Here is a 70,196-nt window from a genome sequence, read left to right as displayed (position 1 = left end):
CTTTAATTACATTTTCTAATTTTGTATTTATAATTTTCTACATAGTTATCCAATATGTCCATGACTTTGGGTTAGGTAATCGTTTCTTAGATATGATACCAAAAACATGAATTACAAAAGAAAAAGTAGATAAATTAGACTTCATCAAAATTAAAAATGTGCTTCAAAGAACACGTTAAGAAAATTGAAGCACAACCACAGAATGAGAGAAAACCTAAAATCATGTATAAATAACTCTTACAACTCCTAATAAAAAGACAAACAATCCAATTAAAAAGTGGACCAAAGATTTGAATAGATATTTCTCCAAAGAAGTCATAGAAATTGCCAATAAGTACATGAAAAATAACTTTACCATTGTTAGTCATGAGGGAACTGTAAATCAGAGCCACACAGAGACCACCTTAGGCCCACTAAGATGGCTGGAAGAAAAGACATGCATATTATTAAGCGTTGGCGAAGATGCAGAGCAATGAGAAGCTTCATACATTGTTGGTGAGAAATGATGCAGCCACTTTGGAGAGCAGTCTGGCAGTTCTTCAAGAAGTTAAGCATAGAGTTGCCATATGACTCAGCAATTCCACTGCTAGGTAGATACCCAAGAGAATTTAAAACAATGTACACAGAAAATCTTGCACACAAATGTTTATAGCAACATTACTTAGAATAGCCAAAGAATGGAAAAAACTTAAATGTCCATCAATTGATAAACAAAATGTTGATAAACAATGGAATATAACTTAGCCATAAAAAGGGGTGAAGCCCTGACACATGCTGTAACACAGACGAATCCTGAGAACATTATACTAAGTGAATGAAGCCAGACACAGAGGACCACATGTTGTATGATTCCTTGTACATGAAATGTCCAAAATAGGAAGCAACACAGAGACAGGAAGTAGGTTAATAGTTGCCAGGATGGGGTGGGGGGGTGAGGGGGGTGGTAGGGAGAACCAGGAGTGACTGCTAATGGGTATAGGGTTCCTTTTTGGAGTGGTGAAAATATTCTGGACTTAGATTGCAGTGATGGTACACATCTCTGAATACACTAAAAATCGTTGACCTGTACAGTTTAAAATGGTGGACTTTATAGTATGTGAATTAGATCACAAAAAATTAGGTAGTCCTGGTTTAAAAAAAGAAAGGAAAAGAAAAAAAGAATTTGCATACGTCCCCCAAAGAAATGTGGAAGAGTCTACAAAACAGTATAAAAAATAAATTGAAAATCACCAGAAGCCCACCCAGCACCCCATCATACCCACTTGTATTTTTTTGTATATCCTTCCTTAATACTTCTATGCATGCATTTATCCATATATTGCTTTTAAAAATGGAGTCCTCTGCAGGTACCTGTTTGTAACTTGCTTTTTCCCATGAAACAACTTTAAATAATGTAAAACTCTTTATGCATAAAATAAACCCTTTCATTTCAATAAATATATCTTGCTGTTTAAAAAAATAGATTGAAATGAGCACTGTTGGAGGACACGCCCACAGCAGGGAGAAGGCAGCCCTCCTCTCTTTCTTTCCAAGCCCAACTGGCTTCAGTCTGCAAAGGGCAGGACAGACGTGGAGGGGAGGGCCAATCTGGGGGTGTGAGCTGGGGGGGATGTATGTGGGGGCTGGTGGGGGGGCCGGTTTGGTCTGGGGGAGGGTGTGGGCTAGGGGAGAATGGGAGCTGGGGGGAGGGTGTAGGCTGGGGGGGCTGTGTGGGCTGGGTGTGTGTGTGTGGGGTTTGGGGTGAGGGTATGGGCTGGGGGGGAGGGTGGCCCCGCCCAGAGGTGCTGGTGCTGTCTGGGGCTCTGCGATGGGGGAGGGGGTGGGGCGAGGACAGGGGAAGTAGCGGGATTTACATTCCTGATTCTCTAGCGTGAGGGCCCAGCACTTCATATCTTCATTTTTCATGAACTGGGAGGATTAAAATGTCAAAACAGAAAAAGAACCCAAGTAATATTAGTCACAGGATGAGGCCCAACTGTGCGGTGTCCTGGGAGAAGGGATTTGAAAGAATACCAATTCACCAGCAGGAGACTGAGAATCTAAATATTTAGGTTCCGGCGGCCTCAGTTGGCCTGCGCTTCGGCCAGCACCCCATGTTGATAGCTGTGTCCTCTCAGGGACCTGGGTCATCCCGGTGCACTCGTCCTGGGCTCAGCCGGGAGAGGGTGAGAGGGCAGCGAGTGCAAGGCAGGGCTGGGGGGCCTTGGCAGGTCGGTCACCTGTTGTAGTCGTGCCCACGGTGTGTGCATGTGTGCGTGGGGGCCTGCGAGACAGACACTGGACAGAGAGAACCACTGAGGCAGAGGGACGGACCGGAAGTGGATGATGCCCCTGCAGGCAAGACCTGCGTCCTCACTGGGCGTGCTGCAGTGTCCTGTGTGGCGTCATCTGGGTCTGCAGGAAACCGACCCCTGCGTGCTCACACAGTACAATGTATATACACGTTGGTGACCCGTGGGGGACCCTGCAGTCCTCGATGCCTGCAGATGCCACCAGCGACGTGCGTGGTGGAACACAGGGTTTGGATCGAAGGCGTAGGCTCCGGCTGACGTCCACGCCCGCAGCTCCGTGGCCTAACCCGGCCTGTCATCCAGGCCCCACGCCTGTCCCCTGGTGGAGCACGGCAGCGCGCCCGGAGGTCCCACCCTCAGCCAGGGCTGCTCCCTTGCTGTGTGCCTCGGTTTCCCTGTCTGTAAGGAGGGGATGATGACAGCATCCCTGCTTCTCCACCCCCCTTACCGCAGGTCGGGACCCAGAACCGGCCCTCGTAGCTCCACCCCATACCCACAGTGTAGCTATTATTCCCATGGCCACCAGGCCGGGTGTCAAGACCATGGTCATCGGGTTCTAGAAAGACCCTGCCAGCACTCGGCTCTGCTCTTCCCGGTCCCCGGCCCTGCCCAGCCTCCGGCCTCCAGTCCGTGTCCTGGCCTTGGGCCCTGGACCCTGGACCTGACTGCTGTGGTTCAGGGAGGCACGCGCTCGCGCATCCCGAGCACGGAGGCCCCAGCACACGAGCCGGCAGCTGGGCGCACCCCAGCTATGGGGCTGCTTCAGGAAGCAGGAGGTTCTCATTTGGGACATCTGCACGGGCAGGCGGGCTCCTGGGGGACACCCCGCTGACTGCACGGGGTGGAGGTGGGGTCCTTGGCATCCTGGACTCGTAGCAGCAGAGACATAGAGCAGCTGCGGGCGCGCAAGAGCCCCACCCGCTGCCCACGCCCCCTCAGAGGCCCCGCTTCGGATTCTGAAGAAATCTGTCCAGATGTGCTCTCTGCGTGTTTAGAGTCAAGGGACATGTTACAGGGAAGGGCGGTGACTCCCAGGCTTGACTCCCAGACCTCAGGGCAGGGGTGCGCCACGGCCCGCGTGGGGGAGGGTGGCGTCCAGGTCCAGCCAAGGGTCCCAGTGGACTGGCCGAGCTGGCCGTGAGGTCCTGCTTGTCCCCAAAGCGAGCAGTGGGGGAATGATGGGTGGAGGCCGGGACAAGGCCGGACCTCAGCGCCTCCGGGTCCCTTCCCTTCCCCCCACCCGGGATGCCTCGCTGGTCCCGGTGCCCGACCAGGGTCACTTCTCCACCCAGGGGCGGCAGGCGGCAGGCGCAGCAGCTCACCCGCCTGCCTGGTCATTGTGGGCGCTGTCACTGCTGTGTCCCCACATGAGCCCCAAACCCCCTCCAGTCACGGGCTCTTTCCTCCTGCCAGGGCCCCTGGATCACGTGAGGGCCCCTGAGCTTCCCTGCCAGCCTGATTCAGCCAGGCCCCCTGAAGTGTAGAGTGAGCAAGTAGGAAACCAAATGGAAACGGCTGTTTTCAGCCTCGGCCTCTTCTGGGACGCTGCTTCCCAGCCCCTCTGAGGGATACAGGCCCCAAACCCCCTGACAGAGGCCGGCCTGCCCCCATTAACCGGCAGTTGTAGAATAAGGAGCCACGACATGACTTTACTTGGGGTTTGTACACATTCCACTCTGCTTTCTGTTTCACGGGGTCTTCCTGTCCACCGGGCAGATGGTCCCCACAAAGCAAGACCCCCACAGTGGGAGCCCTTAGGGGGCGTGGGCACAGGCAGCTGCTGGTTCTCAACAGGAGGTGGTGTGGACCAGTGGGACCCCTGCTCCATCCTCATGTAGGGATGTGAGCCGTGGACCACAGCTACCCCCGATTTCCACAGGAAGAGCAGAGCCAGCCATGCCAAGTCTCAGAGGAGGGGCTGGATGACCCACCCCTGGGACTGGCCTCTCAAGTGCTCATCTGCTCAGGTGATGCAGCGTGGCCCGGGTCTTGGCTCCCACCCCACGCTCTCCCCCCAAAGCCGGGCCCCTGTGCTCGGGCTGCAGCTCAGAGCTGAGCGAGGCTGCACCCACACTTCCCTGTGAAAGGAAGTGGGGACGCTTTTCTCCTGGGACACATATTCTTGCTCTGGGAGGGCCTCCTGGGGCAGTCTGTGGCTGGCACAGCCCTCCACTTTGGAGGTGAGGGTTTCTGCTGTCCAGAGAGGACCACAGCTCTCACTCATTTGCTCTGGAGGCAGCGCTTCAGCCAGGTGGGAGGTCCTGGAGACTTTGGAGGGTGTGGACGGAGGGTTGAGGCAGAGGACACTGAAAGTACATGCCTGGGCTGTCACTATGGCCACCAGTCAGATGCCTGGAAATAATTCTGGGCAGCAGCTGGAGAGAACCCACTATTCCAGAAGCCCCATGTTAAAGGCAGTGGACCACGCAGCCCCTTCTAGACTGAAGAAGCTTTGAAACAAGGCTTGGCTCTTCTCCAGCCCCTCCTCCTGGTTCTCCTTTCTCTGGAGAACCTGGGGACCTCAGACAGAAGCTTTGGTCACTGAGGCCTTGGGCCACAGGTCACTTCCCTACTGGGACATGGATCTCCAGCTGCTGACTTTCCCCATAAAGCTGCCCCCCACCTGTGTGTCCTCTCTGAGGAGGCAGAATTTCTCCATTTAAATAGGTTCCCTTTCTTGGGGTCACCATCTTGCCTGTGTGCATCGTCAAATCTCATGTCTCCCATGTCCTCACTTGGGGATTTCTAAAAAATTGGTGCTGAGGTGATTTGCGTGACTCACCAGATGGACACACGGAGGGGAAGCAGACCAGGCCCCCCCACAGGAGGTACACAGTCTTTAGACCCGAGGGCTACGGCACAGCCACTGTTGCTTTCCTCAGTGTGACCTGTACGCCTCTGACCGGGGCATTCCTGTGGAATAAGGAGAGGGCAAAGAGAGCGGCCCATAAATGTCCCGAGTGCCGGTGGCAAAGAGGCAATATAAGGTCATTCTACACCCAGTATCTCCTGGCTTTTGTTGAAATTATCTGAGGTTTTGTATGTAAATGATGCTTTACTAGTAGTCATACCAAACCTAAAGATTAAATATATGATTTCTTTTAAAAATTTACTTTAGTCAAGTTTTATAACCAGGAAAACAGCAATTAACTAAATGCAACTCACCTCTCTCACTAGGTTTTTACTTTTCACCAGTTTCTTTATATTGTGTCTTCCCTGTTCTTTTTTCCCCTCAATACTATTTTATATTAATTTCAGGTGTACAGCATAGTGGTTAGACATTTATATAATTTAAGATGCGATTCCCCTGACTAGTCCCCACCTGGCACTGTACATAGATATTACCATATCTTTGACTATATTCCCTGTGCTTTACTTTACATCCCCATGACTATTTTGTAATTACCAATTTGTACTTTTTAATTCCTTCACCTTTTTCACCCGGCCCCCGCAACTCTCTTCCATCTATCACCCCAGCAAATCTAGTACCCAACTGACACCATACATAGTTATTACAATATTGACTATATCCCTTATGCTATATCCTATGTCCCAATGACTACTGTGTAACAATCAATTTGTACTTCTTAATTCCTTCCCTTTTAACACCCACCACCTCAATCCCCCTCCTGTCTGGCAACCATCAAAATGTTTTCTGTACCTATGAGTTTGTTTCTGTTTTGTTTTGTTAATTCTGTTCTTAGATTCCACATATAAGTGAAATCACATTACATCTGTCTTTCTCTGTCTGACACTCCACTCAGCACAATACCCTCCAGGCCCATCCATGTTACTGCTGATGGCAAGAACCCATTCCCTTCCATGGCTGAGCAATATTCCATTGTATATATGTACTACGTCCTCTTTATCCATTCTTCCATCAACGGACACTCAGGCTGCCTCCACATCTTGGCCATTGTAAACAATGCTGCAATGAACATATGGATGCACACGTCCCCTTGAAGTAGCATTTTGGGTTTCCTCAGATAAATACCCAGAAGTGGGAAAACTTGGTCCTTCTTTGTCTCTTTTTATAGGTTTTGTTTTAAAGTCTATTTTGTCTGGTATAAGTATTGCTACCACAACTTTTTTTGTGTTTTTTTGTTCCCATTTTCATGAAATAAAATTTTCCACCCCTTTACTTTCTGTCCGTGTGTCTTTCAATCTGAAGTGCAGCATATGTAAGGGTTTTGTTTTCTTATCCATTCAGCCACCCTATGTTTTTGATTGGAGCATTTAATCCATTTATATTGAAAGTAATTGTTGGTAGATATGTAGTTATTGCCATTTTATTATTCATGTCTTTTATCTTTTTTTTTTTTTTTTCTGTCTTAAAGAAGTCCCTGTAACATTTCTTTTAATACTGGTTTGGTGGTGATGAACTTCTTAGCTTTTCCTTGTCTGGGAAGCTCTTTATCTGTCCTTCGATTAAATGATAGATTTGCTGGGTAGAGTAATCTTGGTTGTAGATCCTTGTTTTTCATCACTTTAATATTTCCTGCCAATCTCTTCTGACATGCAAAGTTTCTGTTGACAAATCAGGTGACAGACTTATGGGAGCTCCCTTGTAGGTAACTAACTGCTTTTCTCTTGCTGCTTTTAGGATTCTCTTTTTGTCTTTAATTTTTGCCATTCTAGTTATAATGTGTCTTGTTGTGGGGCTGTTTGGGTTCATCTTATTTGAGACTCTGTGCTTCCTGGGCTTTTATAACTATTTCCTTCACCAGGTTAGAAAAATTTCAGTCATTATTTCTTGAAAATGTTCCCAATCCCTTGCTTTCTCTCTTCTCCTTCAGGTACCACTATGATGCAAATGTTGTTACACTTAATGTTGTCCCAGAGGTCTCTTAAACTACTCTTTTTTTTTTTTTTTGTATTCTTTTTTTCTTTTTGCTGTCCCATTTGGGTGTTTTCTGCTACCTTGTCTTCCAAACGGCTGATTTGATCCTTTGCTTCATCTAGTCTGCTGGTGATTCCTTCTAGTGCATTCTTCATTTCATTTACTGTATTCTTCACTTCTGACTGGTTCTTTTTTTATGGTTTCTATGTCCTTTTTATGCTTGCTATCTCTTTGTTGCAATTCTCACTAAGTTCCTTATAACCATCGTTTTGAACTCTGTCTCTGGTAGGTTGTTTGCCTCCATTTTGTTTAGTTATTTTTCTGGAGTTTTCTCCTGTTCTTTAATTTTGGACATATTTCTTTGTTTCCTCATTTTGTTTGCCTCCCTGTGTTTGTTTCTATGTATTAGATAGATCTGCTATGTCTCCCGGTCTTGGTTGGGTGGCCTTATGTAGTGGGTGTGCTGTGGGGCCCCAGCACAGTCTCCCTGATCACCTACAGTGAGTGCTACAGAAGTGTCCCTTGTGTGGGTTGTGTGTGCCCTTCTGGTATAATTGAGCCTTGACTGTTATTGAAACATCTGTGGGTAGGACTGACCCTCAGACTGATGGGCTGTAGGGTTTGCCCATGTCCACAGCCTACAGGCTGCTGTGTGTGGGGCTTACCCCACTGAGTGGGACTCATCCAAGGGGGCTCTGGTGCCTGTTGAGACTTCCCTTTGTTTATGCCACTTATGGGGCTAATTGGGTGGGTGCTGTGCTATGGTCTGAAGCCAACCTCCAAGTACATCGGTTCTTGGGCCTCTTGGGAGGGGCTCCAGTACAGGTCCAGGTCACCCACTGCCTGTGACTTGGAGGGGGCTATCTGGTAGGAGCTACAAAGCAATCCATGGTTCGTTGCTGCCTGTGCTGTACCTAGAGGCATGTGGGAGAGGCCACGCTGTGAACGAGGTTTGCTGCCACCAGTACTGGGTCTGGGGTAGCTCTGTAAAATGCCAGGACACTCCAAGGCCTGCTGCCACCTGCTGGCTTCTGTAAGGTTCAGCCACTGATAAAGCCTCCTGCAGTCTGCAAGTTGGGTGGGGCAGGGTCTCAGTGAATCAGCAGGGCAGAGTTGCAGAGCTCACCAGGCCAATCAGATTCAGATTTGGCCATAAGTGTAGGGGGCAGGCTCAACACAGGAAAGATGACATCCACCTGCCGGCTGCACTGGAGCAGGGTCCCACACAGGGAAAATGGGGACTGCCCTCCAGTCCTTGCCCCAAAGTTACATAACTCAGTCTCTCCGTATATGTCTCTGATATCCCCTGTGTCACTGTCCCTCCACCGGAGCCCAGGATGAGTACCTGCAAGTGAGTCTGTGTGTGGGCCCAGGACCTCTAGGTTCCCTGCAGCCTTCTTTCCCACCCAGACAGTTGGAATTCCCACTGTTTTTCCAGCCAGATGTTGTGGGTGCTCCTCTTCCCATTATCAGTACTCCAGGCTGGGGAGCCTGGTGGAGGCTGGGGTCCCTCGCTCCTCCATAGGGAACTTCTGTGGCCAAGATGTCTCTCCCAATTTTCAACCACCACAGGTGGGTGTGGGACCAGCCCGGTTCGCATCTCTGCTTATCCTACCAGTCTTGATGTGGCTTCTTCTTTATGTCCTTAGTTATAAAACTTCTGTTCAGCCAGACTTCAGATGGTTCTCCAGGTTGATTGTTGTATAATTTAGTTGTAATTTTGATGTGTTTATGGGAGGAAGCAAGTACAGCAGTTATCTACTCCACCATCTTAGTTTGTGTCCTGTGTCCTCCCCATTCTTGAGTTTCTGTTTTTTATTTATTACTCCACCAGTTAAAACCAATATCTAACTGTCCAACTGTGTGTGTGTGTGTGTGTATGTGTGTGTGTGTGCATGTTTATATGTGGTGTGAGATAAGGAAGGATCTTTTATATGAAATATTTTGTGTCTGTTCTCTAAACATCTTCATTTTTCTTTCCTATATTTTCACTTTATATTCTCTTCTGTATCCTAGGTAATTTTCTTGAGCTTTCTTTGAAATGATCTGGTTTTCTGTAAAATCCAACTGCTTTTCATTCTTTGCATTTAAAAAATGGTGGAGTATGTCAAAGAATGCAGAAACAATGTTATCACATTCATGGAGCCATCACTTAGGCTTAACATATGTTGGCATTTTATGTGCATGCTTTCTTTAAGAAACAAAACATTGTAGATACAATCAAGACTTTGTGTGTTCTTCACCGGTTCCAAAAGTCTTAGAGAAGCAATAATGATCCTGTTCAACACTAGGAGACATAGTAACTCAAGGTATCACAAGAGGAAATTAGAGAGAAAAACCCACACAATGATGATGATAATAGAAGCAAAAACAACATTTAATAAAATTCAATACTGACTCAAAACATAAAATAATAGCAATAGGAAACATAAACAATAGGAATAGGAAACAATAGGAATAGCAATAGGAAACATAAAATAATAGGAATAGAAGGAAATGTTCTTAAACTGAGGAAGGATACTTGTTAAAAATTTAGACTTAGTAGTGAAACTAGAAAATGTCATTGCAGTCAGGAGCAAGATGAAGTTGTCCACCCAGGCTGGGGTACTTCCCAGATGCCACAAGGTCTCCATCCCACTGTTTGCAAACAGTAACCCCCAAGTGAAGGGCTGTGATTATTTGAGAGTGAGAGAAGGTGGGATTGTTCTGTCCTTTCTCATCCCTGGTAATTTTTTTAAAATGCTATTTTGACTAATATTAATATAGACAATTTTTTTGTTTATTGTTTACTTGATCTGTATGTTTTTTCTTATTAGTTTTAGACTGTCAGTGTGGTTTATTTTAGATGTGTGTCATGTAAGCAGAACTAATATTATTTCATTTTATTTTTGTATCGTCTACTGATCTTTATCCTTTAAATGAGTTTAATCCATTTACAGTTATAGTAATTACAGACATATTTATACATTTTTTTCTACCAACTTATTTTGGGTTTTTTATTTAGTAGGGTTTTTTCCTATACATTTTTCCTGACTTCTGATGGATTTGTTTTTTAAAAAATTATTTTCCCTTTCTCTGCTACTTTGGAATTTCTGTTCTTTCAGAGGTTACCTTAAAATTTTATTATACATTACACACTAGACATTTTCTAAGAAAGTCTAAAGTTATTCAGTATTTTTAACCTTCTCCAGAACATGAAACCTTAGCATGATTTAACTGTCCATTGAACTGTGCCCTATCTTGTTATTATTATCTGTTAGTTTAACCTTTTTAATAAACTAAACTTTTCAAACAGTAATTTATTATGGATGCCACAATTTAACCATTTTTCTTATAACTCATGCCATCTTTTCAAATTTCTTTTCCTTTGGTTGAACTACTTTCTTTCATCTTTCCTTTCACAAGGACCTTTAGATGGTAAGTTTCCTCAGTTTTTGTTCTGGTTTTCTACTGCTTCTTAACAAACCATAATGAAATGAGATGATGTAAACAAATATTGTATTATGCTCCCAGATTCTGTAGGTCAGGAATTCAGACAGAGTACAGCAGGAATGGCTTGTTTCTGTTCCATGATGTCTGGGGTCTCTGCTGAAAAGACTGGGGGCTGAGGGCTGAGGGCTGGGTCACCTGGAAGCTTCTTTACTCATATCCCTGGTATCTGGGCTGGGGTGACTCAGAGGATGGTCTCAACTGGACATGTTGACTGGGGCACCTACATATGGTCTGTCCGTGTGGTTTGGGCTTCCTCACAAGATGGAAGCTTTGAGGTAGTGTTCTCACATGGTGACCAGAGCAAGCATTCTGCTCCAGGGCAGAAGCTGCATAGCCTTTTATAAAGGTCCAGTCTCAGAGGTCACATGGTATCTATCGTTCCCATTGTACCCTATCAGTGGAAGGAGTCACAAGCTCACTCAGACTCAGAAGAGAGGGTCATGAACTGCCACCTCTGATGGAAGATATGCCAAAGAATTTGCATCCATGTTTTAAAACTGCTACAGTGTTTCTCTAGACAAAAGTTATTTATATTTCTCCCTTAAGCAAAATATACTCATTTCCTCCCAAGACTTCCCCAGACAGTTTCATATTATTATGGTTTCAGGCACATGTTCAAAGTCAAGGATCTTCTTCTCTAATCAAGTCCAGGTGTGACTAAAACTCCTCAGGTTTGTTTCTTTGGGAAAAGTTCCTCTTGTTCCAAAAAAAAAAGAAAGAGATAAGTTGTCTTCCCCCTGCACACTCAATATGCAATGGTGACAGGGACAGGATTGTCTACTCTTGTCAAAGAGCAATAAAATGGGAGGCACTCAGAGGTGGCTGGTTCATAGCGAGTCTGAACTCAATGGGCTGGGCACATCAGGGCTCCACACTCTTTCTGTGAGAGACTCTACTCCCTTAGCTCTGTTCTCTGCTCTCTTGATACCGAGTCATCCTTCATCTTCTATAAGAAATGACCAATGTCTGCAGCTGAATGTTCTGGCCTGCATCCTTCCTGTAGAAGTTCAGGAGCCCAAGGCCTCTTCTAACTTTGTACTACTCTGTTCGCTTCAGGCCAAGATGAGATATTCCCCTAAAAACATTGTGGGGTTCAATCTGTATAAACTGCATCAGAAAAAAGCCATACCTAAGAACAGATCCTCCTGTCCCTTAGCCCTCTGTGAGGCTAGTAGGACAGTGACCTTAAAATTCTTAGGTCTCTACTGGTTAACATAGAAGGTCTGGAAGGCACACCTGTAAGACACTTAGCTGTTTGTTTATTTGAAATGGTCTTTGAGACACTGCTTTTAATATTTCTGAGGCCTTAACTAGGCATTTTACAGTCACACCCTTGGCTTCATCTTTACTCTGAGACCACATTTTCTGAACTGTGACCTGGATTTGATCTTTATTTTTAAGATCTATACTACTTTGAGAGTCATTTTCTAGCAAGGAAGACTGTCCTTCTCTAATTTTTCTGAATTTTATTTGAAAAATAAAAAGTTTATTTTCAGTTCATCTCTTTCCTGTTGCATTTTTTTTATAGGCAACTGGAAGAATCCAGGCAGAACCTTCAACAACCCTTTGCCTAGAAATCTCCTTAGCTAGATCATCATATTTATTAGGAACACATCCTATTTTCCAGGTTACTACAGGTGAGCATTGCCAAACTTTCCATGCTGTATAACAAGTTTCCTCCAGCTACTAAGGACATTTTTATTGCCTTCCTTGAAGCCCTAAGCAATAGTTTTCTTGAGGGTCATAAGGGTTCTGCTTGATACCTACTCTCCAAGTTAACAAACTTTTAATCTTGCTACAGCAATACCCAACTTCCATCTATGAAAATCTTAATGAGGCATTTTGCTGAAACACCCTCGGTTTCATCTTTACCCTTTCAGACTGTTCCCTGTAGTGCCCTGGGCTTTAGCTTTTCCCCCAAGGCCCTTTGTTGCTTTGAGAACTGTTTGCTGCCTGGAAAGATTGTCCTGAGCACTCTTTTCTCTAAATTCTACCTGAAAACTGAGCAGTTCTTTCTTTTAGTTTATGTCTCTACACCTAATTATTTTTGTTATACCCTCACTCTTGAATAAAATCTTAGCTAGGTATAAAATCCTAGACTGTTAGTTGGAGCTGTTTCTCCATTATTCTCTGTTAATCTTGGTGAGAAGTCTGATTTTAGTCTGTTCCTTTGTAGTTATCCTGTCTTCATCCCTGAAGTTCTGTAGTTATACTATGTTATGTCTGGGGGATAGACATTTTCTCTGCTTCAAATTTGGCCTCTGCTTTGTATCTGAGGCAAAGAGAAGGAGTGAGTGCCTTGAGACCACACAGAACGTTGGCACCTGAGCCAGAATGAGAACGCAGGCCTCTGGATTCCCCAGGAAGTGATTTTCCAGTCCAGCCTTCTTCCCATGTGAGTGTGGTCTGCTCTCTGCATCGATGGCTGTCTTAGGTAATGTGGAAGGGCAAGCAACAAGGGAGTTCACTTCCATGATGATGTTCTTTCTTCTCTAATTGGAAGTACCTTCACTGAGGGCAGGGATTCTCTCTTCCTTTTTTCTTATCCTTGTTGACAATGCAGTGTCATGGGGTATGTATGCTCATTTGAAAGAGAACAAACTTTGGAGTTGGACAGACCTTGGTTGGAATCCAAACTGCCACTGATAAATGTGTGGTCTTGGATAAATTTTTATTGTTTCAGAGGCTTAATCTTCTCATTTGTAAATTGAAGGTATCACTATCTTGCTTGTAGGGCATATGGAGATGTTTGGCAGTGCTCAGTACCAGCCTGTGATCAGGTGGTTGAGGCTGGTGTTGGGAGACTGTAAAAAAAAAAAAAATTTAGAGCCACCCAGACCCACATTGTCAGGAGGAAGGAGAAGGGACTACAGATAAGAGGAGAGAGATTTGCCCTTCCTTGTCCCCATGAGCATGTGCAGACTTGAGGGCACCTCTGGTTAGATGAGTAAGGCTTCTCTTTGCACCACCAGGTGGATGGTGTTGCTGTTTTTGACTACCACCATCTTTATTTTTCTGAGAGTGAAAAAGATTTATAGAAGGAAGAAAGCCAGATACCCAGTCCCTGGCTTACTCTGTGAGTTCATTCCAGAGCCTCCCAGTAATGTTCCCTAGAAGTCTCTGAGCAAGTGCTGAAGAAGGGGGCTGACATTTTAGTATTTGGTGTGTTTTTGTTGGAGGTTGGCTAGTTTCCTCCAGCACTGGGAGAATGGCAGTCTTCAAACAGATTTAGTTCCTGCTATGAATGATGCTTGTTGGCTTTGTAATTGCTTAAAATCAGGGTGCTGCTGAAGTGGATTAAAAAAAATTTTAGAATCTTTAAAAAAATTTTTCAGAACAAAGCATGTGCATTGAAGGGCTCTGAAAAGACAAATTAATTCACTAAAAATACAATGACAAACTTCTTGATGTAAGTATTTCAGGTACTCCGTTGGTCTAGTTAGTTCTCTGTAATACTGGTGCTGTGACCCTCCTTAGGTTAATGACAACAAAGCTGAAGAAAGCATGTGGCTCAGAGCAAAGGAAGAAACCAAATCTCTTCTTATGAAAATGCTGTCATGCCAGACAGTCTCCATCCAGCAGATTTCCCTGAAATGAAAGCTGTTTATAGAACATGCCAGATCCTGGATCATGCTTTGAGAATGTTCCCTGAGCTCTGTGATAACCTTCCTGGGGTCACATCTGGCTGGGAGACCACGTGCCAAACACTCCATATGTAGGACTGAATTTGCAAGTGCATAACTTAAGGGAAAAATACAACAATAGCACATACCCAAAATATCTTATCTAGAGGGAACCTAAGGACACAAAATTTTTCAATCACAAACCTTGTTTATTCATTGTATCATGGTTAGTCTACGCATGACTAACTCTTCATGTCATCACCAACATTAGGTGTTGTCAGCCTTTTGAATTTTAGCCTTATAGTTAGTATGACATGGTATTATATTGTGTTTTTAATTGGCATGTTTCTGATGACTAATGATTTTGATCACCTATTCGTGTGATTATTGGATATCTTTGTATTTGTATCTTCTTTTTTTCAGAAACAATTCTTCAAAGTTTTTGCCCACTTTTAATTAGGTTTTCTTTTTATTATTGAGTGGTAGGGGTTCTTTTTATATTATGTATACAAGTCATTTTTCAAATATATGTATTGTAAATATTTTATCCCATTCTGTAGCTTGTCTATTTTTTTTAATTATGGGTTTTGAAAAACAAAAGTTTTCAATCTTGATAAAGTTAAATTTATCAATTCTTTTCTTTCATGGTTAGTGCTTTCTATGTAGCGTGTCAGTCCAAAGGTTGCAAAGATATTCTCCATATTTTCTTTTAGAGGCTTTACAATTTTAGCTTTTATGATTAGGTTTTTGATATGTCATGAATTAATCTTTATGTTTAGTGTAAGATTGGCATCAAGATTCATATTTGTTCCTTGTGTTTAGCCAATTGTTCAAGCACAATTTGTTGAAAAGACTCTTTCTCCCATTGAGTTGCTTTGGTGGCTTGGTTGAAAATAAACTGAGTATATAAGTGCTGGTCTCTTTCTGGACTACATTATGTTCCATTGACCTATTTATCTGCCTTTACATCAATACCACACTCTCATAATTACTAGAGCCTTACTAAATCTTGAAATCTGGTAGGTAGTGTAAGTTCTCTGATTTTGTTGCTCTTTTCCAAAAATTTTTGGTCTTTTGGCATTTTCATGTAAACTTTAGAAAAAACTGTATTTTTTAAGACGGCTGGGATTTTTATTGAATCTATATATTAATTGGCATCTTAACAGTATTGACTCATGCAATCCATGAGCACCGTATATATTTTCATTTATTTAGGTTTTCTTGAATTTTTCTCAAGTGTTTTATATTTTTCTGTGAATAGGACTTGCATATCTTTCATTAAATTTAATACTAAGTATTTTTAAATTTTGGTGTTATTAATGGTATTTTTCATTAAATGGTTCATTTTCCTATTGTTTCTTGCTAGTGTATAAAAATTAATTTTGTTATTATATATTGACTTTGCATCCCATGACCTTGCTTAATTAGCTTATTAATTCTTGTAAATTTTTGTTGTTGATCTTAGGATTTTCTACACACACAATCATATCCTTTAACAACAAAACAGGTTTACATCTTCCTTTCCTGTGTTTATAATTCTATTTCTCTCTCTCTCTCTCTTTTTTTTTTTTTTTTTTTTTGCCTTAGTGCACTTAGCTAGGAACTCCAGTACAATGCTGAACAGAAGTGGTAAGAGTTAACGTCATTGTCTTATTCTCAAACTTAAGTTGAAAACATTCAGCATTTTACTATAAAGTATGATGTTATCTATAAGTTTATAAATTGAAAAAGTTCTTTTCTTGTCCCTGTGTCTTGATAGTTTTTATCATGAATGGGTTTTGAATTCTGTAACAAGGTTCTTAATGCATTTATTTAGATTATTTTATTAATTTTTGTCTTTAATCTGTTAATAAAGTGAATTATATTCATTGGTTTTTGAATTGCATTCCTGTAATAAATCTCACTTGGTCATGATGGATTATCATTTCTTTATGTGTTTCTGTTTGATTTGATAACATTTTGTTAAATATCCTCATGAAGAATACTTGATATCAGGATTATTCTGGCCTCCTAAAATGATTCGGGAAGCATTCCATGCTCCTTTTTCCTGAAAAAGTTTGTGAATGATAAACAATATTTAGCCCTTAATTGTTTGATATAATCTACCAATGAAGTCATATGAACCTGTAGTTTTCTTTGTTGGAATGTTTAAAAGTATGAATTATATTTCTATCTATTCTTGGATCAGTTTTGGTAAGGTTTGTCTTTCAAGGTTTCTATCCATTTCATCTAAGCTGTTGAATTTATTGATGTAAATTGTAATTCATAATATTCCACTATTTTTAGTAACAGTTTTCTTGAGATACAATTCATATATCATAAAACCCACTTTTTAAAGTATATAATTCAGTGGTTTTCAGTATATTCACAAAGTTATGCACTCATCACCATGATCTAATATCAGATTTTATCAATTCCAAAAGAAACCCCATACCCATCAGTTCTTCTGCTCCATCCCTATCCTCCTAGCCCCTGGCACTAGTTTACTTTCTTTTTCTGTCTCTGTGGATTTCCCTATTATGGACATTTCATATAGTTTGAATCATACAGTAGTCTTTTGTGACTGGATTTATTTACTTAGCATGATGCTTTCATGGTTCATCCGTGTTGTAGCATGTATCAATACTTTATTCCTTTTTTATGGCTGAATAATATTCCAGCATGTGGGTATACCACATTATTGACCCATTCAACATTTGATGGACATTTGGGTTGTTTCCATTTGAGAGCTATTATGAATAATATTGCTATGAATATTCACACACAAGCTGTTGGATGGTCATGTTTTTAATTCTCTTGGGTGTGAAATTGCTGGATCATATGGTAACTCTATGATTAACATTTTGAAAAATTGCCAAATTATTTTCAAAGTGGCTGCTCCATTTTACATTTCCAACACAGTGTATGAGTGTTCCAATTTCTCCACATTCTTGCTAACACTTGTTATTGTCTGTCTTTTTATTATAGCTATCCTATTTTGCCTTCCTTTTTGAAGGACAATTTTGCTGGTTATAGAATTCTAGGTTGAAGATTTTTTTCTCTCAGCCCTTTAAACATGTTGTCCCCATTGCTTTCTTCCTCCCAATGATTCCAGTGAAATCAGCTATCTTTAAAAAAAATAATTATTCTCTCTATGCAACGCATATTGTTTCTCTGTCTGGTTTTAAGATATTCTCTTTATACTTGGCTTTCAGTATTTTGTGTATGGCGAGGCGTGGATTTCTTTGTGTTTATCCTGTTTGAGATTCACTCACTTCTTGGATATATAAGTTGATCTTTTTAATCAGATTGGGATATTTTGGCCATTAATTCTTCAAACAGTTTTATTGCATTATTTATCTCTTTCCTCTTGGACTGCAAAATGCTTGTATCTCAGACTACTTGATATTTATCCTACATTTTACAGATATTCTGTCACGTTTTAAAAATCTTTTTTTCCCCTCTCTTCTCCAGTTTGTTAATTTCCATTTGCTTTTTTCAAGTTCACTGATTCATTCTTCTGCATTATCCAATCTAAGCCCATTTATTGATTGTTTTTTCTCTCACATACTCTATTTTTCCAGTTTTTAAAAGTGTTTCCATTCATTTCCTGAAATATACTATTTGTTCACTCATGTTTGAAATAATTGTTTTAGTTTATTCTTATTCCAGTAACTGCGCCATCAATGTTTTCTTTTAAAGAACATATTTTCTCTTAAGTACAGGTCATATTTTTTCTGTTTATTTGTTTGTTTTATAATTGTCTTTATTGTATTTTGTATTGTGCAGAAAAGGATAATAAAGACAGATATATTTTTGTTATGCTGTTTGTTCCTTAGAGATTGCAGTCCCTTTCCTTCAAATGTAGTAAAGGTGAGGAGATAAGAACTCAGCTTTATCCTAATGTTGAGTTGAGCCAGACAAGTTTCAGCTTTCCTCAAGCTGAGTTCATCTGTGATTAGCCCAACCTTAAATCCTGAGCTCTAGTCTTTTTTATCTTGTCTTTGTTTGGGCTGGGAACAGGTTGATTCAGTTTCAACTCAGGCAGTGGAATAGAATCTATTAACCAAAAGAAAATATGGACTTTGTGCCACTTTCATGGCAAAAGTTGGAGTGGGGGAGGAGGAAAATTGTTCTGGTCAAGTGCTCTAATCTTGCCTTTGTGGCTCTTCTAGACTCCAATTTGTCCCATCAGCCCATGCTACCATCCAAAATCCAGCTGACAGTCCTTTGTTCCCACAGTTTCTCATCCATGGCAGGTCAATCCTACCTAGACCTCAGTATGGTAGCAGGGAGCTGTCATGTCTCTGCTCACTCATGTTTGTTTGTTTGTTTCTTTTTCTTTTTCCCTGGAATTCAGTTCTCAAGGCTTCTTTCTGGCCTGTCCTTACTTTTATAGAAAAGTACAATTTTTATTTTGTCTAGGTTTTTCATGTTCTTCCCATGGGAATGAAGTTCTTTCTCATTTTAATCTGAATCAGAAATCTCCTGTACTTGGCATTTAGCTACATGCTTTCTCCAGTCAACAGAATATCATGGATATCTTTGTTTGTGAACACAAAAAATTTTACCTCATAATTGTAGAATTTAAACACTTTTTCCCCCAAAAGTAATGAACATGGTAAAGTATTATAAGCACACACACAAAATAAAAATAATCTCTAAGTTAACTACTGTTAACTTCTCTTGCCTTCCTTTTTGTTGAGGAATAGTTTGCATACAGCAAAGTGCCCAAATCTTAAGTGTACAACCCAATGAATTTTATATACATTTATCCTTTGTGACCACTACTCAGATCAGGATATAAGACATTTGCATCATGACTCTTCCCAGTAAATACTACTTTTCAGAGATAACCATCATTTTGATGTCTAGCATGATAGATTGGTTTTGCCTGTTCTTGAGTTTAATTTAATTGGAAGCATATACTATGTACTTTATTGTGTCTGGCTTCTTTTGTTCAAATAATGTCTATGAGAATCAGCATATTGTCATGTGTCTCTGTCATTTTTTATTGCAATATAATATTCCACTGATGAATTATACCACAATTTATTTATGCATTATTCAGTTGATGGACAACTAACTTGCTTCCAGTGTTTGGTTTACTATGAACAAAGCCAACATTGAATGTTCTTATATGAGGTGTGATCAAACAATATGGTGAATGTTTAAATAAAAAATTTATTACAGTAAAAGACACATTGCCATTAATCCTCCTCAAAATACTCCCCTCTCTTCGAACACACTTATCCCAGCATTCTTGCCACTTTCTGAAGCAGTTCTGGAAGTCTTCTTCAGTGAGTATCTTTAGTTGTGCTGTTGTGGCTGCCTCAATGTCCTGAATTGATTCAAAATGTTTACCTTTCATGGTCATTTTTATTCTGGGGAAGAGCCAGAAGTTGCATGGTGCCAGATCCAGTGAATAAGGTAGATGAGGACACACCATAATGTTTTTGTTTGACAGAAATTGCTGTACCAGAAGCGATGTGTGACCTGGAGCCTTTCCATTGTGATCACAAAATATGGTGAATGCTGCTGCTGAGTGCCACCCAAGGGAAAGGCAGGGATCTTCAATACTGGAAGTGACATGTTGAACCTTAGTAACAGTGTGTGACAAGTTTCAATTTGTTTGGAGCAGTCAGTTGGTTGTGACCTATGGTTGAGGGAAGGTGTGTTTTAAAGTGTGCTGTAAATCATCCTCCATCATGACAATGCTCCGTGTCACACATCACTTCTGGTATAAGGCAATTTCTGTCAAATAAAAACATTACAGTGTGTCCTCATCCACCTTATTCATTGGATCTGGCTCTTCCCCAAAGTCAAAATGACCATGAAAGGTAAATGTTTTGAATCAATTCAGGACATTGAGGCAGCCATGACAGCACAACTAAAGACACTCACAAAAAAAGACTTCCAGAACTGCTTCAGAAAGTGGCAAGAACTTTGCGATAATTGTCTTTGAAGCAAGGGGGAGTATTTTGAGGGGGATTAATGGCAGTATCTTTTACTGTGATAAATTTTTAAAATTTAAACATTCACCATATTGCTTGATCACATCTTATATGTGTTTTTTAGTAGACATGTAACTAATTTTTCTAATTTTACCTAGGGTGGAATAATTATATCAAAGGGATGTGAGTATGTAGCTTTAGTAAAAATGGCCAGTTTTCCCGGGTAATGAGATCACTTTACATTCCAGCAGTTGTTATATCCTCACTAACATTTGGTATTCTCAGTCTTTTTAGATTTCTGCCATTCTCTTGGGTGTATAGTAGAGCCTCATCAAAATTTAACTTGTACTTCCCTGATGATCTCCCATTCTTTGTAATGGCTGCTTGATATTCTCCAGAACAAATGGTCTAGAACTTATTTAGCCATTTCCTTATTGATGGATATTATCTTTGTTTCCAGTTTTAATTCTTTAAAACATTGTGGCATTATACTTCCTTGACTGACACCTTAGACCCACATGAAGTATTTCTGGGCACAGGCACTTGACTCTGTATCATAAAGCTCTTGAGAACAAGCCTGTCATGCAAAGCCCTCACAGCCTGTCCACAAGCCACCTGTCCAGCATTATGCTGCTTTGTCCCACCAGACATGGCGGGAAGGGAGCCCAGGCCAAATGGGGTCCTGGGGGATGCAGCAGCCTAACCAAAACATCATGGAAACATGAGGCCTTCCCCATGCCAAACTCAAAGCCAAACTTTCAAGCTGTGTTTTCATCTCCTATTTCTTGAAATGCTCTTTTCTGGGTTCCCCATCCCTCCTGACATCAGCAGGTATAGGATACATTTCCCTTCCTGGATGCTCTTTAAAGCAAGGCATCTTAAAAAAAAATAAAAATAAAAATAAATAACCCAAGCAGTTTTTCTGCCTGTCACTGCAACAAGGCAAACAAGCAGCAACAGAAACCCACTAGAGAAAGGTATCCAGCTTAGAAGTCTCCTGTGGATTTCAGGTCTTGCAATCTCCGTCCTTCATCCACACCACCTGATTCATGCTGCTAAGATGGAAATTAGAAGCCTCCCTCACCAGGGATTACTTTGCTCCAATCACATCAGGAAAGTCTCCTACATTTAAACCTGGAGCGACTCTTTCCTTTTTTAAATTCCTGATATTGAGAGAGCTTTGAGTCCATTCAAACACTGGAAGGTTAGGACGAACTTGAGATGACTGCGAATGAACGGCACACCTGGCCCAGGAACCATTCTGAAACCCACTCTGGACTGTGGTGATGTACTCAGAATTCAAGTCTTGCCTCCTCAGCTCTTTAACTGTGTTTGTCAGTTTGGGTAAGATTAACCTCTCCACGCCTCATTTTCCTCATCTGCTAAATACAGAAAGGGATAAGAGTCCCTTCGAAAGATGGATGTATGGGAGCACTTAGCACAGTGTCCAGCCATAGCCCACAGTTATGCAGATACAACAACATGATCGTGATTTTCATCCCTAACTGAATCTCCACTGAGGATGAAGGTGCTGGACTCGGGAGAGAGGCTAAGCATATGACTGACCTCAAGAAGTGACAGAATGCTCATGGTACTGTGATTTAAAGTGTGCTGTAAATCATCCTCCATCATGACAATGCTCCGTGTCACACATCACTTCTGGTATAAGGCAATTTCTGTCAAATAAAAACATTACAGTGTGTCCTCATCCACCTTATTCATTAGATCTGGCTCTTCCCCAAAGTCAAAATGACCATGAAAGGTAAATGTTTTGAATCAATTCAGGACATTGAGGCAGCCATGACAGCACAACTAAAGACACTCACAAAAAAAGACTTCCAGAACTGCTTCAGAAAGTGGCAAGAACTTTGCGATAATTGTCTTTGAAGCAAGGTGGAGTCATCAGTAGCACAGGTTTTGGAACTAGACATACAATGGACTGACTCTCCATGTGTCTATATGGTCATCTCTGCTCCCCCAGTTAGTCTGCCCCTCAGTTTTGCCATCAGTCCTGTGGGCATGCTACAGCCTGTTACCGTGGGCTGCTGTGGAGTCACACACCTGACATACCTGAACTGCTAAGAACGAGCACCACATTGTGGAACCTCCAATAAAGGCGATGACTGCTCCACCAACTACAGAAAGTGCAAGAGCTTCAAGCCCGCAAACTTGGAAGCAAGAGTGTCTGGGTCAGAGGCCGATGACTCCGACCAGCTCCCTCTTCCTTTCTGAGAGTCCCACATAGTCACCTTCTGCTGTGCCAGGTGCGGGTTCAGACTGAGTGGCCTCAGGCAGCGGTTCTCAACAAAACCCCCTGGGGTCTTCACACCTCGTCAGCGCTGGGCCCACCCTGAGACCCTAATTTAAAGGGTCACAAGGTGACTCCACTGCGGAGCCAGGGACGGACATTTCCCAGCTTGTGATTAGCTTAGAAATGCACATGTGGTACCTCTCTGGCCAATGAGATGTGAAGACGTTCCAGGGGCTTCTGGGAAGGGCTTTCCTCCTGACACAGAGAGAAGTGAGCTCCAGGGCTGCTTGGGCTGAATGTGGGTCCTCCTGTGGGGGTCTCACGAGGAGGTTTTGTGAGGGGGTCCCGTGAGGTAGTTCCGGTGAGGGGATCCCTGTGACAGGGGGTCCCATAAGGTAGTTCCGGTGAGGGGATCCCCGTGAGGGGGTCCCCGTGAGGTAGTTCCGGTGAGGGGGTCCCCGTGAGGGGGTCCCGTGAGGTAGTTCCGGTGAGGGGGTCCCCGTGAGGGGGTCCCGTGAGGTAGTTCCAGTGAGGGGATCCCCGTGAGGTAGTTCCGATGAGGGGGTCCCCGTGAGGTAGTTCCGGTGAGGGGGTCCCCGTGAGGTAGTTCCGGTAAGGGGGTCCCCGTGAGGGGGTCCCGTGAGGTAGTTTCGGTGAGGGGATCCCCGTGAGGTAATTCCGATGAGGGGGTCCCCGTGAGGTAGTTCCGGTGAGGGGGTCCCCGTGAGGTAGTTCCGGTAAGGGGGTCCCCGTGAGGTAGTTCCGGTGAGGGGGTCCCCGTGAGGTAGTTCCGGTAAGGGGGTCCCCGTGAGGGGGTCCCGTGAGGTAGTTTCGGTGAGGGGATCCCCGTGAGGTAGTTCCGATGAGGGGGTCCCCGTGAGGTAGTTCCGGTGAGGGGGTCCCCGTGAGGTAGTTCCGGTAAGGGGGTCCCCGTGAGGTAGTTCCGGTGAGGGGGTCCCCGTGAGGTAGTTCCGGTAAGGGGGTCCCCGTGAGGGGGTCCCGTGAGGTAGTTTCGGTGAGGGGATCCCCGTGAGGTAGTTCCGATGAGGGGGTCCCCGTGAGGTAGTTCCGGTGAGGGGGTCCCCGTGAGGTAGTTCCGGTAAGGGGGTCCCCGTGAGGGGCTCCTGTGAGGCGCCTCCGTCAGGCCGGGACCCAGGGACGGGGTGCAGCGGGAGCCCAGGCCCAGTGGCGTGGGCAATGCGGCAGCCCAGCCCCAGGCTCTGCGTAGGTAGAGCAGCATCCTCTGTCGCAGGAAGACCCTCCTCCTGGAGCCCTGTCCGCTTGGTTTCTGGGCTCCGGTGTACAGAGCCTCGTGCCCCGGGCGACAGCCGAGGACTTCCGTCTTCCGGGAAACTTGTCTGGGAGACGAGGCCACATCGCAGCGTTTCCACCCCCGCCCTCGCTGAAGGAAGGCTGGCGCGCAGTCGCGAGGCTCTCATCGTCCTCCAAGGGGCGTTTGGACCAAGTGTTTTGTTTGGTTTCCGTGGCTCCAGCAACATGTAAGGAATGCTGGGCCTCTTCTCCAAGTCAGTGGCTGCTCTTTACACTCATCTGGGCTCCAGTCCAGAGGGTGGGAGTCACTTGGGCTGGGCGGGGCCTGGCATAGAGAGAATTAGGGCCCCCTCCCAGCCCTGCCATTGTGCGCATGTGCAGTCAGGGGAGACCCTCTGCTCTGAAGGCTGCATGCGACGGGGACTGAGGGCCCCCTGGAAGTGACAGCGGCCCGTGGAATCCCTTTGCTGACTCCAGTTCCCTGCCCAACTTGTGCTTTGAGTCTGCGTGCTCCTCTCTGCTCCCCCAGTTAGTGGAGTGTGGCCTGACACCTGGAGAGTCCATTTTGCGTCTGGGACTTCTTGCTTAAATGGGTCCTCTGTCTCCTGGAGCAGTTCAGAACTTGCCATCCTCGGCCCAGTCATGTCACACGTGCTCTGCCTCAGAGGGAAGTCTGAACAACACTGTTGCAGCTGCACTGACAGCCTCTCCTGTCACATTTGGGGACCATCTGGGAGAAGTGGAGATCAAACGCAAGCCTGAAAGGAAACCAACTGGCAAAAGACGAACAAATATGCAGAACACAGGGACTGAACCCACAGCAAACCACATGAAGGCAAAAGTAGTGGGACTCTGACCTAGAAACCATGTCCTGCAATAGGCAAGACAGTGGATGGCACTGGCTCATTCGCACTGAGCACTTCTGGAGTGCAATTCACAGTTATAATTCCCTGGTCCCTTCATTGTACAGCCACGGGATAGGCATTTTAGTGGGTTGAATTTAAGCACTTCCCATTGTACTTACTATGCCCTGGGCACTGTCTAGGATCCCGAGGTGCTTTAACCCTCAGGACAGCAGTCTACTGTGGGTGCCACTATTGTTCCCACATTAGAGACGAGCATACGGAGACACCAACTGCTCAAATCTGAGTCTAAGTGGTCGGCCCCTGAGCCTGTGTTCGAGTCTAATTTAAAAGACTGATTGTACTAAATCAGTAAAGAGGATATGAAACAACTGGAACTGTTACACACTGCTGATGGGACTGTAAAATGGTACAGCCACTCGGAAACAGTTTGTTTCTTAGAAAGTTAACCATATCTACCATATAATCCACTCATTCCAGTCCGTGGTGTTTACCCAATATAGATGAAAGTATATAAGTCGACACAGGACTTATATACACATCTTCATAGCTGATGAATGTGTGGAGAAATAGTCATGGCTGTGCACTGTCAGTAGGACTCCATTTTGCACATTTTTTGGGAGGTGGTTTAGCAACATCTGTCATTTTTTTTCCCAAGAAAAACTTAGTCCCCAGCTTGAGTGAAGTTGGCTTTGTGGTTACATTTCGGTTGCTCTGAATATTCAGAAAACAATAGAAATGGAACTGCTATAGAAATACACACTAAAATAAGTTACATGTTTGTTAGGATTTTCTTTTCTATGCCCTGTTTTTCTTGCTTAATTAAGTGGCATTAGTAAATTTATTCCAAATGGACTCTTTGTTGAAAACACTTTAACTATGTGGTTATTAGTATATTTGAAAAAGTTGCTTATTAAAACTCCTCAACAAAAGCTAGTTTCATCACTGAATATAGTTGCTATAATTTTTATACCTAAATACTTCAGTGTGTATTTCCTAAGAACAAGACCATTCATTCTCTTACATAACCACAGTACTATGATCACAGTTAGGAAATTTAACATTGATACAATGCTATCATCTAATCCACAGTCCATATTCAAATTTTGATGATTGTTCCAATAATGTATGTCCTTTAGTTCTTTTCCCGGTACACAATCCAATCCTGGATCACCTGTTGTAGTTAGTTGTCATGTCTTTAGTCTCATTTCAACTGAAGCTGTCCTTTAAGGAACAACATGATAAAACTAGAGACAAAGCAAAACATTTAAATGTCCTTTTCCCTGTATATTTTAAAACTTTGTTTAAAAATGTGTGTCAAAGGATAATTACAAACCAGTTTCAGAATCGCTAGGACACGACGATAGTGAAAATATATCCGCATCCAGGGCAGAGAGCTCAGGCAGGGCCCAGGGACAAACTTACAGACTTGTATTTATATCAATAAAAACAAAAGAAGGAAAAATAAATGAATTGTCGATGAAAAAAATTTAAAGTAAGAACAACTGAGTAAGCTGAAATCCATTAATAAGACAAAGTCAGAAATTAACAACTCAGAAAACAAAAACAGCAGAATTAACAAAAACCTGGTTCTTGAAAACAACGAACAAAATAGATAAATCAGTAGCTAACCTAATCTGGAAAAAAAAGTAAAAACATACATACACATAACAAAAATTCTAAAAGGAGGAGGAGATGACCATTGAGACAGAGGAAACAAATCTTATGCGATTGCTTAAAACACTTGAAATCCTGGGTGAAAAGATAATTTTCTATGACTTACCAAACTGAGTAAGTAAATACAGGCTGAGTAAGCAAACACATTCGCACAGAAGAATTAGAACTGCCCCCTCCAACTCCCATCCCCAAATTACCAGGCTTCAAAGGGAGCTAAGAAGAAAGTATATGGTCATCTCCACATATGCAAAAGAAGATCTATCCCTCATTTTTTTATGGACAAGTAGGAAAAACTGTCCTTATGTGGTGCACTGAGGCTCCCACCAAAAGTCAGGCCCATGCCCAGTACCCACTGTCATCTCCTCTACTATTTAACGTCCTATTGGGAGCATCCTCAAATGTAGGACACACACACACATACACGCATGCATCAGAATTGGAATTGGAAAGGAAAAACTAAAATGATCGCTTGCAGATGGTAGTCTTGTAGTTCTGGTACAATCAAGGCCATCGACTGAGAAACTCTTAAAAGAATAAGATAATTCATTAATGTAGCAGGATGTAAAAGTAACACAGAGAAATCAGTAGTCCTCATAAAGACAATGACCAAACAGTAGTAAAAATTGATAAAATAAGAATTAATAAATATGCAAATCTTACATGAAGAAAGCTTTAATTTGAAAGACACCGAAGCAGACAAACAAATGAAAATACAAGGCAAGTTCTTGGACAAGAAGACTCAGTATCATGACGATGTCACATCTCCTTAAATTAATTTATAACTAAAAATACCAAAGGGTCTTCCTCTCCTCCAGGGCCTAGAAAAGTTGATTCTAAAACTCATATGAAAAGAAATAAGAAGAGTCAAGAAAATGATGGAGATTAGCACTGGCAGGAGAGATGGGGCTATTCCTAGCAGATGTTAAAAATACCAGAAAGTACCCATAATTAAAAGTGTGGTTCTGGTGCATAAATAGACTGATCAGTGGAACAGACTAGAAGATCCAAAAATAGACCCACATACATACTCGTATGTGGAGTTGAAGGTTGATAAAGGCAGCACCTGAACGTGGGGGAAAGATAGAGTTTTTAATAAAATAATATTGGGTGATTTGGATGGCCATTTGGAAAAATGAAATTGGATCCATATGTCACACTATACACTAGAGGGTAAACTCCAAATGGATCAGAGATCTAAATATATCACAAGAAACCATATACGTGCTAGAAGAAAACATATGAATTGCTTTATAATTGGGTGTGGGGAAATCTTTTCTAAATACAGTATCAATAGAGTAAATAATAAATTCAACTATATTAAAATATAAAACATCCCTGATCAAAAAAACAAAAACAAAACAAAAACAAAAGACCACTGATAAGTTGAGAACAAACACTTGCAAGTTGTCACTAAGGGCTAATCTACTTAATACAAAAAGAGTTCCCAGAAATGGAGAAGAAACAAACCAAGAACAGTGGAACAATGGGCAAGAGCTATGAATATGCCTTTTCTCAGGAAAAATGAAGTTAGTGGCCCTCAGCATATAAGTGCTCAGCATTATTTGCAGTGAGACAAATGCAAATCAGTGCCCTGAAATGCCAGTTCTCGGCCATAAGGCTGACAGAGCCGCAGAGGTTTGACCACTAATGCATCAGTGGGGCTGGCCAGGAGGTACAGTGGACGCGGTTGGCCACTGTGCAAAACATAGCCGATGGGGGTCACAGCTGGGTCACAGATGTGTCTCCCTTGATCTGTCCTGATGCACACATGTGCAAGAGCAGGAAATGATGTGTGCTTGGGGGTTCTCTCTGCAGCGTAGGACTGGAAGCCACCCAAGGACGGACTGTGAGGTGCTGCTTGAAGCCATGGCAGACCCACAAGATGGAAAATCCCACTGCTGCGAGGAACAAAGAATGATACAGAGGAACATCCAGCTTATGTTGTTCAGTGAAAACGGAAAGTGCAGACCTGTGAACATCGTGCATTCTCTTTCGTATAGAAATGGTGTCACTGAAAGAACTAACCAGAAACTAATGAAAATTAGTTTTCTGCAGGGAGGTGGCGGGAGCCAGGGTGGAGGGATGGGGGGAGGGGAGCACAGCATCTCTAGGGTACCCTTTAATTTTTTACTTTTGAACCGGGTCAATATTTTACACATTTGAACAATTACATTTTAAAAATTCCTGATATTGCAAACAAGCTGAGAAAAAGTAAACCTGACTGCATATTTTATTGATAACATAACCCCATGAAGGAGAAAATCCTTTCGAGTACTTTCAGAACACTATAGCTTCACCTCCCATCCTTAGTGTGATATAGGACAGAAAGGACTGAAAAGAAGCCTTAAACTTCAGTGTTTATGGGAAAAACAGCTTGTACAAGGCAATTTTGGAAAATTGTGGAAATTCAAATGCAGCCTGGGCATTAGATGGTGTTTAGGAGCTATTTTTAGCTTGGCGCATTGTATTTTGAACTTGATTCGTTAATGGTATTATGCTTATGTAGAAAGCAGGCCTATGAGTCTAGAGATGAATGCTGAAGTATGTGTGTGTCAAATGTCATAATGTCTGTAATTTAAAATATTTCAATCACAAAGTCATGAAAGCAAGTGTGGCAAATGGTGACAGTGGTCACCTAGGAAGTGGGTACAGGGATAGTCACTGCACTGCTCTCTTCTGAGTGTTTGAAATGGTCCCTGAATGAAAATCAAAATGATGATTTAAAATTATCGAGAAGGCTCTGATTTAAACAAGGGTCTCATGCGTGCGGTGGGTGTGTTTAAGCTGATCCTTGAGAATGAAGAAGTGAATGTGGAGAGAGCAAGGGCCTGAGCCGGGTCTTGGCAGGAGCAGGGGTTTGGGTCACAAGCAGCTGGCATAGTCTCCCAACCCCTTATTTTCAGCTTCTTTCTTTATCCCAAAAAAGCATTCCCTCAAAAAGCTAACAAATTATTGAGGCCTCTTCTCCTAAGGAGCCATCTTCTCGACAGCCCAAGTCTGCGCTCAGCCTTTTCCATGAATCAGACTCTCTCACCTTCAGCCCCAGCTTCTGGAAACCATGATGGATACTTTGGAGATGGTGCAGCTGATCCTCTCGGCTCCCAGGAGAAAAGGAAAATCTGGGTGCACCTCTCCTCTGACTCTCGGAAGCGGCCCCCCGTAGGGCAGAGGGACAGGTGTGAGGTCTCAGACGCAGACTGTAATAGCTCAGAAACCAGTCACTGGCGGGTCACAGTTCACCTCCTTCTCTTTCAGTGGAACATAAGCTAAGGGTACCCCACAACCAACGGGTCGTAGACCAATAAAGCACGTGTCGCTGGGTGGCTAGCTGTGGATGATGGAGAATTCCTAGGGAGCCATGTGGTCCCAGAGCTGGGGCCAGGCTGGGGGCACTGAGCCCCTCTCAGCCCACCCGCGGGACTGCGGCTACGCTGGGGCAGGTCCCTCAGGTGGTTTTCACTGAGTGTTTGCAGGAGAGAGTTTGGAGCCGAAGTGAGATAACCCACGTTCAGGATTTGAGGAGCAAAAGCAACTTATAAACACGTCAATCCATCATTTATTGACCAGGCATGATGCTGCGTCCGCTGGTAGATTTTCACAGGTTCAAGAGGAAAAGAGTTTAGAGAGTGTCCAGCTCCCTAAACATGGTTGAGGCAAGGTTGAAAGATACACTGCTGCACTGGACAGTAAGAAAGTGTGTGGTCTCTCGATGCGATAGCAGATCACCACAAACGTGGCCTAAACAACACAAATTTGCTTAAAATCATTAAATTTAGTTCTGGAGCTCCGCAGTCCAAAACGGATCGGTAGGGCTGGTTCCTACAGCGGCTCCAAAGAAGTCTCCGTCTCCTGCCTTTCCAGCTTCTAGAAGCTGTCTGCAACCCTTAGCTCACAGTGCCTTCCTGCACCTCCAAAGCCAGCAGCATTCCATCTTCCAAGGACCCTTGGGATGACCCTTCCTCTAACAAGGACCCTTGGGATGACCCTTCCTCTAACAAGGACCCTTGGGATGACACTGGGCCCACCCAGATATCCCTGGGTATTCCCCCAATCGGAGAGGATCCAAACTGTAAAGGGAGGCTGGAAACCCACAGGGGGGCACTGAAGCCCAAGATGAAGAGTTCCCTGCTGGGGGCACCCAGCAGTCAGGCTGCACCCAGAGGGTGGTGGTCTTGGGGCCGTGACAAGGGAACCTTCGGAAAGAGGACGACCCAGTGTGCAATCCCAAGGGCAAGAAGCTGGCCCACTCCTCCCAGGAGAAAGGAAGGGGCACAGCCAGCATGGGGTGACGGGCCTGATTCCAGGAGTGAGGGGTACGGAGAGTGGGGAAGTCTATTAAAATTTGACACAAGGTCACCAAGATCGGGGGTAAGAAGTACAGACAGGGTGTCCAGTTTTCTAACTGACATAATAAATTACCACCAATTTAGCAGCTTGAAACTACTCAAATGGACCAACTCCTGGTTCCCGTGGGTCAGAGGTCGGGGTGCAGCCCCGCTGGGTCCTGCTCAAGGTCTCACAGGCTGGAACCAAGATGTCAGCCCATCTCCTCCAGGACCTGGAGCCTCTTCCAGATTCACTGGTTGTTGGCGGGATTCGGTTCCTTGTGGTCATGGGCCTGGGCCCCTGTTTGGCTGTTGGCCACCGCCAGGTTCTTGTTGCCGGTTCCCGCCACGGGCACATCACAGGACAGCCAGCAAGGGAGATCTCCGACACTTTCTGCCCCACCCAGGAGAGTCAGTCATCTGATCAGCTCAAAGCCAGCTGATTCGGGACCTTAGTGACTGCTCAATCCCTGTGCCAATAACGTGATGTCATGCGAGTCACGATCGGGAGTTGTGGGGAGGGTGTGTCCAGGGGATAGGGTTGTGGGGACAGAGCCCCAAAAAGCAGTTTCCAGGCTCTCGGCCTCACATAGAAAGGTGCTGGCTCAGGTAGTAAATGGCCATCAACTGTGATCGGATGGCCATCAGCTGTGGCTAGTTGGCCGTCAGCTGTAACCAGTGAGCCATTGGGCACTAATATAACTGCCATGGCTACGCTAGCAAAAAAATGGAGGCTAGCAAGGAGATGGTGGCTGAGCCTGCAAGCGGCGCAGTGAGGGTTGAGAATTGTGTGGCTCCTGCTTCCTGTGTCTCCAACCCAGCCGCCAGCGAGAGTATAGTGGTATGACTCCCCTACCTATGGCTCCATGGGTGTTCCTTTTTGGCCTCACCATGTCCTGCGTTCTTATGTGGGGAGCGGGAGCAGAGACCCCGCAGGCCGTCCTGCATGACAGGGGTCCAGATCAATAAATTAATATCACGTGTACCCACGAAGAGGGTGGTGTGGCTGCATTAACAGAAGCCCAGAGTGAGGGGTTCTCACGGAGCTTTCTCACTCTGGCAGGTTGGACAAGTGGCCGCAGGGAGCAAGAAAGGAGGGTTGGAGAGCTTGTGGTGCTGGTATAGCCGGGAGAACCAGAATGCAGTTCTGCCCTTTTTTTTAGGGCAGAGTGTCTGCGCTGATCTTGCCCATACAGCCCTAAAAATTTTGACAAACACACCCCCACGAAACCCACACCATCAAGATGGACTACGTGTTCCTCCCAGCCAGTGCCCACTGCTGCCTGCTTCTCACCATCACCCATCAGTTAGTTGCACCTGCCCTCGGCTCCCTGCTGTCGCTGTTGTGGTCGTGTTCACAGCCCAGTTTGCTTGTCCATTCTCCTGTGGATGGGAGTCGGGTTGTTTCCCATTTTTGACTTCCGAAATTTCTCCTCTGAGTCTTTGTTTGGACGTAGGGTTCAATTGTTCTTCACTCCTGGCCAGTGCTCAGGAAGGTAGCAGAGATGGCGGGGGCACTGTGTGGCTTGGGGACTGCGGAGGGGCCGGAGGGGCTGTGTCGTTTGCCAGCACACCAGCAGCATGTAGGGCTCTGGGGGCTCGCAGCCTGGTTGCAGCCATTCTGCTGGTCTCATGTGCTCACCATGCATTTCCCGTAGGAGGCGTCCGGTCTTAACTAGACACGTGGGCCTCAGTCTCTACGAGATTCTTAGTGTCACCACCTCTGCAGCTAAGACAGAGGAGCCCCTGAGTTTCACGTCTTGCTCTGGGGAGGGCGCCACTTTCTAGCAGCCAGTTATACCCCTGCTGTCGTCACCAGCATCTCTCTTTTTTTTTTTTTAACTTTTTTAATTAGTTTCAGGTGCACAAAACAATGTAATAATTAGACATTTATCATTTATATCCCTCACACAGTGATAACCCCCCTGCCCCCATCTACTACCCCTCTGACGTCACATACAGCCATTACATTTCCACTGTCTCTGTTCCTAATGCTGTACTCCGCTTCTTATAACTATATATATATATATATATACACATATATACACATATATATATATAAATATATATAAAATTGTAGTTGACATTCATTATTGTTCAGCTTCAGCTTCAGGTGTACAGTGCAGTGATCAGGCATCTACATCATCCGTGAAATGGTCTCCCTAATGAGACAAGTGTCCATCGGATACCCTACAAAACCTTTACAACATTATTGATTACATTCCCCAAATTCACTTCCGTATCCTCGTGGCCATCTTGTGGTTACCGACTGTTTTCTAATCCCCTCACCTTCCCCCTTATCCCTACCCCGCCTCCCATCTAGCAACCCTCAGTTTTTCCTCTATGTCTCTGAGACTGTTTCTGATTAGTTCATTCATTTATTCTTTTCTTTAGATTCCACATATAAGTGAGATGATATGGTATTTGTCTTTCTCTGTCTGACTTATTTCACTTAACATAATGTTCTCTAGGTCCATCCATGTTGTTGCAAATGGTAAGATTTCTTTCTTCTTTATGGCTGCATAATACTCCATTGTATAAATGTACCACAGTTTCTTAATCCAGTCGTCTACCGATGGGCATTTCGGTTGTTTCCATGTCTTGGCTATTGTGTATAGAGCTGCAATAAACATTGGGGTGCATAAAGTTTTTTGAATTAGAGTTTTGGATTTCTCCGGATAGATACCTAGGAGTGGAATTGCTGGATCATAAGGTAGTTCCATTTTCAGATTTGAGATACCTTCATACTGTTTTCCATAGTGGGTGCACCGATCTGCAATCCCACCAACAGTACACGAGGGTTCCCTTTTCTCCACATCCGCGCCAGCACTGGTTGTTTGTTGATTTATTGATGATAGCCATTTTGACTGGGGTGAGGTGGTATCTCATTGTGGTTTCTATTTGCATTTCTCTGATGGTTAGTGAGGTTGAGCATTTCTTCATATGTCTGTTTGCCATCTGTATGTCCTTTTTAGAAAAATGTCTCTTCATGTCCTCTGCCCAATTTTTAATTGGGTTGTTTGTTTTTTTGGAGTTGAGTTGAGTGAGTTTTTTATACATTTTGGATATTAACCCCTTATTGGATATATCATTGGCAAATGTCTTCTCCCATTCAGTGGATCCCTTTTTGCTTTATTGATGGCTTCCTTTGCTGTGGAAAAACTTTTTAGTTTGATATAATCCCACATGTTTATTTTTTCTCTTATTTCCCTTGCCTGAGGGGATATATCAGTAAAAATCTTACTCCGGGTAATGTCTGTAAACTTTCTTCCTATATTTTCTTCTAGGAATTTTACGGTTTCAGATCTTATATTTAAGTCTTTAATCCATTTTGAATTTATTCTTGTATATGGTGTAAGGAGGTGGTCCAGCTTCATTTTTTTGCATGTGTCTGTCCAGGTTTCCCAGCACCATTTATTGAACAGACTGTCTTTACCCCACTGTAAGTTCTTGACCAGCATCTCTTTGAAAGTGGCTGCCAGACCTGCAGGTGGGGACTCTGGGCTGGAGACCCCTCGGGCAGGGCTGGCTCCCGAGGGTCTCGGCCAGCGAGCTGCATGGTCAACAGCCCCCACACATGCACCTCCCATGTGCTTTCAAAATTACAGGTGGGAAAAAATGTTCCTTCCTGCATATCCGTAGCATAAAAATTGTATAGAAAGACCCAATATCAGTTGTAGTAATAAATGGGAATGTTTGATTTTTTTTTATCAGAAAAAGCAAGGGCTATCAGAATGGGTGAAAAATGCTGCCACAGGCTGTCTACAAAACATGCACCTGAGACGATGCATCTTGAGAGATTAAATGTGAAAGGACGACAGACAAATGTTCACAAAAAGCAAAGAAAGCAGGGTGCAGCTGGTCAGTGGTCCTCCAGAACCCACGGCAAAGCCTGGGTGACAGCTGACCCAGGGTAGAGGTCACGACCTGCCTGGCCCAGCACACAGGCCTGTACTTGCAAACGAAGGTACAGGAGAAGCTGTCATTAACCAAACAGTCCCAGGGATTTTGACAGCCCCTAACACATGGATGGATTACGGGGTGGACTGAATATACCATGCACATCCCCAGGACAGGCCCATGGATCCTGAGGACCTTCCAGGATCAGCGGCAGGCTGACCTGATAGGGGAGCAGGGGGTGGGGGGCCCTTCCTGAGCTCTCCCTGGGACCCCACAGGTCCCCCTTCCCTTGGAGGACCCCCCTTTGGGGAGGAGGAAGGAACTGCAGCTCAAGGCGTCTAAGAGGGGGTGTGGTAGGGCCTGGGCAGTGCCCCCTGCAATTCTAGGTTGGGCCGAAGGGGGCGCCGTGATCTAAAATACTGCTTTTATAAACTTGGAGGGGACGCAGGTGTGGCGGACCGCAGGTTTCCTTCATAGCATATTTTTAAAAATCGAGTTCCGCAGAATGAAGGGGACCCTTATCTTTTCCTGGTGGGTGTGGGGAGGCGAGGCACTGACAAGGGCAGCATGGAGGAAAGTGGGGCTGATTTTGTTCGGATTTGCCTTCTCAGCCAGCTGGTTCCAGTTAGAGAAATGATTCCAGTTAGAGATGAGTCACAGATGGATTAAAGGCGTAGTCCCTTCTTAAAGGGAACTTGTTCTTTTTCTGATTCTCACTTTCCTTCAGGAAGCAGTCCCTAGGGTGGCCACCGCAAGGCGGGCCCAGAGAAATCCCAGACCCACCTGAACTGGAAGCAGAGGAGGGAGCCTGAGGGCAGTGGCGGGGTCCAGGCCGCCCCCAGGACGCCCTTTGCCTGCCAGCCCTCTGGCTTCCCACTGTGGACGCATCCCGGAGGCCCAAAACAGACAGGGCTGTGATGTCTGCTCCGGTGAGGAGACTGGGCCCACCACAACTCTCTCAGGCGGACACTGTGCTGCTATGCTCCCATTTTGGAGTTGAGGAAACTGAGGTGAAGGGGCAGGTGACTGGCTGAAGGTCACATAACTGTTGGGAAAGCTGCTCCCCGCTGTGGGGTCCCCTTCAGGCTGGGGGCTCACAGGGGTGGCTGGGCACATGAGCAGGCCCCATGGATGATGGCCCAGCCAAGGAAAACTGACCCCACTGTCAGTTCTGTCTGGTTCCTAGCATATCTGCTTGACATGAATTCAGGGGCTGAGATGAGGTGTCCCCTTGCACCCCTCCAGAGACGGTGCCTGACGTGCACTAACTATACGTGGGGGTGCTGCTGTCCGCAGGAATCACGGAGGATCAAGCACCTTGTCCCCTGGCCCACGACGAGCTTTCTTGCAGCTCGGCTCTCACGGCCACATTTTGTGTAGCATTTGAGTGAGGGGCGTCCCTTCCCTCAGCCCCCAGGCAGCAGTGGCCCCACCCGAGGGACATGCCAGGTTCCCTCCTGGCCAGGACCACACGGAGGCCTCGCTGCCCACTTCTCCTGGCCGATGCCATGGATGTCGTGTCTTGCACTTGTGCCCTCCTTTACCCACTGACCGAGACAGCTGGACCCCATCTCCTCCGATGTCCCCCCAGCACTGGGATTCCAATGGCTGTGCATTTCCTCACTGGGAATCTGAGCAGGCTCCGAGGCCCCTCCCCCTCCACCCTTCCCGAGGCAGGGGCCCCCGCCCCTTGATAGGGCAGACACGAGGCTAAATATGCAGGGTGTCTTCCCACGGGGCCTCCTCGGTCCCCACCGCCCTCCAGAACTCCCGGGGTTTTGGTGCCAGATGTGGCTCTCAGGGCCTTATCTTGTTGGATGTGGCCACCTCTCCTAGGCCTGAGACCAAACCCGTTCCTGACTCCGTGGCCCAGGGTGTCAGGGCCTCTCCAGCTGCTCCCCGTCTACAGATGGCATTCATGTCACCGTCTTCCCCAGATGCAGAGAGCAGTGTCGAAGGGTGGAGTCAGGCCAAGACAGGAGCCTGTCCTGGCGGGCACCCCAGTGCCCCCCTAACCTCCTCAATCCTCCTGTTGGCCTGACGTGCACACACGCCAGGGACTCTAACTCCTGGGAAAGACGACCATGGAGAGAAGAGTGAAAACCTTTATTTGGAAAATTTGCTGACTTAGACACGGTTGAGTAAAAAACACAGGAAGGAGTAAAACTAACAAAGGGTCTTCAATGAAATGCAGACCCATCCTCTCCCTTGAGGAAGAAGAGCTTTGGCTTGTTTTTAAGAAAACACATCACTTTGTGCCACCGGATGGCCCGGGTGCCCAGGCCACTTTGTAGATGGGTGGGGGTCGACAGGATAGCACCTTTGTTCTGGGGGTTTGCGAGGACACGAGGGGGGTGGGTAGGAGGCAGACACCATTTTGTGCCGCTCCCTAGAGATGCTGTTCACGCGGTCGCCGCACGGTACTCGCGGCCGAGGCTGCGGGAACCATGGTCCAGGCAGTGAGTGAGGACACCCTCCCAAGATGTCGACTCATGCGGCTGCGTTTAAGAAACCCTCTTGGCTTTCCAGAAGCAAAACGAAGTCTACGACCTCACATGAATTTAGCTAGTAGACTTTGTATGTGTACATGAAGTAAGCAAAGGATTTTGTAGGATTAGTGAAGGGATGGGGCGGGAGGGGGGACGGTGCACAACTGATACCCGGAAAAGAGAGAGGAACGAGGCTTCAGGCTTCGGGGGTTGGGGCCTGCGGGAGGTTCGGGTGTTAATCGCTGTGTGAGACGTGGGTTCAGCTATGGGGTAGGGGGGACAGAATCCCAGGACTGGGCGCAGACACCCCACTTGCTGGGCGCAGACACCCCACTTGCAGGAGAAACACATGGAGGCTTTTCAAGCTTTTCCTTCAAAACCACTAGCTAACCGGGTCAGTCAGGAAGATCGGGTCCCACGTTCCCTCACTGCAGGGAGGGCAGCGGGCTAGCCCTGCGCCACCTTCCTGGACACCGTCTGGTAGAAGACGCCCCGCAGCAGGGCCTGGTAGCTGGGCACGCGGAACAGGTGGCGCTCGCCGTAGGCCACGTCGTACTCGGCCGCCTTGCCCGTGACCAGGACGCGGATGTGGGGCTCGTTCACGTGGCGGCCCACGGCCAGCACGAAGACCTCGATGCCCGCGCGCTGCGCCTCCTGCGCTGCCTTCTCCACGGAGGCCGCCGTGGCGCCCTGCGAGTTGCCGTCGGAGAAGAGCAGCAGCCTCTTCTTGGCGGCGCCGGACGAGGCCTCGCGGTAGAAGCGCGTCACGTAGCCGAGGGCGTCGTGGACGTCGGTGGCGTCGTTGAGGAAGTCCATGGCGTCCACGGCGCCGGCCAGCACCGTGTAGTTCTGCAGGAAGCGCAGGGCGGCGCGCTCCGGGCGCTGCTGCCCGCGGCCGCTGTACTGCGCCACGGCCACGCGCACGGCCTGCGCCGGGTCCGCCCGGCCGGCCGTCAGGAAGCGCTCCGCCAGCCGCTTGGCGAAGCGCTTGGTGCTCTCGAAGTTGTGGCTGCCCACGCTGGCCGAGCCGTCCAGCAGGATGGTGATGTCGGCGGGGGAGGAGAACGTGACTGCGGGGGCGGGGGGGCGCTCAGTGGGGCCGCCCCACGCGCCGCGGACTCTCCACTTCGCCCACCCTCCCCGTGGGCGCCCCCCCTCCCACCAGCGCCCAGACCACACCCGGTACTCACTTGGGCACGTGTAATCTGGACATTTCTTGTCTGCAAAACAGAAAGACCCCCATTCGGCATGAAGCCAGTGATCGGAGAGACCGCTGCTCCATGGGAAACCCCCAACGAGGTGACACTGGGGTGTGTCCATGGAAGGTGCGGTGTGGCCATGCACACGGGTGGCGCTCCTGGACACGTGGCCAGCCCCCTGCCGGATCCCCTCCACCCCACAAGGAAGGGGTGTGCCCTTATCCAAGGGCGGGGCTTTGAGGTAATGGAACCACCCCCAGCACCATTTCGTGGGCCTCACGCCATCCCAGTGAGGAGTGGGGCAGTTTTGACTCTTCTGAAAAGGGGGAAACCAAGGCCCAGAGAGGAGAAAGGAATGTCTGCCGGTCAGACACCCTGTGACATGCTGTCCATGCCACGCTGTCCCCCGCTGATGCTGACCACACGCCCACTGGGCGGGGCGAGGGCCCCAGTCTGACCCCTGCACTCTGGCTGTCAGTCAGCACCTGCATGGCCCTGGCTGGCCCCGCCCCTTGCCCACCTATGCAGATCTGGGTGGTGATGTTCTTCAGGAAGGTGTCCTCCAGAAGCTCAGCGTAGTTCTCCTTGACAAGCGAGATGCCCGGCCGGCCTCCAGGTGCCAGGCCTTGGCAGGAAATGACATTGAGCTGGTCAGAGCCCGCGACGAAGCCAAACACGTCCTTGATGCCCACGGAGACCACCTGCAGGGAAGGACAGCGTCAGTGGGGCCCCGTGGAGAGCGCCCCACACTCCAGGCTGTGTGGGTGGCAGTGTGCATGTGGACGTGGCCCCACCTGGATGTCGGGGCCGCAGAGCACGTTGAGCGGGGTGGTGTCCCTCTGGGTGTCCGAGCGGCCGTCTGTGATGACCAGAGCGATCCGGTTGTTCGTGGTGGGTGGCAGGAGCCGGTTCCGGGTGTACTGCAACGCCTCGCCCGTGAACGTGCCGCCCGCCATCCACTGCAGCTTCTTGATGGCTCTGCAGGGTCACAGCACTGTCAGCACCAGGCTGAGGCTAGGCCCGGGCCCAGGTCAGGTACAGGGTCAGCGCTGGGGTCAGGGGTCAGGGTGGGGCCCGGGTCAGGCACAGGGTCAGCACTGGGGCCAGGGGTCAGGCCTGGGCCCAGGTCAGGTAGAGGGTCAGCGCTGGGGTCAGGGGTCAGAGTGGGGCCCAGGTCAGGTACAGGGTCAGCGCTGGGGTCATGGGTCAGGGTGGGGCCCAGGTCAGGCACAGGGTCAGCGCTGGGGTCAGGGGTCAGGGTGGGGCCCAGGTCAGGCACAGGGTCAGCACTGGGGCCAGGGGTCAGGCCTGGGCCCAGGTCAGGTACAGGGTCAGCGCTGGGGCCAGGGGTCAGGCCGGGACCGCTGTGCTGCAGGCAGCTGAGGGCAGTCTTACTCCTTGAGCTCCTGGGCGTTCCTGATGTTGGGGTCCTTCATGTCCACATGCTCCTGCATCTGGTTATGGCTGTACTGCACCACGCCCGCGTGCGACTGCCCGGTCTCGAACTGCAGGCACCGACATGAGCTCAGGCGCGACCTCAGGTGCCTGGCTGCCCTCCACCCACCATCTGTCCCAGGCCAGACCTTGGGGTGACTCATGCTGCTGGGTTGGGGTTCTGACTTTTGAGAAACACAGCGCCGCATCTCCCATGGCCCCAGGACCCAGCCCCTCTCCGGCTTGGTGTGAGGACAGACCCCTGCGTCCCAGGAACCCCCTGCCCCAGGCGCACCTTCACCAGCTCGTCCCGGCTCAGCCGGTCGATGACCTTGATGATGAAGTCCTTGGCGATCTCAAAGTTCTGCAGCCCGATGCTCTCGGAGCTGTCCAGCACGAAGAGGATGTCGATGGGGCCGCACTTGCACTCTGAGGGGTGGGCAGTGCCAGTGGCTGTCCTGAGCCTGCACTGAGAGGAGGGCACGGCCCCACCACCCACGGGGCAGTCCACCCAAAGCTTAAAAAGTGACACTCACCACAGCAAGCTGGAAGGAGGGGAAAGAGGAGGTTAGGTGACATGGAGACCCCAGTCACACAGACCCTCCCGCCAGCTCCCCCACGTCCACTGCCCGGTGGGAGGAGGAGGCGGCCAGCGGTGGGGGTGAGAGTGGCCTGTCCCCAGGGAGAATCTTGCAGTGGGACACACCCGCCCCTCCTGTTCTCCTCCCCCTGTGAGGGCACCAACGCGGTGTGCTCTGTCCGATTAAGACATTTATTCAAAGATGGGGACACTCACAGCACATTTTCATGACGATGTCCAAAATCTCGCATTCCTGGGGAGGGGAAGAGACATTTGTACAATGGGCTGAACTGGCCCACTGTCCAGCCAGGGCGGCCCCGCCCTCTGGGTCACTCTCCCCTGGGACCACAGCCAGGCTTGGGGTGGGCCAGGGGCTCTCACTTTCAGGGTGTGCCCTGCTCTGCCTGTAAGCCTCTGCTTCCAGGGCATGAGCACCTGCTGTGGTCACTGACGTGGCCATCATGTGTCCCCCTGTGGCTGCCATGGGTTCCCACCCCTTGGCCAGAGTGCTCGATCCCTGAGGACACTCAGACACTGACTTACGTCTGGTCCTGGTGGTCCTGTGTGTCCTGCGGGTCCCTGTCAGAGAAAGAATGGAAGAAAGGCTGGAGGGCCCTGGTCACTACCTGAACTGCAGGTGTAACGGGAGGTCTTGGCAAGCCCCCACTCGGCCCTCGTGAGCCCACCTCCCCTCAGAAGCCTCTGGCTTCTGCACATTACAGGGCTGGAGGACAGCCAGTAACTGCCACCCACTCTGTGACAACCGTCCAACAACACAGTCCCTTTCCTGGTGGCCAGTGGGTGGGCTGGCCGGGAACCTGTGTCGGGCTCACCCACACTCGCCGCCCAGGTAGAGCGTTCCATTCAATCCAACGGCACCAGCTCCGTGGGCAGAGGCCCCAGACCTGGGTTTTCTGTGCTCCTGCGACTGGCATCTGGTGGCTTGCCTGCTCCCCGCTCACCACCCTCAGTGTGCCCCTCGGAATTGTCTGTTCCCTCCGATACCACCTGTCAAAGTCCCAACCTTCCCAGGCCTTCCCCAGAGACTGGTGCCCCAAATTCCCAGCCCCCTCCTCCACCCGCTGCAGCCTCAGAGTCCCAAGTGTACCCCACGCACCCTGCCTGGCCTCCCTGCCACCACTCACCTGGGGGCCTTCGGGGCCCCGGTACCCTTTTGCACCTTTGACTCCAGGGGGTGAAACGTCATTGTTCTAGAAGGAAACAGCACATGTCACAGACACAGCCACAGACACAGTCCATCCCCCCGCAACGCCTCGCCCGTGAACGTGCCGCCCGCCATCCACTGCAGCTTCTTGATGGCTCCTGTCCAGTGGCACTCGGCCGCCTCCCTGCCAGACCCTCGGTGGCTGCAGACCCAGAGGCCGAGGCCAACGCGGTGTATCACAACATCCCGGGTGGAGCTGCACTCACGTCCTCTCCAGGGTCCCCAGCTTCTCCCTCATCCCCCTTGAGGCCGGGGTAGCCTTTAGTGCCCTGCAGGTGACAGGGGAGCATGTGGTTAGTGGGGAGCAGAGTCCTGGGATCCAGCCCACGTCTCCACAGGCGCTCAGCCGGGCCCCTCGATGGCAGGGTGGCTGGGCCCACCTGAGGCACCTGGCTGCTCCTTTTCTTCAGAGTTTTCTATTTTAAACCGAATTTACTGAGGCACGTTTATATGCATTTCATTTCCTTCTTTAGGAGCGTAAGTTTTAAAAGGAAGAGATAAAAGAGACACTGTCTGCCCCACCCCCACCCCTGGTACACAGTTCCTGGGGAGAAACTGAGGCTGAGGACAAGCCAGAGGACACCCTGAGGTTTGGGGGCGTTTGGGTTGCGACCCTGCTCCCAGGTGCAGCCCAGGCCATGTGGAGACCCCATCGACGGAGACACATGGGAAGGGCCTTGGCGAAGGGCCTGGGCCAAGTGCATGTGTTTGCACGTGTGTGCGTGGTGCATGTGTGTGCACGTGTGTGGGCATGCACCAGCAGCCGTATGGGGGGGGGGCGTGTACTCACGTTTATCCCAGGAGGGCCTCTGCTGCCCGGATAGCCCTGCAGGGAAGGCAGGGCCGTCACACCAGGCTGTGACCCAGGGCCCCAGTGGACAATCCCAGCCACCAATGCCTGGGTCCAACCTGCCGGCCGGCCCAGGTATGCCCAGCTGGACAAAGGGTGAAGGGGCAGGGGGTGGGGACACTCACGGGAAAGCCGGGGAAGCCCTCGGTGCCGTTTCCAGGGGGGCCGTCTTCACCCTGGTGGAGCAGACCGTCCTGTCACCCTGGGGACCACCCAGGCCAGGGACACCTCTGGACAGTGCGGGCACAGGAGTGGCGCTGAGGGTCCCTCAGCCTGGAAGGCGTCTCCCAGCCTGGACTGCCCTGAGGGTCCCGTGCATTTCTCCCCAGCCCTCCAGCCAGGTGGGTAGTAAAGTGGCCCCATGCTCAGTGCCCTGGTGACCGCAGAGGGCTCAGCCGCCTGTGAAGGGTGCTCCCTGTCCAGTCACCATGGCCAGGTCCCTCAGTTAGACCCCATGAGCCCAGGGCTCGAACCCAGGGCTTCCCAAGATCTCGTACAGCCAGGTGTCAGCCCCTCCAGGGCCCGGGCCCATCACTTACCCTTTCGCCCATCAGCCCGGGGTCTCCGGGGGGTCCCGCGGGTCCTGGGGCGCCTCTGGCACCCTGTGAAGGAGAGGGGAGGGTGTGGGGAGAGTAAGTGGGCATCTGAGTGACGAGAGACGCTGGCTCAGACGCCTCAGCGGAGAATGGGAGGGAGAATGAAATAAAAAGCAGATTGCCCATGGTCCTCAGGCTGAGCAGAACAGGACCCCTGGGGCTCAGAGTCCACTCCTGCTGCCCATGACCCGCCCCTCCAGGGCACCCAGGGTGTGACCAGAAACGAATGAGGACCCATGGGCATCCTGACGCAGGTGTCCCGAGAGACGGGTGGAGCCACCCACAGGCGTGAGTGGCCGTTCCAAGCACAGGTCAATGTTTTGAAAATTATTAAGGTTTTAGGAAAATGCTCGTAATGAAAAAAACAAAACTGTGAGGCAAATTTGTAAGGCACGACATGCGAAACCAGAAAAAGAAGTTGGAATAAGCCAAAATGTTCCTGTTGTGGATCTCTTGCTGGTAGGTACCCTTTTAGATTTCCATTCTCTTATTTTTTTCTGCATTTTCCAAGTGTTTAAAAGTCACACAGATCACAAGATGAAATGAAATGTTTCTATGTGACAGTGACACAGGGGCCTGTCCCATGACAGTGCTGGTGGAGGGGAAGGGGCCGGGGGTTGGGGGGTTACTCACCTCAGGCCCCAGGGGCCCCTCATCACCTCGGTACCCTTTAGGTCCAGGGGGGCCTGCGTCACCCTGCAGAGAAATGGACATTCCCCATTGGACCCTGTCGGCCCCACGCAGCCCTGCTGACCCCACTTGCTGTCTGGCTGCATCTCTGCCCCTCGCTGGAAGCCAACACCAGCCCTTCTGGCCCAGGGTCTTGTCTCGGGTGCCTCCCAGGCTCCCCCAGCCAGGCAGGAGGGAGGAGGCCACCACTCAGGGACCACGGTGACCCGCACTCAGCCGCCTGTGCATGGGCCCTGCCCTTAGCCTGGTGCTTCCGGCGAGGCCCTTGGATGCGGTCCCCTCACAACTGTCCCCTCAGCCAGCCAGCAGCCACGACCAGGCAGCGTCAGCGTCACACACCAGGATGCTGGCCGCGAGGACCAGCAGCCCCAACTCAGGGTCACAGTCTGGGCCCTGCCCACCATGGGACACGAAAAAGAGCACGGGGTGGATGCAAATAGCTTGTCTAGGCCCTAGGCCAGGCCTCCTAGGCCTCCAGGAGGCTGGAGGCTGTGTGATGGCACCTGCAGGTCCCCAATAAAACTCCCCCAGGAATAGGAAACGATGACCCCCAAACTCTGGGCAGCGTCCTTGCAGAGCTGCGTCAGCAGGAGGCTCCTGGGACCAGCCGGCCTCCCCACAGCCACTCCTGTGGGCAGCACTGGTGTCCCCACGGGCAGGGAAGGGGTGCCCCTATGCGGTGGACACACTACATAAGACCTGGAACCACTTCCTCCACGGTCTCTGTTTCTCAACTGCTTTTTCTTGGTATTTGGCAAAACACGTTTTTCCAGAAACTTCTGCACAGACACACCTGGTGTGGGAGCCGACCATGAGCTGGGTCTGGAGTCGTGAGGGCCCTGATGAGGTCGGCAGGTTTGCGAGAAGGTACGCTGTAACAATGGGCTTGCTATTCACAGAAAACGTCACGCCGGGTCCCACCTCACTCTGACCCACAATATATATTCAAAACGAAGCAAAGGTATCAGCCAAAACGCAGCACGAAGGGTGAATGTGTTTGCAATCTTGTAAATGAGCAGGACATCCTACACATGAACGTGAAAAAATGTCTGCAGTGCAGAGAAGAGCCTCGTGCACTCAGCGTGGGACACGGACTCCAGTGGAACATGAACGACTGTGTGAACAGCCCAGGAGAGGGACACCTGAGATCACACTCGGCTTTTCCTGAGAGGACACGGTTTTCACCTGAGGACATGAAACGCACGTTCCAAGTCTGGTAATGTCTCATATTGGCAAAGGTGGGGCTACAGTCTCTACTTGACACTCTTGGGGGGAATACAAGCTGGGGCTACAGAAATAGAAATATTTGGCAATTACCACACACACACCTCACACACACCACACACCATTTGGCCAAGAAATTCTGCAGCTAAGAATTTACATTCTGGATAAGTATTTCAAGATGGATGGATGGATGGATGAATGGATAATGGATGACAGAAGACAGAGGTGATAGATAAATGACAGACAACTAGATGATGAATGATGGCTGGATGGGTGACTGGCAGGGTAAATGGATAGATAGTTAATACACAGTGGACAAACGGTAGATGATAAATGACAGAGATAGATGATACAATAAACAGATAATGGATGGGTGGATAGATAGATAATCGGTAATGGATGGATGATAGACGAGCGGGAATAAGAGATAGATAACAGTAGATGATGACAGATGATAGATGATAGAAAGGTAGGTGATGGATGCTGGACAGACGGACAGAGAGCTGCAGACACAGAGGAGCTGACAGGCCCACATATGTTGGTATTTACCACAGCATTTTTCTGTAAAGCAAAATGCTGGAGACAGTCCAGGTGTGTGTTGACAGGGGACTGGACAGGGACATTCAGTGTTACCCAGTGGAACAGCAGGAACCTGAGACGGCGTGGCAGTCTGTGTGGCTGCCTGACCCCCAGTGCCCGGTCGGACGACAGTGTCAGGTCTGGTGCTGCTTGTGGAAACAACAGGCCTACACCCACTCTCACACACTGTGCTTTTCCTAGGATTCTACAACAAGCTAGCGTTTAGAAGAAACTAAAAACTGATGACTGCTGGGAGTGGGGTGAGGGACAGAGATCTGCTTTTCCACGTGGTCATGGATTTTAAGCATTTCTCTCTCATGAGACAAAAACAGGTGAGACAGCCGCCCCCGTCTTTCTGTCTGTGGCCCAAAGAACGTGGAAGCCTGGCTCTAAGGGGGGCATATGTCAGGTGCCTCCCGTTCCATGTCCACGGGGTCCCCAGGCCTGTGGCGACAGCTGTGCTCCTCAGATGCATGGCTCCCAGCAGGTTCAATGTGGGATTAAGTGCGAGGAAAGTTTCCCGCTCGCTGGTCCCTGAGCCTGGAGACAGCCCCCTTATCCCTTCATGGCCTCGCCTGCCCCTTCCGGCCCCCCTGGAATGGGCCCGACACGCCTCTGACACGCTTCTAACGCTCCCTCAGGAGAACTGGCAAGACAGCTCTGCCTTGTTGTGGATGCTGCTGCTTTCTTAGCTTTTAAATTCTTCTGTTTTCTTAAAACTCCAATTCCAAATTTTTCTCCAAAAGAAAAGCCACCAAAAACTCGAAGCCACAAGCCAAGCCCCACCAAAGCCTAAGGCTCGGCCCTCCAAGGTCAGCCCATCTCATAGCCCGCTGCCTGGAGCTCTGTGACCCCACTGTTCCCTCCCCCTGCCCACTGGGAAGTCCCTAGGCCCAGCTCGGACACCACTGATCCCGCTCTGCCTGGACCTCTCACCCCTCAGCAGGAGGGACATAGGAATGTGATGGAAGGAACAGGACCCATGCGGCAAACGCCCATCACAGGAGCAGCCGGCACCCAGGAGGAGTCAGGTGGGGCTGAGAGCACCTGGGGGATTCCAGAGCGAGGGTCCCCTTGCATCCATCTGTCACCTGGGCCCCTCAGGCAGGGAGAGGCCCTCAGCCCTGGAGGCGCCTGGCCACACCAGCACCAACCCCGCTCTGCAACCAGGGGCCTGAGGCCGGCGGGCCCACCTCAGCACAGCCAGGGCGAGAGGCCAGCGGCCCTCTGGACAGTGCACCGTGGCAGGGAGCCTGGGACAACACAGTCACCCAGTGACAGCGGCAGGAAAGCACAGCCCAGGGAAAGCACTGAGGATGAAGACGTTCTCAGGCCAAAGCAGAGCCGCGTGACTGAAGACCTGGGGCTGGACGTGAAGGGTGGAGCGTGGACCTGCGGGCAGTGCCACCCCCATCTTTTGAGGACAGTGGCCCACACACCCCTGTGGCGGCGGCGGGATGGGGCCAGGCCCTGGCTGGACCCGCCTGTGGGAGTGGGCGCTCGGCCCTCTTCCCCACCAGGACGTCCTCACCACACAGACTTTTTAGTTTATGTTCACATGTTTACGTACGTGTTGTCTGTCCCCACACTGGGCGGCCCCCCCCGAGGGCAGGACCAGGCTCTGGAAGGGGGCTCACAGGGCCTGTGTGTCCCCCGCCTTCAGCGCCCCCCAGGGTTGGCCTGGGCTCAAGTGGAGGCCCTCATACCTCTGCCCCCACGAGCTCTAGAAAGCCACCAGTGCCGAGCACAACCTGGCCCAGGCCAGCCACCAACCTGGTGGCCTTCAACAAGTCATGGCTTGTCCCCTGGCCCAGGTCTGCACGGCACTGGCCGCCGGTCCCAAGGGGGCTTCCTTCTATGCGTGTCACCCAACCTCTCATGGACCACTAGGATGGGACCCGTGACCCCAGGCCAGCAGTCTGAAGGATGATGAGCTGAGAACACCTGGGATGGGGTGGTCCCTCGGGGTGGTCCCAACACCCCCCAGAACTCACAGCTTCCTGTCTGCTCCATGTCCCGACCCCCGCTCCTGCCCACTCCCGCCCAGCCCGCTGGCAGAGTCAAACCCTCTGCTTCTTCAGGCCTCCCCCAGCATGGCTTCCGGAAGGTGTCACACCCAGGAATCCTGGAACTTTCCATGCACTGACACACCCAAATTGACCTCCAGCCAGGAGCTCACACCTGGGCTCCAAATGCTGAGCGAGTTCCCCCTGCCCTGGTTCTCCTGGGCGCTCCAGTGTGTGGTGCCTTGTCTAGGACTCAGACCTCGGTGACCCCGCCCACAGCTGGGGCAGTCCGTAGGACCCCCAGGCTTCCTCACACCCCTGCTGCTGCCAGCCCTGCCCCCCACAGCCCTGCTCTAACACCACCAGCTCAGGGCACCCCCATGCCCTCTGAGGACAGAGCTGGGTCTGCCCACTCAGCTCCGTGTCCTGTCCAGTGCCCACCAGATGAAAAGGGGTCCCTGCGTGAGTGCTGGGCATCCAGGGGGCACAGGAGCTGGGCCCACCCTCAGCAGCCCACACCCCGTCGTCGCCCCAGCCATCCCCAGCGTCCGGCAGCTGGCTCCCGGCCCCACACCCCTGCAGTCTCCCACGTCACACCCCCTGCAGGAGAGAGACCTCCCCACAGGCTCAGGCGTGTTTATGCCATAAGACTGGCCTGGCCCCACACGGACGCCCCTCCCAGACAGCGGGCTTCCTACCGGGTCTCCGGGGACGCCGACGGCGCCTTCTCGTCCCTGGTCACCTGGGGGTCCAGCTTCACCCTGGGGAGGAAGATGCCGTTGAGGGGGGAGAGCTGCTACCCATAGTGTATCCGGCTCGTCCTTCCTTCTTACACTTTCCCACGTTTTTACCACAATGTGGCCACACGCTCGGCTGTCGAGTGGCTTGTGTGGTTTCAGGAGGCCCAGCAATGAGGCCAGCAGCTCCCCGAGGTCCCAGGCAGCTTGTCACATTGCCTCTCCTCCAGGGGGGGCTAATTAGGGGTGCGTGGGAGCTGGGGACTGCCAGCCACCAGGGGTGAGTGCTGGTGGCGGGGCCTGGCCTTCAGTCCCATTTTCTGATGTGGGGAGGGGGTTGCCAGGGGCTCAGAGCCACGTCACCCCTGCTCTGATGTCCCTCCCTGGGTCTGTGGTGGCAGCTGTGGTTGGGAGGTCAGCATCCTTTCCCCCAACTCTGGAGCAGCGGGGTGGGGCCTGTACCCCCAAACCAGGCACAGAGTGTGCTTGGTGCCCACCCTCTGGGTCCAGCAAAGCCTTCCCACTGACACGGGCCCAGGAAGCCCAGCATGGCCGCTGGGCCACCAGCCTCTCAGCTTAGAGGTTTGTGTAGCCACAGCTTCCCAACCTTCCTGCCATGAGAGCTTTGGCAACGGAGTCATTCGAGAGAAGAGTCCAGGCTCTGTCTGCAGGTACTGGGGGGTGGGGGGCGAGGCAGGCACTCAGGAGAGCCAGGTGTGCGGGCCTGGGGGCCGGCTAAGGAAGCCGTGTCACATGGAAAGCCCTGCTGCTAAACAAGTGACAGACTTGCAGCCTGACAAGATGCGAGGCTGGAAGCAGAATGAGCCGCTGTGAAGGGCGTTACAGACACGACGACGACTGTAGTCCCGCAGGAAATGTGTTCACATGGGACAAGACCTCGCAGGGCAAACCCACTGCATGTCAGTGTGAGCTCCCAGGGGCTGTCTCACCGAGGACCTGGGGTGCTCGGCCCTGCTGGCCTGGGCTCCCTGCACCCCTTGAGGTGAGCGGCCGCTGCTCTTCCTGTACTGGGGACTCTCTTTGGGAAAACAGAAGGCGAGGGTGGGGCTCACCTGGAATCTAGGGCCCAAAGGAACTTGGAGGCACGTATCCTGTGGTTCTGACAGCCTGACCCCTGCCTGGCCTCATTCTGTCCCTCCCGGGGGGTGGGGGGTCCCAGACTCACCGGGTCTCCTCTCGGGCCCCGCACACCTGGGGTCCCCCGTGGTCCTCTCTCCCCAGGGCCGCCCTGTGTGCAGAGAAGCAGGGAAGGGAGGCTGCAGCCCCTGCCACAGTGGCGTGAAGGGGGCTCAAGGCTGGTGCAGGGCCGACCGTCCCCAGGACGAGCCCAGCAGGCGCACGGCCACGTGTACCCCTGAGCACGGAGGCCCAGGGCGCCACCCCGGCAGACTCACCCGATCTCCGGGGGTGCCGTCTGGTCCCGCGTTTCCCTGAAATGGGGAGGAATGACAGAAGCATTAATTAATTTGGGCAGAAAGCCAACCTGAGTGTCAGGAACGGGGAGCAGGGGGCCACGAGGTGCTCACCTCATCGCCAGCCTCGCCCTTCTCTCCTGGGGGCCCTGGCTCTCCCGGCTCTCCCTGAGGAAACAAGTGGACACACGTCCATCTCTGGCCCGGCCAGGGCCCGGGGCTACGGCTGGCCCCTGGTCCTGATGGCCCCTCCCAGGGCTTAGACCCCACCCCTACTGTGTGTGGGGGGGCACATGTATGCTCACCTCATCTCCGGGGGGCCCCGTGTTCCCCGGCCTCCCAGGCTCCCCGTCAGCTCCAGACCCACCCTGGAAAGATCAGAAGGGTCAGCCAAGCCCGGCCTGTCCTGGGGGGACCAGTGACCCCACCACCCCCATCTCCACACACGTCCCGCCTGACGGTTCCCTTGTTGCCAACGCCTGGCAGGGACAGCGCACTGTCACTGTCACTAGTGAGGCCCAGTTCCCTGGTGGACTCAGTTCTGGGCCTGCGCCGAAGTCTGTGGGCTGGAAGGTGAAAACGCAATCCAGGTAACGGAGGTTAGGACCCGGGGTCAGAGCCCACACTCCCTCTCTGTCTCCCCCAGCACTCCCTGTGGCGATGAGAGTTCCCAGAAAAACACAGGCAGCTGACAACTCAGCTTCCAGCTGGACCCAGACTGTGAGTTACATCCCTGCTCCACTGTCCAGCCCACCTGCCACCTACAGCGTCACTGCTGATCCCCTAGTTTTGATTTCTTAGTAACCAAAGGGAGCAGATAGATTCTGGGACTCCACACCGAGTTTGGGGCTGGGCAGACATCTCTGGGGCACCGTGGGCCACCTCGCCCGCTGCAGACACGGACGTGATGACCGCTGGACGGGTCTGAGGCTCAGTGACTCGGGGCTGCAGGGAGCGCGCCCCTTGGGCAAATGCGCTGCCCATCGGTGGGGATGTTTCGCCCAGGGCCTAACCCTCAGACCCGTGAATTGCTCCCAAGGACTTTTGATCCACACTCAGTAGGTGGAAAAGCCCCCCCTCCAGCCCCAGGGGCTCCGTCACTAACCTTCTCTCCCTTCAGTCCGAATGAACCCGCATCGCCCTTGGGCCCGGGGGGTCCTTGGAGGCCCTGGTGAGAAGACGGCCAAGGTCAGTCCAAAGGAGACATCAGGCCACGTGCCAATGTAAGTCAAGTGCCTAAAAGGCAGGTCTGCACGTGGCACAGCCCTCCGGGGACTTCTCAGCGCGTCCCAAGAAGGGTTTGAGCCGATGTTCACAACTGAGTACTTACAGTCTTAAAATACCCATGAGAGAAAGTGACTTACATCGAATCCAGGTGAACCCTTGCAGCCTGGCAGGCCGGGGTACCCCGTGTCCCCCTGGAAGGATGAAGGCAGATTTAGGGGTCAAGCCTTTAGGTTCTGGGTCACCCATTCCCCTCCCAGGAAAGCCCCATTGCAGATGATCTGAGTTTGGCCAGGCAGCTTGGGGTCCACTGGGACCTCAGGCTTGGCAGGAAATGCCTCCTGCCTTTCCCACTACCTCCAAGTGCCCGGAAGTGCCCACAGGCAGCCCCTATCCGCCCATGTTTGGGGAGGTGTCTGGCTCTGTGCACCGTCCCTTCCCTGACCCCCAGCCCCCCACTAGCCTGGGTTACCTTCATGCCATCCACGCCATCAATGCCACGCTTGCCCTTCTCTCCCTGTGAGGGGCAAAGACCAAAGGGTCAGACGAAGGTCAGACAGCACCCACCCGTGGGGCAGAACACATGTCCCCACCGCCATACTCACCTTGTAGCCCTTGGGTCCCCTGGAGCCCTGCAGAGACAGGAGGGAGGGTGAGAGAAGGACCCCAGCGCAGAGAGAATTCCCTGGAAATTGGCCACGTCCTCCCAGGTCCCTTGGGATAGGCATGCCAGCCAACTGCCCACCAGCTCGCTGCCCCCCTCCATACTGGCCACAGGCAACATTGCCCCTGTCCCGGTGAAGGGGCTGCTCTGTGCCCAGAGGGACACGCTCCCAAGTTTTCCCTCACTCACCTTCTCCCCTCGGCTCCCTTTTTCTCCCTACACCGCAAACAGGAGGAAAGGGGGGCTGTCACTGGTGCCCCAGGGCTCCAGGCCCTGGCACAGCTGTGATGCCCAGGCTCCGCCCCAGGCTCAGCCTGTTGTGGAGTGGAATGGAAACGCACCTTCATCCCCTGGTAGCCGACAGGTCCCAGGTCCCCGGGCCTTCCCTGGAATACAAAGGAAGGGGGGCATTAGACACCATGGTGGCCAGGGAATCCCCACTCAGCCCACCTGGCCCCCCACTCCACTCAGGCCTGGTCAGCCAGCGAGACTGGACCTGGCCAGGCTGCTGGCTGGCACCCCAGGGAGCGGCCCTGCTGTGAAGGCCCCACCCCCACTCCTGGGGGCCTCCTGAGGTCACAAGAGTCCCCAGGAGGAGCCAGGGCTGGGTTGTGGGGAGACTGGCGATGGCCGAGGCAGAGGTCCAACCCCATCCGACCACTGAGAGCAGCTGGGCCTGTGTGGAGGCCGGGGGGACCTGGGGGTTCCGCCTGGTGCAGTGTGCTGGGAGGAATGGCTGTGCAGTGCTCCCACTCGCTGCTGCCCATGGGACTGTGTCCTCTGAGGACTGGCACCATGGTGTTCAGAAACCAGCCATCCTTCTGGAAGTTTCTTCAGCCTGCTCCCCACCCTCGGGCCAGGTGCTCAGTACTCACAGGGTCTCCGGCTTCTCCTTTCTCTCCTGGGAGACCCGGCTTCCCTCGCTCTCCCTGGAACACAAAGCAGATCAAGGTTAGGGGACAATTTCCTGTGTATTCCTGAAAAGGCGGCGAAAGGGACGCCTACTTGCTCACATGGTTTTCAGGTACCTTCCCCAGCACCCATGGCCCGTCTTAGTGTCCTCAAGGTCAGGTCCATGGGTCCCCTCCCTCATGCCCCTCCAGGCCGAGCCACTGCCCGCTTGCAAGACTGAAGTCCCTGGATCTTTCTTCTCTACGTCTTGTGCCCCATTCCTGCTGCTGTGTGGGCACAAACACCCCGTGGGGAGAGGCCACTCCGCTCCAGTGGTCAGTGGCCATGGGCTCCTTGGCCATTGGAGCCGACATTTTCTAGGAGAAGCCAGAAATCTGGACTTTCATGAGCAATGTCCCAAGTTGTAAATACTGGCAATGAATCTTGATTTTCAAAATTTCCCTGCTTGAGCCATCCTGGCCTGCGTCCCAAGTACATGCCCGTCCCCTGTCCCCCAGGGAAGGCCCATGTCCAGGAGCCAAGCACTCAGGGGATGGCTTCCAAAAGGGCCACTTCCTCCACTACAGGGAGGGGGCAAGTGGGACCGGCCCCCACCCTGAACGCCAGGCCTCGGCTACCCCACTGCCCTCGAGGTCACCGTGCTGGACTCTCCCCATGGCTGGCGGGCGGGGCATCTGCCCATCAAAGGAATGTCTTCACTGTACCCACACCCAGCCCAGTGGTGGGTGCTCAGAACGGCTGCCTGGGGTCCTGCCGTGTCCCTAACATCTGTGGCTTACTTGACACCTCTCTGCCTCCTGGATATAAGCAGGGGTAGGGCACGGCCACTCACCTCGTACCCAGGGTCACCCCTTGGTCCTGGCGGTCCTCTGGCGGGCTGCAAGACAGACACAACAATCAGCCCAAGACAGCGTCCAGAGAGGCCCCAGGGCCGGGCGGGGGGCCCACACTTACCTGGCACTCGAAGGAGCAGCACTGCCGGAGAAGGGACAGAGTGACACGTCAGAACGCCAGGGCATGGCCACCGCGCTCCGTATGCCTACAGGTGCTCAGAGGGCTTGGCGCTGGTCCCCGGTGGGAGGAAGGGGCTGGTAGGGACGCCCTGGGCAGTGGGGGGGGAGGGAAGGGGGGAGGGGATCTTACCACTTGCTCCACATTATTTTTCTGAAAATGAAATGAACAAGTGAAGTTAATTTATAGCCCCAGCCACAGGCAGGCTTTGCGGGCGCGGACGTGGGAGGGCGGGTGCGGCGGCCGCTCACTATCATGTCGGTGATGGTGTCGATGGTCTGGCTGATGATCTCCTCCGCGTCGCGGTTCTGCCCCCAGTCGGCTGCCGTGAAGTTGCGCCGGTAGGTGTGGTCTGTGGCGATGATGCTCAGCCGAGGCTCCTGGGGGGACACGGGGACAAGGGTGACCTCGAGGACGAGCCCCTCCCCGCCCCCATGCCTTCCGTCTGGCTCCTCTGTGCCCACAGGCCGCGCCCTGCGCCCGCCCGCCACGGCCCAGGACGGGGCTCCTACCAGGTGGTCGGGCGTGATGGCCACCGAGAAGACCTTGATGCCCAGGTGCCTGGCCTCGTTCACGGCATCTTCCAGGCCCCCGCACGGCTCCTTGTAGCCCTCCAGGGGGTGCCCATCAGTCACCACGATCAGGTACTTGTTCTCCTTCAGGTGGGAGCCCCTGCGAGGTGCAGGCAGCGGTGAGACCCGGCCTGGCTCCCTCAGGCCATCTCTGACCCTTTGGAGCCCTAGAGCCGAGACCTGGAGATCAGAGGTGATGGGCGGTGGCCAGACGCCCACAGGGGACCCAGACCCAAGCGCCGCTCTGCAAAGCGGTGTTTCCTGTCACACTGCACAGTGTTTCTCTTTGTTGGTCCTACTATAAAGTGGGATCATAAAAATGGACATCAAACAGAAAAGTTTCATGGAGTCACATTTCTGTTAAAGACTATCTTGGAAAATGCACCTTCAGCGGGCGAGCGGCACGGGTGTCACCCACCCTGAGGCGTCCTGACACAGGACCCCATCACAGGCAGTGGGAGGAGACGGCCGAAGATGTGCCCACCTGTGAGTGGGGGTACTGGGGCCTGTGGCCCAGCTAAGCCACCGCCAGCAGCCAACTGTCTGTGGGTTAAGGATAGCAGCTGCTGGTTGTTCAGCGCTACCCAGACTCCAGGTGACGTGCAGAGCCAGCACTGGGGACACGATGCTCTCACAGGGGTCCCTTCCCTCTGTGTCACCCTCTCTGTCTCTGACTGCAGACATCTCCTCTGCCTGGCCAAAGGGCAGGCAGTGATGGGGCATTTCAGGTCCCTTCTACTGTCACTGGATGAGGAGACAGTGGCCAGGCCTGGGAGAGACCTTTGGTGGCCGTAAGGGCAGGCCGAGCAGTGGTCACTAGGACTGGTCCTGCCGGCTCACGGGCACCAGAGCTTGGTGTGCCAGTGGACAGCCCCCGGGGTCTGGCGAGCTTGGGTGACCACGAATAGATCAGGAAGGTGGAGCGCCACCCAGGGGCTCCCCAGAGGCCACAGGCGGGCCCACGCGCGCACGGGCCGGGGGGTGCTCACCCGACGAGCAGCTCCTCCAAGCCCTTCTTGATGGCGCAATCCGTGTAGGTCCCCTTGCCGAAGTACTTGACCGCGTCCACGCTGGCCTTGAGTGCGTCGCGGCCCGCGGGCATGCGCGTGAGCCCGCGGATGAGCTCCACCTCGTCGCTGTAGTGCAGGGCGCCCGCGTTCCATACCAGGTTGCGGTCACAGCGGTAGTACCTGCGGGCGCGGTGGGTGAGCTGGGCGCTCCACGGGGAACCCCGGGAAGTCCTCCCGCTCCCTGGGCACTGTCCATCCAGCACACGACGGCCACCCTTCACCGGAGGACAGACGGCCGGGCCCCATCCCACCACAGAGGAGGAACGGGCCAGCATCCGGCTGGACTTCCTGTGCCAACCTAAGACGCTGGGTCCCTGGCCTGGGACCATGGGTGGGACAGCAGGTGGGCATCGCCAGAAGGGCCGAGTTCCAGACAGCCTGGGATCACCTCGACTCTGCTGCAGTAAAGCAGGTGGGGTAACGGGCAGGGGAAGGTGGCGGAGGGCCGAGGACCCTGCGTGGAGGCGGCGGGAGGGGCGATGGGGGCAGACCCTGCATGGAGTGGGCTGATGGGGGTAGAAGGACCCGGAGAGGCCAGTTCCAAGCGGGACACTGGGGAGGGGTCCCCATGGAGCTGATTAGCTGCCCCTCTCTGCCAGGTGCACGTGAGCCCGAGGCTCTCGGGGTTTGCTCTGCCAGGGCCTGCAGGTGGCCTGCCTGGTAGTCCATTCAGTCGATGGAGTGACAGAGGCCCCTGTGGTAATGCTAACAGTAGCAATCACAAGAGGGGCCTACCTCAGTTCACAGGTGGGGAAACTGAGGCACGGGGCGGCTGAGTGAGGGGCCAAAGGTACATGGAGGGGGATGCGGGTCCACATGGCTGTCCCAGCGAGCCCTCCTCGAGGCACCGTCTCCACAGCCCCTGCTGTCCCGTGGCCCCGTGGACCTGGGCACTTCAAGTGAAGTTGGGGTTTCAGGTCCCAAATCACTCAGTGTTGGGTAGCCGTGCCTTCTGTCCCTGGGGCCCCATTTGGAGGGGGCGGTCAGGGCTCGGGTGAGCGGGTCAGTGGGTTAGTAGTGACGGGGCGGGGGGGACTAGAGACGGGGCCCTGCACAGGTGAGGGAGTTGGGTTCTGACCTGTGCCCCTTCCCCATGGCCATGCCCACTGCTGGGGGCTCCCCCCCAGTGCTTCAGTCATCAGACATATGAATGAATGAATGAATGAATGAATGAACGAATGATGAAGCATGCCCAAACCCAGGACCAGGCTGGTGACCTCGCCAGGCCCCTCTGACTGGGGTGCTGGGACGTTGGGTCCAGATGCAGGCTCTGATAGTCCAGCTGGCAGCCCTTAGTGTCCATGCGGTCAGTGAGGGGCACCTCCTCCAGGCGCTGGGCAGGGCCTCAGGCCTCTCCCTAAGCCTGTGCAGTTTGGGCTGGGAGGTGCGGCTCCTCGTCTGCATTTGGGGCACGGGGAGCCCCCATCACAGCACTGTCCCTCGGCTCTCCAGGCTGGCCCGTGCCTTTACCCCCTTCGCCCAGCTGGCTCCACTCAGACCCCTCTCTGGCCCATCTGAGCTTCTGTGGACGAGGAGAGGGGACTCAAGTGGCCAGGCCAACCCTTCTCTTCTCAGATGGGGAAGTTGAGGCCAGGCTTTGCCTGTGGGCGGTGCCCTCCCCTGAGCGGCCCCGCAGCCGTGCAGGGAGAGGTCGAGGAGCACCGACCTGTCCTTCAGGTTGTCAATGAAGCGCTTCGTGAAGGCCTTCACCTTATCCACCAGGGCTCCGTAGGGCTTCAGCCGCAAGGCCACGCTCTCGGAGGTGTCCAGCACAAAGAAAAGGTCCACCGGGCAGTCTGGGCCAAGGATGAGAGAGGCCAGCTTCTTACGCCCTGCGCCCTCAGCCCCCACCAGCCACCTCCCTGGGCTGCTGCGCTGGCCCAGCCACCCGGCTGCACAGAGCCGCCCTCGTGCGGAAAAGCTGGCACCCAGCGAGGCGGTGGGATGGCCATGAGAGCCCTGCATGGGTCCTGAGAGTCCCCAGCCCTCCTGGAGGGCAGGGAGCCCCGCCCTGGTCTGGACAACTAAGGCTGCTTTCTCACTGTGGTTTAAGTTGAATTAAAAACTACCAACGGTCATGAGCTTCAGAAAAAGGTGCGTGAGACCAGGTAACCATGCATCTTGACTGACTGCCAGGCAAGCAGTCAAATGGATTTAACCAAGGCAGAGAAGGGACAGCGCTGGCCCCCCAGGCTGAGACCCTGTGACTCAGTGGAGTTCACCCTCCTCGGCAGGGCCCCTCCCAACACTCTCCACTCTCCCGAGGTGACTGGAGCCCAGGGGCCTAGCTGGGGCGCCTGGACAGCAAGCCGGGGAATTTCAAGCAGCCCCATAAGGCCCCACATCTGCAGCTCTCACGTCAAGGGAAGGGGCCAGTCCTGCTGGGACATCACAGCTGGTTGCGTCTGGTCCCCAGCCCGTCTTCCCCACAGCAAACAGCAGTCAGAGATGCAAGTGGCAGGTCCCCTCACCTTGGAAGGCGATGGCCCTCTCAGCTAGTGGGAGGTCCTGTGCAGCGGTCCAGCAGCCCTGCAGCAGCAGGGGGAGCAGAGCGGGGGCCAACCTCATGTCACTGGCCTGCGTGTCACCATCGAGCGAGGGCAGGGGTCAGGGTGGCCTGAGGATGACCAGAGAGAGAGAAGTCTACGCCGCCGGCAGCCGGAGGTACAACCTCGGTGGGAGGGTGGGAGGGTAGGCGGGAGAAAGGAAGGGCGGGGCTGACGGAGGGAGTGAGGGACGGGTAGAGGGAGGAGGGGCTGGGTGGCGAGGAGCCTGCAGAGGCCGGGGTCTCCTCCCGCCCTGGAGTGAGTCACTGAAAGAAAGTCTCTGGTGTCTGGAGCAGCTTTGAGCCCAGGGCACTTCTTCGCTAAAGGATTTATTTCCTGTCCGTGGGGACTGTGGTTCTCATGCCCAGTAGGACGAAAGTGTAGTCGAGTTTAAGATGTCTGCAAAAGAACTGTAACCCCAGATGAATTTCCTTGAACGTTTTTCTGGCTGGTTCCATTCTGCATCTTCATGTGGGATTGGTCTGCGTGTTCACTGGGCCCCACAATAACCTCTTTCTACAAATGACGATGCTGTTGGATTCAACGTCTCACATCCATTGCTCTATCAGATTTCTGAGCTATTTTTCATATATGTATTTCTTTACAGTTTAGGCAAATACATATTTGCAAAAGATGTTTCATTTTTTACTGTGGGAAAACCAAGTCAACAAATATATAAATATACACGGGGTGCCAGAAAAATGTATACACATTTTAAAAAAGGCAAAGACTATATTAAAATTACGCTGATGGTAACCACCTTGAGCACCTCTTGTAATTGCAGAAATCAAACGTGACTTGTACTCATCTTTTGTTATTGGTATATACTGAGTATTACAATTTTAATATAGTTTTTTCCTTTCTTAAACTGTATGCACATTTTTTGGGGACACCCTCTGTATATCTTTGAGGCCTTGCATGGGTGGGTGCCCTATGTGGCCAGACCTACTCCTGTCCCATAAAAGGTTCCAAAAGACCTTTCCTGGAGCTGGAACTGTTGATACTTGTCTAGTACCAGCCTAAATGGTTTAGTTTAAAAACATACACATGTTGTATAACCATCATAAGGACACTTGAGAAATTTCAGGGGTCATACTATACTGTGATTATTCTAGGAGTTTTTCCAATATTTTCTTCGTTTTCCCCACTAACTTTATGGGGTTTTTATGAAGTAGTTGTATGGTATTTTGCCTGCCACTGAATCCAACCAAGTTGTGCCGTGGGCATGTCTCTTGTGCTCTGGGGTTTGGTGCTGTGGCCACCAGTTCAACACACGGGACTCAGGTCAGTGTGCAAGGCTGTTACCTGCTCACGTGGCTGCTCCAGGTCTGCAGAGGTGTCCTTGCAGGTTTGGGAGAAGAACTAGAAACATGGCAGAGGCCCAGCGGGGTGTGCATGGATCCCCGAGAGGGCAGGTGTGGCTGGGAGGATGTTACACAGCAGGCGAGAGCTGACACACCCTCTGTAACTGGGAACAAAGGCAACCCTGCTCACACAGGGACAGGTGTATATGGCCTCAAGGCCTAGTTTGCTGAACACCAGCGAGTCTCGCACAGTGTGTGACCAACCAGTGTGACCGGTGTGACCACTCCACAATAAGGAGGTGGGCAGCCGCACTTTGGCAGCTCCCTCCCACATCCCCCCCACACACACACCCGGCCCCAGCATCTCCAGGGCAGGGCTGGGGCTGCATGGGGCCACCAGGTGGAAGGACGCTCCTGTTTGGGGGGTTGCAGCCCCAGGTGGGCCCAGTGGTGCCTTTGGACTCACAGGGGCTCAGCAATGATGTCTGCAGAAAACTGTATTTTTCATCTTACAAAACAGTGTGTGCTCATCATAAAAAATTACAAATATAGGAAAACATCATCTCGTTTCACTACTAGGTAATCAGAGCTAACGCTTTTGTGTCTCTTAACAGTTTTTCTGCTTAAACAGTTTTACAGGTGTGTGGTTACCTGGTACATAGCTGCTTATACACCTTTGTCCATGGCCTTGTCTGATGATAAAAGTGAGGCATATGCACCAAAGAAAACAGGATAAAGGAAATAAAAACCCTCCTGAACCCCACATCCAGATGTGACTGGACCGCTGGTTTTCACCTGTGTGTTGCAGGGGAGGCGGTATGACTCATGCTCTCCAGATCCTTCTCTCTCCGGGAGTGCTGCAGGGTCCTCCTGAGGGGTGGGTGGCTTCTGGGAGTGTGGACATTGCCCCACACCCCCCAAAGTCCAGGCCAGTCAGCAGTCAGTGTTCATGCAGAAAACCTGCCCCGTCTTCCTGGGATCCCAGAAGCTGCGAGGACATCTGCATGAAGGGAGCTAGTGAGAGCTGGGCCAGGGCCACAGGGACCGGGCTGGGGGGCACAGAGGTCTTTGGGGGCCACAGGGCTATTGCACATTTGAAGCGATCCTGTGGAGCAGCTGGTGGCACACTGGCAGGGTCTGGCCAGGTAGGTGAGCTCTCCAGGTGACAGGAGTCAGGCCGTGGAGGCAAGAGGAGATGGGCTGGCGGTGTTCAGGAGGCTTGGGGACACGGCTGTCCCCAAGGACTTGCAGGAGGGGTGGGGCCAGTGATGAGGAGAAGCCTCCCTCATCTCCCAATGCTGGACGGCTGTTTCAGGGCAATGGGTGCCACAGGCACGGGGAATGCTGCAGGTGCCTGCGGGGCCTGGAGCCCAGGCTGCAGTGCGTGTGTGCGAGTATGCATATGTGTGTGTGCTGTATGCGTGTGCATGTGTTGGTGCCTGTTGCACACACATGCGTGTATGTGTGTTGCACATGCGTGTGCATACTGTGTGCACATGCCTGTGTGCTGAATGGTGCCCACGAGCGGATTGGCACCCTGGATGCCGGCCAGTCCCCCATTCACTCCTGGTCCCAGGCTGCCTCTGAGAGGCTGGGCAGGCTGGGTGCTCCGAGTGCTGGGACCCTGGGGTTCCCTCCAGGAGCCCTCCTGGAGCCCCAGTGAAAGGACACCTCCTTTCTCCCCCTTGGTCCCATGTCCCTGTGACTCTCGATGTCTGGAAAAGTCAGTGCAGGAAAAGAGGAATGACCCACAGCTCTGCTGTTAGGGCTTTAAAACTGAAAGTGGCTGGGTGCTGGGAGGGAAGATATCCTGACCGAATCCGCCTGTGTCCCTACAGAAAGTGACAGGAGACTGTGGTGCCACCCACGGGGGCGAGATAGGATGGGGGGCACTGCACAGTCAGCCTGGAGCCCCTGCCCCTCCCCCCCTCCTCTTTCCGTGGGGCAGCAGCGCCCCCTTTGACGCGCAGACCAGACCCCAGCCCCGGGCAGGGCCTTCTTCCTCTAAAAACATTCCTGCTCTCCCTCCCACGCCCCTCCCCTCCTTCCACCCGTTTTTTTGTTCTAAGGAACCGTCTGGGCAGCAAGTAAGACAGGACGGATGGGTCAGCCCCCCCTCCGCCCCCCGGGCTGCTCCTGTCCAGAACCCCAGTGTCCCCCAGCCCAGGAACAGGTTCCACAGACACAGGGTCCCAGTGCAGGCAGGACAGCAGGGCAGTGACCGAGGGCCTTAAGGAGGGGCAGTAGGGGGGTTCCAGGGGTGAGGAGGTGAGGACCGAGCGAGGGGAGGGGACCCCACCAGACCCCGCTCAGTTCCCCAGGCCAGGGGCCCCATGGACGCCCCCTGTATGCAGCGGGGACACTGCCGGGCCTCGCTTAGAACAAGCCCCCACAGAGGACGAGGGTGGGGGTCCCCGTGCCTCCTCTCCCCCTACTCACCAGGTGCCCTGTCTGTCCTGTGGCCTGGCAGCTCTGTGCCCACACCTGCCAGCGTGACCCGTGCTACACCCCATGTGGACTCCTGTGCTGGCCGGGCTGCCATGCTCTGAAATCTGTAGTTTAAAGTGATCGCCGTGAGTGGAACCCTGAGAGCCCCCTCAGCCTGCGGCTGGAGCTACAGTCCCCGGCAGCCAGTGGCTCGGACCCCTCCACCAGCACAGAGGGCCCTTTGCAGGGTGTCGCTCTGAAATGGAAGTTTCTGGGTTAAACCTGTACATTGACAATTGCAAACAGGTTTTCGTAGCTCACAAAGGGCTTTTACCTACGTTTCTCAGCAAATGCTTCCCCAGCTGTGGGTCATAGGAGAGCAGAGTTCACCACCGTCCACAGGGGGAAATGGGAGTGTCGCACCCACGGCCACGCGGCAGATCAGACCGGAGACGGACGCAGGCCTCTGGCCTCTGCTGAGTCCTCCCTGCGCTGAGCGGGCCCTCCCGTCCCCGCACGTGTCACGTCGGACACGTGCCAGCCATCCTCCTCTGGCTCCAACGACACGGGATCCACCTGATAGAATTTTCTAGACAAGGAAGGCACACACAGTGGGGGAACAGTGCTCCTAGCTCCTGGACTACCCCAGGGTAGGGACAGGCACATGTCAACACTAGCCTGCCTGGGACCTGAGCACTGAACCTCCTGCTACATGCGTCCAAAGGGTCACGGCCCCTCCAGGTGCCTTCTCCTGCTCTGACATTGGACACGCCTGAATTTTCTCTGGTCATGTGCCTTCAGGGAGGGTGCAGTGACAGCTGAGCCTGTGGGCAGCAGATTCCAAGCCCAGAAGACAGGGTGACATGGGGTCCAGAATGTGGGTTACAGGGGCGCCAGAGGACAGGGTGACACGGGGTGAGGAGCCCGCCTTCCTGAAGCATGGAGGGTGTTTCTGGAACGTCCCACTTCTTGCTGGGGGCATGCGTGACGGAAAGCCACTTTCATTTATAAACACCAGACCCAAACCCCTTTAGCATGTGTTGAACAAAATGTTTGATTTCTTTTTAATGCCTCAACTCTTGAGTGAATTTTCCCAACTTAGAACATGATTCATGGAGGAAAATCATGTTTTCCACGGGTTACACATGTGGTCTCCATGGCAGTGACTGGGGCATTGGAGCTGGCAGATGCCAGAGTCCCCCCGCCCCACCGCCACCCCTCAGGGCACAGGTGGGCTCTGTTCTTCCCCTCTCCGGGTAGCCCCTCATGGCCAGCCGTGAGGGCCGCTGCTCTAGCCTGGGGCTCCTAGAACAGGACGGCCCTGTCCCCCAGCCTACGGCACAGTGAGTCAGCTGGATGGGCAGCGGTGTCAGATCCCCTGCTGGGGTCTGGCGGGGCCGGCCCTGGGGTGGTCCCGTCACAGCCAGGTGGCCACCCAGGAGGAAACGCCAGGCCCGTAGGTGCTTCTGAATCACACTGTCCTACAGGCAGATCCCTCAGGGGAGGACTCAGGTCCTAACTGACCAGGAGTCTGCTGCAGTCAGCAACAAGGCGTCCAAAACCAAGAGGAAAGAGGCCAGGCTGGGAGGGCGGGTCCCACGGCATCCACGTGTGCCCGCTGCTCAGAGGGAGGGTCCTGGCTGTGGCCTCAGCCCCCCGGCCCCCTGGGCAGGGGGTGTGGGTGACCAGGCTCATCGCCAGGACTGCAGCCTTTAGCCGTCAGCAATGGGATTGCTCCGTAAATTGGGGACTGACATGAAAAGCAGGAGCTGGGCAGCACGAGAGCGTGGGACGGGCACTCGGTGATGTCACCTCAGAGCGTGGCAGGGCCAGCAGGACTCCTGGTGTGTCAGGGACACCTCTGGTAATGGGGGGAGGTGAGCCCAAGGCCAGGAGGGGATGTTGGTTCTCACCACGGACCAGTGTCCCTGGTCCACTGCTTGTTTTTCTGCTCTTATGCCCGTGTCACTTCAGTGAGAACCGGCTCTGAAATGTCAGCCCTGTGCCCCCGCCCTCCGGGGACAGCGGCCGGGAGCCATCGCCAGCATCCAGGCTCGTCCCAGGCCTCGCACATGGTCTGCATTTATTCTTGTTCTATTGCCCAAGAGCTAAGGTACTTTCTGGTTGGGATGAGACATGGACGCCGTGGTGTGAGCACCATCATTTGAAAAAAACACTGAAAAAGAAGGAAGGCAGGCAGGGATGGGGTGATGGACGCCACCAACCCAAGTGGCCAACCCAACTGTCCTGGGTGATGGCAGGGCAGCCACTCCTGGGCTAATCACAGGTGGAAACATGAGGCCTGAGGGGGGTTGCAGCCTCCTCACCAGGTCACACAGGACATTCCCGACAGTGTGGGAAAGAGCTGGCATGCAACGGGGGTACGTGCCTCACCCCTGTCAGAGGCTGGTCAGGCCCCGACCCCCCACAACTGTTTGTTTCATCAAGTCCCCAGGGGCCTCGGCAGCGTGGTGTCTTCAGGGAGGGTGCCCCACCCACCTTTGTGAAGAGGGGGTATTTTTGTACCGAGTGGGCTGGGGGAGGGGTTGGCCCTCCGAGCTCACCAGGCGCCCTGATGTGTCCAGTGGGTTCGGGACAGGCCTTGGTCCTGATTCAGAGGGGGTGAGGGACCCTCCAGGGAAGCCAGCAGGCGGTTCCAGGAGCCACGGGGCTGTCCTGTGCCAGGCCTGCGGGGAGCGTGGGGGCCCTGCAGCACCGGGCGTGTCCAAGGGAGGCCGTGGCTCAGGCCCTCGCAGGGCCCCCTGGAAGGGGGCCCACCCCGCGGCCCAGACGGTGTGACTCCACTGTGGCCGTGGAGGGGTTAATCTTTTTCCAGTTACCTCACACTGGCCTCTGGTTCTGTGGAAAAAGCAGAGCATCTGGCAGTGATATTTCCTTAACGGCTGTCGAGCCTGGGGGGCGGGGGGAGTCTGGCTGCTTTCCCCCAGTGCAGACTTCCATGGGGTTGCGGAGCCAGTGGGAGGCCCAGCCGACACCTGGGGGAGGGGGCTTCCCAGGCAGCCTCAGCCACAGCCCGCCCACCACGGGTCCTTGCAGCCAGGCCAGCATTCCTGAGAATAAGAGTCATTTCCTGTGTTGCTGACCCTTAGGGCTGAGCTCCCCAAGGCGGTGAGGCCGGCCCAGGGCTGGCGGAGGGCGGCTGGGAGGGAGGTACATCGAGGCTCCTAAATCGAGGTCTGGGGCCCCTCCGTCCAGAAGGCCTTTGGGGTGGGGGTCCCACTCTTCCCCCACAGGTGTTCCCATGGGGGCTGGTCTGGCCCCACAAGCTGACCTCCTCAGCCAGGACCTCGGGACCCCCCCTCCCCAAGCTTCCTCCAAGGCGGGGCAGTGATCACTTTGCCCTAATCCCACATTGGTCCGCAGGGCCCCCAACCCAGCAGTCCTCCTCCCTCCCCCCAGCCCAGGGAGGCTCCTCCAGACCACAGGACCCAATGAGAGGCAGTACCCTCCTCCGCTGGCACAGGTATGGAGTGACCTCAGCCCTGTCACTGCGGCTGCAGCTCAGCAATCCTGCCCCTCGCCTCCTTCCTGACACTTCCCAGAGCCTGGTATGGGCAGGGGGCCACTCAGACCTGGCCAGACCCGTCCCTCAGCGTGGCCACATCACAGTGCAGGGAAGCAAATGGCATCTTGCCCGATGTACCCCAAGACCCGGTACCCCAGTGAAGCGGGAGCAGTCAGGCTGGGTCTGGTCCCAGCTTTGTCACCTACTGGCTGTGGGACCTCAGGCACATCAGTTCCCAGAAGCACCAGATAAATCCCAACAAATGTTCAGGGAGTAGAAGCTGTTGGAGGGGACAGGGTGACCTCCCGGTGTCCAGGCTGGGCTCTCCGAGAGGGATGCAGACATCAGTCCAGATCTGTACCCCCCACCGTGTCCCCATGATAGCTCCACCGCTAGCAACAAGGTCCCTCGGGCCACCCCTGGAGCAAGCCTGCGGCCTGCATTGCCTCCGCCGTCCAGTCTGACCCTAACAGTACACGGGGAGAACGCTGCTGTCCCACGGAAAAGCGGTGACCTCCTGCCCCATGGCCTCTGGGGACTTTATATCCCCCAAAGAAGCATCTTAAAGCTTCCCATGGACACTCTGTGGGCCCCTGGGGTGTGGGACAGGCAGGGCCACAGGTGGACACAGGACCTGGGGTCTCAGGAGTGGGTGAAGAATGAGGTGCCTGGGCCTCTGACCCCCACCTGGGAAGGCCGAGCCCCCCCAGAGTCAGCTCGAGGATGAGGGGTCTCCCTGGGTCCTCCCGTGCACAGGAACCCATGCAGTCGGGTTGTGATGGGGGCTCAGAGGAGGAGGCTGAGAAGAATGTGGGCCCCTCGCCGGGCAGCTGGTGGGTGTGTGGGAGGCACTGGGTCGGCAGGGAGCACCTCTCCCGTCTGGGTCCCAGCCGGGCGGCCCTGCGGTAAGAGGAGAACACAGGTCTGGACAGCAGGGCTTGAATGACTGTGGGAGGTGCTTGTAGGCATCCCAGCTTTGGAACCACAGTCCCAGGGACACAGCCACCAAGGGGGAATGCAGGCCGTGCCTGTCCGTGGGACCCACAGCCACTGTCCAGGCCAGTGAACCGGCCGTCAGTTGTGGGGCTGTGCTCTTGAGTGGAGCTGGGGGCAGCACGTAGGGGCTGAGAGGGCTCTGTGGCACAGGACGGGAAGGCAGAGGACGGGCAGAGTGTGCAAGGGGCCGGGGGTGCAGTCATCCCGTTTCTGCTCCATCAGACGGGAGAGCCCAGCCTGCGGTGGCAGTGCCGGCTGCTTGCACAGCTGCCCGCACCCTCCTTTCCCTCCCTTCAAATCCTCCCTGAGACCTGGACTCCAGCACTGGAGGGCCTGGGGCGCCCTCTGCTGCCCACTGGGGCACTCACACTGGACAGTCTGGGCCCCGGGGCAGGGCCGCCCTGGGACCACCTCTAGGCCTGGATCCGCTGGGGCCCTGGAGATACGGAGGTGGGACACGGCTTCCACTGGGGATAGGGACTCGTGTGACCCTCGACGGCCCTAGTTTTGCCAGAGACGCAGTGTGGCTGGCTCAGGTATTGCCTCAAAGTCCTCCCGCCAGGCCTCAGGCAGGGGGGCCTTTTGACCCCACCCCACCAGGGGTCAGTGGTCAGCAGACTCAGCAGAGGAGTAGAGAACGTGTGGGTCAGCGTCCAGCTCTACTTAGCCTGGCCAGCCTTGCTCCCAGCCTCCAACCACTGCCCAGAAGCTTCCACCCTGCTCATGAGCCCTGACCTGGCCAGGCCAGGTGTCCCTGGACCGTGGGGACACTCCTGGCCGAGGTATAGTGGAGCCTTACCCAGCGTTCAGAGCCTGGAGACTGTGGGGGGCAGATGGGCACCCAGGATGTTAGAGGTGAGCCCTCCACCTGCTCCTGGACCAGGGTCACAGCCGGGGCTGGGTCGGGGGGTGGCTTCTGTGAGTTCTCGTGCTCATTTGCCGTCTACGAATATCCATCTATCTATGTATCATTTATCATCTACCTCGCTATCTCTATCTCCTGTCTTCTAGCTGTCATTTAGCTATATCTATATAGCATCTATCGATCTTCTATCACCTGTCTATCTCTGTATCTATCTATCTATCAATCACCTTTACCTCTGTCTGTGTATACATCTATGTCTATCTATCTATTATCTATCTACCTACCTGTCGGTGTACATATCTATCATCCATCAGGTTATTCTGACCTGCTCATTTCCACAAGTAAGGTCCTCTTCTCCGACTGTGGGAATCCTGGCTCCCCTTAGACACGATATGTTTCTCTCTTCGATCAGTCCTAGAACACACACAAGTAGCCTCTGACTTGTAATCCATCTGTATATGAAAAAGCAAACCTACTAAGCAGAGTTTAATATTTGTGTACGTTTTTGGTCTTTAGCCTGAGAATATGCAGTCAACACTCTTTGTCCAAAAGTTTCTAAGGTTGGCTCTCGCCCTTCCCCCACCGCCAGTGTGTTCCTATTGATTGGAAATATAAGTAAGTGTATATTCCAGTTTGGCCCCCTCCCCTTCCCTTGCTTTTATTTTTATTTGTATTTTGTCCCTCCCTTATTGACGTTAGTTGTTTATGTTTTTGAGCACATGAAGCACTAACCCAGGTCTGAAATACACAACTGCAGAAAGACTGTCCGCTCAGGGCTGCTGCCCACCCCTCCCACACCCCACCCGGAGGGTCCTGGAGGACCAATTACAACCATTTCTGACTTGACCTCTGTGCTTCTTTTTGCAAAACCAAGCAGATACACACACGCATTCTTATTTCTCTTCATCTTGCCCCAAAGATGCATGTTCTCATTTCTTATACTTTGCCTTTTTTTCACTTACCGACTTACTTTGAAATCAGTCTGTCTTAGTCAGCCAGGTCTGTCGTAACAGGACGGCGGAAACAACAAGCATTCATTTCCGCAGCGTAGAGGTTGCACCTCCACCATCCAGGTGGGGCTGACCTGGTCCTGCTGTGCACACGGCCGCTTCCCATCGTGTCCTCAGTGGTGGACACAGGGAGGCCTCCCAGTCTCCTCTCGCACAGGCACAGACCCCTTCACGAGGGCCCCACCCGCGTCACCAAGTCACCTCCTGACACCACTGCAGTGGGGGTTAGGACTCAACCTGTGAACCTGGGGGACACAGACCTTCCATCCATCACGTGGACCATTCCATGTAAGTTCATAGGGCCTCTCCTTTCTCTGCAGACCCTCCAGTGGGTGGAAACACGAGCCTTCCACCCAGAGTGTGAAGGGCAGTGACCCCGACCTGCCTTCCTCCCTGCCCTGCCATCCAGGCGGCCTCCCTCAAGCCCATTTGAAGATCCCTGACACCACGCGTTCCCCGTCCCCCCACCCTGAATCCAAGCCGCTCCCACAGCATACATGTGAAGAGGTGGCCGCGCCTGACGTGCTGTGGGCGCCGCGGCGGCAGGCCCTGGAACCAGGTCCCTGTCCTGCCCTGTATGCTCCCCAGATGGCACCGTGCACTGACAGGGGACACAACGCTGCTAATTGCCTCGTCCAGAGGGGATGTGTTGGGGTCTATACTGTCAATGCTTACACGAAAAGTAGGTGACAGAGAGCAGGCGACGGCCACCAGTCAGGTTGACACTCTGACCCAAGCCATAGGCTCTGACAGAGGCACAGCCACAGCAGCTGTGCCTAAAACAACACACTTTTAAAGCAAAAGTGGAACCACACAGCACCAGCCCTTAGAGACTGTTTCCCAAAGAACAGGTCATCGGCCGTCTCCTCTGGTGTGGGAGGTGTGTCCAATGACAGTGGCTGTCCCACCAGGTGAGCATTTACTCAGACTGTCCTGGCTTTCCCTTCGTGTTGGTCACTGCTGTGAAAGTAACTCGTGACCATCTCTGCACACAAATGTCTGAGTCTGTTAGGCGTTGTTCTCTCATGCTGGGTCCATCCAGAGGAACTGCCGTCAGCCTCTGGATGTCGGTGTGAGACAGCGTAAGAGGAATCGCACAGGAAGTGGTCGGAGATTAACTCCCGGAGCCGAGAGCGGACAGGTCACTGTGGCCTCAGTGGCTGGCACCCAGGTCAGGAGGCCCCGGCAGCCCGTGCGCTGTTGGCTCAGCTGGGGGTCCATGGGAGGCAGGGGACGCCAGCGGGCTTGCTCTTGGCAGTGGAATGCGAGGGCACTTCCTCCGTGAAACCCGTCCAGAGGGGACATTCGGGGACACACGTACAAATGCCGATTTCCCAGATCCCGAAAGACAGCTCAGCCAAAATGTGTCGATGCCCTAACACACGCAACCCCCATTTCCCACCATGCTTTGTCCTTCAGGGGTTTTAACATCTCTGGGAAGAATATGAGACTTGGCTGGCAGGAATTGGGGTCTAAAAGAGGGGTGGATCCCCCAGCCCCAGGCCTCTGTGCCGACCCTGGACCCTGAGCTGTGCACCGCCTGTGACTGCCTTGCTGGCCACCCCTAGTCCTGAGACCCCTCACTCCTGCGTCTGCACTCCCGCTGCCTTGCGTGGCGTCCCCATTGTCACTATGGCCCGGGGGGGGGTGTGCCTTTTGGGTAAGAAAGGAATTGCTCAAACAAGACTCAAAAACTCACAAGCCATGGAGAAGCGGAGGGTGGATTTGGCTGGGCTGTCCATCCACAGATACTGGAGGTTGTCCTAGCGCGAGCGCACACTGAGACCTGTGACGGCGGCACACACAGTGCCCCGAATACATAAAGAGCTCCTGAAACAGGGTGAGCGAGACAGACAGTCATTAGCGAATGGCCAGAGCCATGAACATGCTTTTCACCACAGGAAACAAGTCGCTGATCAGATGAAGGGAAGCCCAGCCATGCTAGGTCCAGGAAAAGGCAGAAACACAGGCGGTATTTACACGCACAGGGGAGGAACATGAAGTCACCTAGTCCCAGGGACGCCCAGCCCTGCTGATGGCACAGCCCCTTCGGAGAAGCACGGGGCAGGACTCAGTCAGCTCCACATGTGCATCCCCAGAGGCACACACCTGGAGCGTGACCCAGCCACGCAGCCCCGAGAAGGGACCTCTGCCAGGCGGCCGGGCACAGCTGCGTGGCCCAGCCAGGGGCCTGTTGCTCCTGGCCATGGGAAATCCATTCTGTGCGTGGGGACAGTCCAAACATTAGTGCATCTATGAAGTGCAAACCCCTGTGCCTGCGTACCGGGCGACCCGGGAGCATGTTCACATCGGCAGTCTTCATATAACAAAAAACTAGCAGAAACGGGCAGCCCCAACCCATCTGCAGTGGAGTGCACACGTGTGGTCATACCCTGGAGCGCTGCTTGGCTGAGAAAATGGACCGCAGCGACAGCCCCCACACATAAAGTCACTGGAAAATGCTGGCCCTAGAAAAGGCAGTCAGCTTGACCACACTCACTATCAACTCTTAGAAACGGGCAAAACGCAGCATCGCAGTGTGTCGCCATGCACACGCGTA

The 70,196-nt window shown here is 52.2% G+C and overlaps 2 protein-coding genes across 2 annotated transcripts; both read right to left on the bottom strand.

Moving 5' to 3' along the window:
- Positions 1-22,749: 22,749 nt before the first annotated feature.
- Positions 22,750-23,670, bottom strand: LOC117033173 (uncharacterized protein DKFZp434B061-like). Its single transcript, XM_033125188.1, has one exon. It carries the CDS (start codon positions 23,668-23,670, stop codon positions 22,750-22,752), a length of 921 nt encoding a protein of 306 aa, XP_032981079.1.
- Positions 23,671-37,276: 13,606 nt separating this feature from the next.
- Positions 37,277-57,661, bottom strand: COL6A1 (collagen type VI alpha 1 chain). Its single transcript, XM_033126228.1, has 35 exons — positions 57,434-57,661; positions 56,629-56,758; positions 54,882-55,082; positions 53,833-53,992; positions 53,572-53,700; positions 53,453-53,473; positions 53,264-53,284; positions 53,142-53,186; positions 52,273-52,326; positions 51,739-51,783; positions 51,587-51,613; positions 51,339-51,365; positions 51,206-51,250; positions 50,874-50,927; positions 50,615-50,677; positions 49,815-49,877; positions 49,624-49,677; positions 49,492-49,527; positions 49,263-49,325; positions 48,038-48,100; positions 43,474-43,536; positions 42,784-42,846; positions 42,370-42,420; positions 42,185-42,220; positions 41,601-41,663; positions 41,315-41,380; positions 40,713-40,748; positions 40,386-40,422; positions 40,126-40,134; positions 39,885-40,018; positions 39,551-39,660; positions 38,950-39,133; positions 38,676-38,856; positions 38,147-38,176; positions 37,277-38,026 (listed from the first exon to the last, which is right to left on the bottom strand). The coding sequence occupies exons 1-35, from the start codon at positions 57,528-57,530 to the stop codon at positions 37,404-37,406; spliced, it is 3,084 nt and encodes a 1,027-aa protein (XP_032982119.1). The 5' UTR covers positions 57,531-57,661; the 3' UTR covers positions 37,277-37,403.
- Positions 57,662-70,196: the final 12,535 nt, after the last annotated feature.

This window comes from Rhinolophus ferrumequinum, chromosome 2 (assembly GCF_004115265.2).
Source record: "Rhinolophus ferrumequinum isolate MPI-CBG mRhiFer1 chromosome 2, mRhiFer1_v1.p, whole genome shotgun sequence".
In the NCBI taxonomy this organism is placed as follows: Eukaryota; Metazoa; Chordata; class Mammalia; order Chiroptera; family Rhinolophidae; genus Rhinolophus; species Rhinolophus ferrumequinum.
Note: the sequence above shows the minus strand (reverse complement) of the source record. Positions and strands in the feature narration are given on the sequence as shown.

What these genes read in the sequence shown, in the direction of transcription:
- COL6A1 (XM_033126228.1), bottom strand. Translation starts at nt 57,530, where the DNA reads ATGAGGTTGGCCCCCGCTCTGCTCCCCCTGCTGCTGCAGGGCTGCTGG. An exon ending in GCCGGGACGAGCTGGTGAAG is followed by an intron (nt 39,661 to 39,884) that starts GTGCGCCTGGGG and finishes CGGTGCCTGCAG; the next exon opens with TTCGAGACCGGGCAGTCGCA. An exon ending in AACGCCCAGGAGCTCAAGGA is followed by an intron (nt 39,134 to 39,550) that starts GTAAGACTGCCC and finishes GTGACCCTGCAG; the next exon opens with AGCCATCAAGAAGCTGCAGT.
- LOC117033173 (XM_033125188.1), bottom strand. Translation starts at nt 23,670, where the DNA reads ATGCTGCTCTACCTACGCAGAGCCTGGGGCTGGGCTGCCGCATTGCCC.